Source organism: Rhinopithecus roxellana, chromosome 13 (assembly GCF_007565055.1).
Source record: "Rhinopithecus roxellana isolate Shanxi Qingling chromosome 13, ASM756505v1, whole genome shotgun sequence".
In the NCBI taxonomy this organism is placed as follows: Eukaryota; Metazoa; Chordata; class Mammalia; order Primates; family Cercopithecidae; genus Rhinopithecus; species Rhinopithecus roxellana.
Window position 1 is genome coordinate 127,917,554 of NC_044561.1, and position 71,207 is coordinate 127,988,760.

The window sequence follows — 71,207 nt, forward strand, 5'->3', positions numbered from 1 at the left end:
GGTTGATCTTGGGACTTATAATAAGTCTGAGAATGGATTATAGATACTCCACCCTAATAATGCTATAAATACCTCTGATGGTGGTTTCTAGGCTTGATCAGCTTAATGATTCATTTTACTTGCAGTGATCTTTTTCAGTTGTGTGCCTGTGTGTGCTTTTAAAAGGACAAAAATAAGTTTGGAGAAAAAAAAATTTTAATTGCTTTCAAATGTTCCAATAAATTCAAACCCATATACTCTTGCTCAAGAATTTCCTTGCTAGGTTATTACATACTTTGCCAAATCTCTCTAGCTTTCTCCTATTTTCTTAATCTTAGGAACTATGGAAGATTTTAAGTGTTGCTGGCTGGTCAGAAAATGTAAATGTTTTCAAGCAACTTAATTAAATGTCATAAGAGAGAGTTTTTAAAAATCAGATATCCACTCATAAAAACAGCTAAAAGTTTAAGAATCAGCAAAAACCATCTTAGGTCCCCGAAGAGAAAGAGTAGATGTATTTTTCACATTCTTATTTATTTATTTATTTATTTTATTTTATTTTTTTTTTGAGATGGAGTCTCGCTCTGTCGCCCGGGCTGGAGTGCAGTGGCCGGATCTCAGCTCACTGCAAGCTCCGCCTCCCGGGTTCCCGCCATTCTCCTGCCTCAGCCTCCCCAGTAGCTGGGACTACAGGCGCCCGCCACCTCGTCTGGCTAGTTTTTGTATTTTTAGTAGAGACGGGGTTTCACCGTGTTAGCCAGGATGGTCTCGATCTCCTGACCTCGTGATCCGCCCGTCTCGGCCTCCCAAAGTGCTGGGATTACAGGCTTGAGCCACCGCGCCCGGCCGACATTCTTATTTAAATAACCATCTGTTATCTGCAAATGTAGTTCCTACTGAGAACATCCAAGAAATGGCCGGTTGGTGACTAAGGAAACGCTCCAACTAACGATTCACTGACAGGCAAGGAAATATGAACAAGGCCAGGAGGCCCCATTGGTCGCTGTCTAACAGACCTGGTAACAGCAGCAGAACCAGCTAGATGGCAAAGGAGCAGTGGTTGCGCCCAAACCATTACAAGCTTGCTAGGATTATTTCAGTCCATCTAGCAACTCACTCCAGGTGGGCAGCATTTAGGCTGGATTCTATGCAAACAGAACACAATAGGATACACTGGCAATGAGGGGTGCCCTTGTGTTCTAGATAACAGAAGCTTTGAATTATTATACCCTAAAATTGTAGTGTTTCTGTAAGGGATCTACAGTGTTTTGCTGCATACCCTGAAAACCAAGACAGACATAAAATCTTTAAAAGCTTAGAAAAGGAAAAAGGAAAAAAGGCTATAATTTTTTCTTTTTTTTGAGTCTTGCTCTGTCACCCAGGCTGGAGTGCAAGGTGATCCTCCCGCCTCTGCCTCCCAAAGTGCTGGGATTACAGATGTGAGCCACCGCGCGGCTACATTTCTTTAAAACCTCTTAAATTGGCCGGGTGCGGTGGCTCAAGCTTGTAATCCCAGCACTTTGGGAGGCCGAGACGGGCGGATCACGAGGTCAGGAGATCGAGACCATCCTGGCTAACACGGTGAAACCCCGTCTCTACTAAAAAATACAAAAAACTAGCCGGGTGAGGTGGCGGGCGCCTGTAGTCCCAGCTACTCGGGAGGCTGAGGCAGGAGAATGGCGTAAACCCGGGAGGCGGAGCTTGCAGTGAGCTGAGATCCGGCCACTGCACTCCAGCCTGGGCTACAGAGCGAGACTCCGTATCCAAAAAAAAAAAAAAAAAAAAACCTCTGAAGTTAAAAGTAAATAACTGTTACAATGGTTACATCCAGTATTTACAAGTAGAACGTGTTTCCTGAGAATTTGCCCTTTCATTCATTTCAGGTTGCAGTAGTGCTGCCACCACGTTTTCACACGTGATCAAATATATCCTATTAGAAAACCATGTAATCTTGTTTGGAAATCTTCCTCAGGCTTTGGCATCCTGTAGGAGTTCTGCCAGAGAACTTTAATCCAAATCATACATTTAAGTCATAGGTACTAAAAAAGAAACTCTGGTCCAGGACTTTGAATCTTTTGACTTTTAATAATCAAGAAAGCTGTATTATTTTCTTTCTTTTTTTTTTTTTTTTGAGACGGAGTCTCGCTCTATCACCCAGGCTGGAGTACAGTGGCCAGATCTCAGCTCACTGCAAGCTCCGCCTCCCGGGTTTACACCATTCTCCTGCCTCAGCCTCCCGAGTAGCTGGGACTACAAGCGCCGCCACCTCGCCCGGCTAGTTTTTTGTATTTTTAGTAGATACGGGGTTTCACTGTGTTAGCCAGGATGGTCTCGATCTCCTGACCTCGTGATCCACCCGTCTCGGCCTCCCAAAGTGCTGGGGTTACAGGCTTGAGCCACCGTGCCCGGCCTGTATTTTCTTTCTTTTAAAAAATAGAGACGACTGGTGGTGGTGGGGGCTGGCGGGGGGTGGGGTGGGGGGGATGTGTGGCTCACGCCTGTAATCCCAGCAATTTGGGAGTTTTAGGTGGGCAGATCACTTGAGGTCAGGAGTTCGAGAACAGCCTGGCCAACATGGCGAAACCTCATATCTACTAAAAATACAAAAATTAGTCGAGCGTGGTGGTGCATACCTGAAGTCCCAGCTACTTGGGAGGCTGACACATGAGAATTGCTTGAACCTGGGACAGGGAGGTTGCAGTGAGCCGAGATCATGCCACTGCACTGCAGCCTGGGCAACAGAGTGAGATTCTGTCTTAAAAAAAAAGAAAAGAAAGATTAAAAATAGAGACGGGGGTCTCACTATGTTGCTCAGGCTGGTCTCAAACTCCTGGGCTCAAGTGATCCTCCCACCTTGGCCTCCCAAAGTGAAAGCTGTCCTTTCAAGTTGGTCAGGTGTTCACCTACTCTGCCACCAGCTGTGATTTCAGTATATACAGGCATCCATAAAGTCTGGAAACAAAGAAACTATGTCATTACAAACATCCTTAATTTGTAAAAATTAGAATACATACAATAGAATAGAGTATAATAGAATAAAGTAGGATAAAACAAAACAGAGTAAAATGAAATAAATAACACTGTGTCTCCAGACTTTATGAAAATCTTTTACATGAACTTGAGGATGTACTGAGCCAGTGGAGTGGCTGGATGAAATGGGAACTCCACTGCAGGAAGTGGTGCTTTTCTGATGCTGCTAATTAAGGAATGTGGAACCCTTCTTTCTGAGTCAGCTTGGCAGTATGTAGAATTCTGTCCCGCTCAGTGCTTACATGATTATTGCATGAAACTTTAGAAATAAACCAGAGTATCTTGCCACTTAACACTTAAGAGGCAAGAGGTGGTGTGTGTGTGTGTTTTTAAATGGTTCCTAATCTTTAAAATGGTGAGTTGCAGCTGGCCTCTTTATCAGTTGATCATATTTACAGCAGTCTCAGATGGCATGGTGCCGTCCCAAAAGGTTTGGACCATTTAGGAGCTCACATTTTAAGGTACACAGGCTTATCATAGCATTCTGAGGATTCACTAGAATTACACGGCAAGAAAAACTTTTCTTTGGGACTGTTTACTATTCTTATTTTTAATTTATTTTTGGTAAAATAAATGTTAACTTATTTCAAAGGTAATACAAGTATATTATGAAAAATAGAGAAAAATAGAAAGTAGAAAAAGGGTCATACATACTCCATTATTGAAAAAAACCATCAAAAAATTTTTAAACGTAACCCGTCATAAGATTAAGGGTAGGCCGGGCGCGGTGCCTCAAGCCTGTAATCCCAGCACTTTGGGAGGCCGGGACGGGCGGATCACGAGGTCAGGAGATCGAGACCATCCTGGCTAACACGGTGAAACCCCGTCTCTACTAAAAAAATAAAAAAAATTAGCGGGGCGAGGTGGCGGGCGCCTGTAGTCCCAGCTACTCAGGAGGCTGAGGCAGGAGAATGGCGTAAACCCGGGAGGCGGAGCTTGCAGTGAGCTGAGATCCGGCCACTGCACTCCAGCCTGGGCGACAGAGTGAGACTCCGTCTCAAAAAAAAAAAAAAAAAAAAAAAAGATTAAGGGTAAAAAAAGAAAAAAGGAAACAATTTTAATAAAAATTTTGAAATGTATGCAAAAGTAGAGAGAACAATAAAAACAGTGTAATGAGTAACCCCCATACCTGATGCCCAGTTCTAGTTTCAAGATGTTAACTGCATTTGGTTCAATTCTCTTGTTTTTTTATTTACTAAAGTATTATAAATTCTCATATATCATGTCATTCTTCTATATGCTTCGGTATATATCTTTATATATATATGTATACATATTCTGTAATAATCCATGCCATTATTGCAGCTAATGAAATTAAGTTTTTTGTTTTCATATAATATTCAGTCTGTACTAACATTTTTCTGATAAAATCAATTTTAGTATTTTTATGTATATTATATTCTTTTTTCATTACTAATAGAAAAAATTAGAGTTCATTAAAAATACAGCTTTGCATCTCGGTTTTTTCATTTGCTGTTATAAATATTTCCCAATGGCCTATTTTTCAAAACGTTCTAATTTTAAAATGACTGTGTGTAATCGTGTGGGGATACATAACTTGGGTGACTAACCACTCCTTTATTTGTGTGCCTCCACACATGTATGGAGAGTGAACATGTATTGCTCTCTCCCTTGTAGTAAATCTTGTTACCACGAAGATCTTTGTTCCTAACACCTTTTCCTACATTAGGGCTGTTTCCTTAGGATTGATTCCAGGAGTGTTATTGCTGCATCCAAATGTATGAACATTTGTAAGGCCCTTGACTTGTCTCATTGAGTTGTTTACAAAAGGACTGTACCAATTTACACTTCCACTTACAAAGGATGAGAGAGCCTCTATTAAAATGTTTAAAGGCCGGGTTTTTCAGAGCTCTTATAAATCATTGGCTATAAGAGGCTGACTTAGGTTTGTCATATGGTCATAGTCATCTCAAAATAAAATAAATACGCATTTTCTATAGCTATAAAAACATGGCATGCGCAGACTGCCAAACAACCACAAAGTAACTTTGATTAAAGGAGGAAACTGGTCTACTTGTTGAAAATGTGGTAATGAGATAGTTTCCACCGAGCCGGGAAGCGCGGCCCGGAGGGGGAGGGGAGCCTGCATTTCTTCATGCCTCTGCCCATCCTGAAGAAGGTAGAAAGGAACAGGTCAGCGTTCTCTTCGTTTACTTTGTAATTTTTTTTAAAGCTGAATATTTAATTTGTTTCCATATGCTTGAGTTGATGAAGCCAAAATACGGTTGAAAACTAGCAGAAAACTTCTCGTGGCAGGGGTTTCCTGTAAACAAACCCCATAGTACTGGGTAAGAGAGGATTAGGGCAGAGCCATTTTAGCTGCAACTCCAAATTCTATTTTGTTTCCTTGGGGACATGCTGTTTTTATTTGTGGGATTCAAATAAAACTGCTGCAGAAACTGTTTATTTCTGTTCAGAGCATTCTTATTTTCTTTAAGGAATATATCATATCAGTTACAAATCTTTGTAGAAAATTCAGCTGTATTGGTTTGGAGAAGTTTATGTGTCAGTTTTGTGTTTTTTTTGAGTCAAGAAAAAAGGAAAAACTCACTACTGTTATGTTTATATGAGGGCAAAAAAAAAAAAAGAGAGAGAAGGAAGTTGATAATACTTAGCATGACGGTCTTTAAAATCCAGCATCTGAATTTTTAATTCCTCCCTCCCCTCCTTTTTTAAGAAACAGTACAGAAAAGATGGTCTTATTATCCTTGTTCGCATTTCACTGTTTTCACCCCACTCAACCAGGACGAAGTCTTTCCTCAAAGTAAGTGGGAACAAAACATAATCTCTTAAAATATTTTTAAGGGAACATGCTGACTTGGTCTTTGTTAAAAAAAAAAAATCAACAAAATGTGCTAACCACATTAAAAAAAAAAGTTGTTAAAGGAGTCAAAGGGATTAGCCCTCATTGAAGGGCCGTATGAGAACAGGCAGCCTTCCGGGGCGAATCCTGGCTAACGTCATTTTGGCGGACGTTTATTGCGTGATCGCCATGTGCCAGGCACCGTTTTAAGGCTTCATGGTGATGAGGGCATTTCACCCTCGGGACCGCCCATTCTGCAGGTGAGGCTGGGAAGAAGGTGAGGCCAAGGCCCTGGTCTCCCAGCGGCTGAGGGCGGCGCAGCATTTGAATCCCGGCGGTTTCTGGAGACTGGGTTCTGAGAAAACCCGCTGTGTGAGTGCTGGGGGACCGCGTTAAGCCCTCCGCTAGAAGCGGTGAAGAAGCTTTGGGCCAACTCAGTTCCCAACGCCAGTGTAGACGCGTGGCTTCAGGTTGTCCAGTAAGCCGGTCGGGGTGTGGCTCTGATCCTAATCTCATCTCCGGTCTTCCCCAGTCTCAGGGCCCCGTGGGAGGGTGTGGTTGAGGAGGACACACCTACCTGGAGCTCGTCGGTTTCACCTCCCTCTCTGCGGTGGGGTCGTCCGCATCTTCCCTCTGTTTCTTCCTAGGCCTGGCTCGACCTCCACTTTGGAGAAGATGCCCCAGGAACACTGAAGGGCAGGTCGTCTCCCACCTTCTATGAGGATTGCCCAACTTAAGGTATACTCTTCAAAGAATTCCACTTGCTTTGTCTACACTGGGCGATCTAGCTGATGATTGAGCGACTCAAGTTCTGGAGGAGACGGATCCGGGTTCAGACCTGATCTCTCCCTTCCCTACTCTAAACACCCTCCGGTATAAGAGCCCTGGCAGGTCCCTGCGCGGGTGGAGGACGCGTCTGTGGGTGTCCGCCCTGGTGTGCAGAGCGGGCATGTTCTGCGGCCGCGGGCGATGGTCGTGATCATAATAGCGTGACTTAATTGAGCGCAGTGTGCCACCCCCCCACTTCGCCCACCCTGCGCCCGTTACCACGAGTGAGGTCTTGCTTATTCCTCCCAAATTCACTTGTCAGCGAGTACTATTTTTTAAATTTTATTTTTATAGTTTAATTAATTAATTAATGCATTTACTGAGACGGAGTCTTGCTCTGTCGCCCAGGCTGGAGTGCAGTGGCGCCATCTCAGTTCACTGCAACCTCCACTTCCTGGGTTCTCGCCATTCTGCTACCTCAGCCTTCTGCTGAGTAGCTGGGATTACAGGCGCAGGCCACGACGCCAGACTGTATTTTTAGTAGAAACAGGATTTCTCCTGACCTCAGGTGATCCACCCTGTCTGCCTTGGCCTTCCAAAGTGCTGGGATTACAGGCGTGAGCCACTGCACCCGGCTATTTTATTTTATTTTATTTTTTTAAGATGGAGTCTCAAATACAAAAAAATAATTTTTGTATTTTTAGTAGAGACAGGGTTTCACCATGTTGGCCAGGCTGGTCTCAAACTCCTGACCTCAAGTGATCCGCTCACCTTGGCCTCCCAAAGTGCTGGGATTACAGGCGTGAGCTATCGCGCCTGGCCTATCTATGTATCTATCTATTTTTTGAGACAGAGAATCGCTCTGTTGCCCAGGCTGGAGTTCAGTGGTGCGATCTCAGCTCACTGCAACCTTTGCCTCCTGGGTTCAAGCAAGCGATTCTCCTGCCTCAGCCTCCTGAGTAGCTGGGACTGTAGGTGCGTGCCACCACACCCGGCTAATTTTTTGTATTTTTAGTAGAGACAAGGTTTCACCGTGTTATCCAGGATAGTCTCGATCTGACATCGTGATCCGCCCACCTCAGCCTCCCAAAGTGCTGGGATTACAGGTGTGAGCCACCGCACCTGGCCTATTAGTTTTTATTTTTATTTTTTAAATAAATTGAGATAGGGGTCTCACTATGTTGCCAGGGTTGGTCTTGAACTCTTGGACTCAAGCAATCCTCCTGCCTCGGGCTCCCAAAGTGCTAGGATTACAGGCTTCAGCCACCATGCCTGGCTAAATTTTGTGTTTTTTGTAGAGATGGCGAAGGGGGTGCCTCGCTATGCTGCCCAGGTTGGTCTTGAACTCCTGAGCTCAAGCTACCTGCCCACCTCAGCCTCCCAAAGTGCTGGAATTACAAACGGGCCCCACCATGCCCGGCTATTAGGTGTGCTATTATCCCCATCTGTAAAATGGGGAAAATGGAGTCAAAGAGAGTTCAGAGGAAGCCCCAAAGTGGCACATCTGGGGAATGGAGTTTTGGTTTGAACCCAGAGAGCCATTTTCAAGAGCTCAGCCCTGACCTGCTGTGGGGGTCACCGCTCCTAGGTGCTACTTTCTACTCTGGGAGACTTGGATTCCAACTCTGTGGGGGAATCTCGAAATGGAGTATGGTGTGCTTGCCCCAGAGTCAATGCCCAATCAGTGATCGTTATTATTATTCTGTTTTCCTAAGGCCAAGGTCAACCACTTAGGACAGAAAAGAATGGTATGAGTCAGCACAGCTTTTGGCGCTGGATCTGGGCTAGAACCCCACTTTGTTCTAGTTGTAGATCTTCAAGTAAGAGAATTAAGTCAGAAAGTTAACCTCAGGCCCCAGTTTCCTCATCTGCAAATGGATTTAAGCATGAAAGTTATCAGGAGAACTAAGTAGCACCATAATATAAAGCAGCTTTGGAGCTGAGAGTGGCACATAGGGGGGCGGCAATAAATCGTTTTGTTTTTTCCCTTTTATTATTATTACTATTTTGAGGCAGAGTCTCTGTTGCCCAGGCTGGAGTGAAGTGGCTCAATCTCTGCTTACTGCAACTTCCGCCTCCGGGGTTCAAGCAATTCTTCTGCCTCAGTCTCCCAAGTAGCTGGGATTACAGACGTGTACCACCACGCCCGGCTAATTTTTATGTTTTTAGTAGAGACAGGGTTTCACCATGTTGGCCAGGCTAATCTGGAATTCCTGACCTCATGTGATCCTCCTGCCTTGGCCTCCCAAAGTGCTGGCCTCCCACCGAGCCTGGCCTGTTTTTCCCCTTCTTATTCCTCCTCTTCTCCTCCCCATTCTTCTTATTTTATTTATTTTTTCGAGAGTGTCGGCCAGGCTGGAGTGCAGTGGCCCAACACTGCTCACTGCAGCCTCGACCTCTTGGGCTCAAATTATCTTCCTGTCTCAGCCTCCTGAGTAGCTGGGATTATAGGCACGTGCCACCAAGCCCGGCTAATTTTTATTTTATTTTATTTTATTTAAGACAGAGTTTTGTGGCCGGGCGCGGTGGCTCAAGCCTGTAATCCCAGCACTTTGGGAGGCCGAGACGGGCGGATCACGAGGTCAGAAGATCGAGACCATCCTGGCTAACCCGGTGAAACCCTGTCTCTACTAAAAAATACAAAAAACTAGCCGGGCGAGGTGGCGGGCGCCTGTAGTCCCAGCTACTCAGGGAGGCTGAGGCAGGAGAATGGTGTGAACCCAGGAGGCGGAGCTTGCAGTGAGCTGAGATCCCGCCACTGCACTCCAGCTTGGGCGACAGAGCGAGACTCCGTCTCAAAAAAAAAAAAAAGACAGAGTTTCACTCGTTTTGCCCAGGCTGGAGTGCAGTGGCATGATCTCGGCTCACTGCAACCTCTGCCTTCCGGAATCACTTCCTTCAAGTGATTCTCCTGCCTCAGACTCCTGAGTGGCTGGGATTACAGGCGCCTGCCACCACTCCTGGCTAGTATTGTAATAATTTTTGTATTTGGTAGAGACAGGGTTTCACCATGTCCAGGCTGGTCTTGAACTCCTGGACTCAAGCAATCTGCCGGCCTCAGCCTCCCAAAGTGCTGGGATTACAAGCATGAGTCAGCCACTGCGCTCAGCCCTCTTCTTACTATTATTATTATTATTATTACTGTTATGGTTGTAAAAGTAACCTGAAATAGAGATACATTTAAATATCTGAATGATTTCCGCAAAGGAGAGAGACCCTGCACCCTGCGTTACTGTTTTAGGAGTGCTCTTGACTGTGTCAACCTGTTTAATACGCCACTTACTAACTGAGCCAGGTCATTTTGCTCAGATTATTCAGAGCTCTCAGGCCCATTCAGAATGAAATCCAAAATCTTTACCATGGCCAGAAAGATCCGTGCAATCAAAATGCACCATCCCCATCCTAATTTCCTGGCTTGTCTCCACACCAACCACAATGCCATGCTGGCCTCCTTGCTGTTCTTTGAAACGCTGGGCGCACTTTGCTTCAAGCACTTTGCTTGCCTGTCCCTGAGCCTGGAATGCTCTTCCCCTAGAGCCTCTTGTGGCTCCCACTGTCACCCCCTTCAGATCTTTATTTAGATATGTCTGATGAAGCCTTTCAGGGCCAATCTATTTAACATTTCCCTCACCATCCCTCCACTCTGTAGCCCCTTTGCCCCTTGTATTTCTCTCCATAGTACTTATTATAATATCTAACACACTATAATATCAAATATTAACTCCATGAGGATAGGCATTTTGATCTGTTTGGTTTCCTGTGGCATCTCCAGCACCTGGAACAATGCGTGGTACATGGTAGGTGCTTACTATGTACATGTCACATGAGAGAGTTAAAAAAACGAGTGTATTAAAGAATCCAGGAGCCGGGCGAGGTGTGTCATGCCTCCTGAGGCATGAGGAGGCTCAGGCGGGTGGATAGGCTGAGGTCAGCCTGGCCAACATAGTGAAACCCCGTCTCTACTAAAAATACAAAAAAATCAGCTGGGTGTGGTGGCAGGCGCCTGTAATCCTAGCTACTAGGGAGGCTAAGGCAGGAGAATCACTTGAACCTGGGAGGCAGACGTTGCAGTGAGCTGAGATCGCACCATTGCACTCCAGCCTGGGCAACAAGAGCGAAACGCTGTCTCAAAAAAAAAAAAAAAAAAAAAAAATCCAGGGAGGCCAGGAGCAATTGCTCACACCTGTAATCAATCCCAGCACTTTGGGAGGCCAAGGCGGGCAGATCACTTGAGGTCAGGAGTTGGAGACCAACACGGTGAAACCTCGTCTCTACTAAACATTTAAAAATCAGCCAGGTGTGGTGCATGCTTGTAATCCCAGCTACTCAGGAGGCTCAAGCAGGAGAATCGCTTGAACCCCAAAGGTTTCAGTGAGCTGAGATCACGCCACTGCACTCCAGCCTGGGCGACAGAGTGAGACTTTGTCTCAAAAAAAAAAAAAAAAGAAAAAAGAAAATCCAAGGAGCACAGAACAGCTAAGTACTGGGACAGCTAAATATTGATTGGAGCACTTACTGTGTGTTGACCATTCCACAACATGGAGGAAACCGGTCTTCCCTTGGAAAAGCCTCCATCCACCCTATACAGGTGGTAAGAGAAATAACATACCCAGGGCTAGGCATAATGCAGACAGTGTCATAAAGGAGGCATTGAACAAAGGAGAGAGTAACTGAAGGAGGTGGCATTTGGAGTGACCTTGAAGCTGATTAGGGTGGTTACAGGTTGATGTTTATATATATGGCATATATGTTGGGGGATTGGGTGGCAGGGGAGGGGTGTAGGCAGTTGGAATAGAGCAAAGAGAGGAGTAAGTATAGAATGGTTTATCAAATGTTTATCCAAAAGCAGGATATGGAACTAGTAAACATTTTATTCCTAATTTTTTGTTCTGCACAGTAATTAACAGTGTTTTTTTTGTTTTTTGTTTTTTTCTTTGAGAGGGAGTCTCTCTCTGTTGTCCAGTGGTGTGATCTCGGCTCACTGCAACCTCCATCTGCCGGGTTCAAGTGATTATCATGCCTCAGCCTCCCAAGAAGCTGGGATTACAGACGTACGCCACTACGCCCAGCTAATTATTGTATTTTTATTAGAAATGGGGTTTCACCAGGTTGGCCAGGCTGGTCTCAAACATCTGACCTCAGGTGATCAGACCACCGCCGCCTCCCAAAGTGCTGAGATTATAGGCGTTGAGTCACTGCACCCGGCCTGTTGTCTATATTATATATACATATTTTTCTGAGACGGAGTCTTGCTCTGTCACCCAGGCTAGAGTGCAGTGGCACGATCTTGGCTCACCACAACCTCTGCCTCCCGGGTTCAAGCGATTCTCCTGCCTCAGTCTCCTCAGTAGCTGGGATTACAGGCGCCTGCCACCACGCCCAGCTAATTTTTTTTTGTATTTTTAGAGGAGACGGGGTTCACCATGTTGGCCATGGCTGGTCTTGAACTCCTGACCTCGTGATCCGCCCACCTTGGCCTCCCAAAGTGCTGGGATTACCGGCATGAGCCACCGCACCCGGCCTGTTGTCTATATTCTAAAATTTAGATATGGTATATTTTATGTGGCCATTTTCTTTTGATGAACATGTAGGTTTCTAGCCTTTCACTATTGTAAACGGTGCTGCATCCTTGTGTATGCTTTCTGCACGAATGATATTTCTCTAGGATAGATACTGTAATTATATGCTTGCCTATTTTTTTGTGCTTTATTTAATGTCTATGTTTCCTGTTAAAAGATAAGCTCCATGAGGGAAGGAATCCAATTTGTTTTGTGCCTCACTCTTGAATTACCATCTAGCCAAGTGCTCGGGAGAAAGGAGTGATCAATAAATATATATTGAGTGAATCAGGCTGAAAGATTGGCTGAGACTGTGGTGTGTTTTTTCCATCCCAAGAGAGGGAGCTTGACTTATTTTGGAAAAGTAAAATTTTTTTTTGGAGAATTGCACACAAAGCAGTAGCAGGATGGTTATTAGTGGAATTTAGGAAAAAGTATTCTGGACTAGAAAGAAGGCAGGTACAGGAGAAGCGATTATGAGATTATTACACAGGCCAGAAGGAAACAAAGAAACATGAGTGGTGAGAATAGAAAGGAAAGGGTACATTTCAGAGAGATTAGAAGGATAGGATTTGTGAGATTTACTAACTAGCTATGAGGTGTGAAATAAAGAGGGCATAGAAGGAAAGTTGTTATCTAGCACAGAACATTTTAATTTTACAAACATTTATTCTCTCCCAGCTCCATGGAAAAGCACTCGCTAATTGCTGTTGGTATATTAATTTGTATTACCTTTTCTTCCCCACTTTCTTTTCTTTTTTTTTTTTCTGAGACAGAGTCTGTGGCCCACACGGGAGTACAGTGATAACATCTCGGCTCACTGCAGTCGTGACCTCCCCGAGATCAAGAGATCCTTCCACCTCAGCCTCCTGAGTAGCTGGGACCACAGGTGCCAGCCACCATGCCCAGCTAATTTTTCATAGAGACAGGGTTTCGCCATATTGCCCAGGCTGATCTTGAACTCTCGGGTTCAGGTGAACGCCTTGGCCTCCCAGAGTGCTGGGATTATAGGCATGAGCCACTGTGCCCGGCTTCCTTTTCAAAAGAGATTTCAGCTGGGCATGGTGGCTCACGCATGTAATCCCTGCGCTTTGGGAGGCCGAGGCAGGCGGATCACCTGAGGTTAGGAGTTCCAGACCAGCCTGGCCAACACAGCGAAACCCTGTTTCTACTGAAAATACAAAAAGATTAGCCGGGCGTGTTGGCGGGCGCCATAATCCCAGCTACTCAGGAGGCTGAGGCAGGAGAATTGCTTGAACCCGGGAGGTAGAGGCTGCAGTGAGCCAAGATTGCGCCATTGCACTCCAGCCCAGGCAATAAGAGCAAAACTCCGTCTCAAAAAAAAAAAAAAAAAAGATTTATAGTCTGTTACAGTCTGGTGAGGAAGACGGTCCTGTACACAGGTATACCAAGAACTCAAGGGAGTGACACAGGTGGGAGGAAACTAGCCCTCTGGAGTGCAGTGGCGTGATCCCAGCTCACTGCACCTCCACCTCCCTTTGTATTTTTTTAGTAGAGACAGGGTTTCACCATGTTGGTCAGGCTGGTCTGAACTGCTGACCTTGTGATCCACCCACCTCAGCCTCCCAAAGTGCTGGGATTACAGGCGTGAGCCGCCGCGCCCAGCAGGACTCCAACTTCTTACAGTTTGTCATGTCCTCTTTGTTAAACCAGGATGGGGTCTTTAGGAGATACTAGTATCTCTTGGGAAAGAAATACTTAGTTGACGTTCGATGGTTCCTTTGGTTTTATTTCCATTTCATTTAGTGGCTTCCCAGTGCTCTTGGAATAAAACTCAGAGTCTTAGCATGGTCCACCACATCTTGCCAGCCATATTTTCAGGACTTTTGTTTTTTGTTTCGTTGTCATTTTTTGAGACAGGATCTTACTCTGCTGCCCAGGCTAAAGTACAGTGGCACAATCTTGGCTTATTGCAGCCTCTGTCTCCCTAGCTCAAGTGATCCTCCTGCCTCATTCTCCTGAGTAGCTGGGAGTATAGGCATACAACGGCTAATTTTTAATTTTTTTGTAGATATGGGGGTCTCGCTATGTTGCCCAGGCTGGTCTCAAACACCTGGACTCAAGCACTATTCCCACCTCGCACTCCCAAAATGCTGGAATTACGAATTACAGACGTGAGCCATCTCACAAGCCATCTTGCCCAGCCGGGGACTTTGTTTTTATTCTAAGACGCATGAGGGCTGTGTTATCGGGAATTTTGTTTTTATTCTAAGACGCATGAGGGCCATGACATAACCAGACGACGGCTTTTGAAAAGGTCAGTTGCGGCCACTTAGAATGGGACGGCCTACATTTCTGCCCTGTAAACACAGGGACCTTGCATGCAGAGACAAATCAGCAGCTGGAAATGTGTTTTGGGAGTTGAGGGGAGAGTTCCAGGTGGGAAATATGTACATTTCGGAGCTTTCCAAATATTGATGGCATGTTGAACCTTTGGACTGGATAAAATCACATGAATAAGAAAGGGTTGCTAGCATTGGGCATGTCAGCATCTGGAAGTCAAGGAGAAGAGTCTAAAGAAGGAGCCACGGGGCCTGGGAGGGAGCAGCCAGAGAGGACTAATGGAGATCAGGAGAGCATGGGGATCCAGCTGCAAGGCAGGAAAGAGCTCTGTCAGGTGTTGCAGATGTGGCAAATACCAGGGAACAGAGAACTGGTCACTGATATCCTGCTGCAACGAGAGTCAAATCTCCGGTCTTCACATGGGCCTGCCTTGATTTCTTGCTCCTCTGTCCCTACCCTGTCTTCATTCCATGGCCCCCAGACCCGCTGGCTGCCCTCCAGTTCTTTCTCCAAGCTTGGCTCTCTTCCTCTCTGGTCCTTCTCCCCTTCTGTTCCCTCTGAATGAATGGAACCCTCCTCTCCATCCTGGTATGATTTGCCACCTGACTTCCTGGAGGGTCTCTGCTCCTCAGGGAGCCTCAATTTAAAACAGCAGGCTTTCCCCCTCTCCTATGACCCAGTCCCAGTAGGTTGCAAATATAACTACCGGTGTGTTGTCTGCTTCCCTCCAGAAGATAAGCCCCAAGGGACAAGGAGTTCATATGTTTTGCTTACTGCTCTATCTCCCATGCCTAGAACAGTGCCGGGGCCCCCAAAACTCTTGGCTCACAAGCTCTGTAGTGTGTCTTATTTCATTCTCCAGAGTCTTGAAGAAATGTGACTATTACTTATATAAGTAACACAATTATTTTAATTGTCTTCTTCATCATCTTCATCATTTCCCTTTTATAGATAAGGAAACTGAAACCCAAGAGAGATTAAATAATATTCTAGGGCTATGCAGCTCTCCAGAGGTAGAATCTGAGTATCTGAGCCCAAGTTATTGGAGAGAAAATGTTCATAACCAGGACACTATGTCAGAGCCTCCCCCTCTCCTCCCCCTCCCAGAGAACTAGGGAGTTTAAACCACTCTCAGAAAGAACAGAAGCCAAATTCTTGAAGAGAGTGAGAAAGGGGGTGCTAGGCTAGGGGAACCCCAGGGCTGAAGGCTCTAGGTCAGAGAGAAGGCTGGAGTTCAGATAAAGCCTAAGTGAAGGGCTTGCCAGGACTTGAGGCTGGAGTTAGGCAGGGACCAGATCTGCAGGGCTGGTGGGGCAAGCCTATGGAGTTTTTCTTCCCTCAAGGCAATAGGAAGCCATTAAGGGGTAGTGAACTTATTTGATATGCATGGTAAAGGACTTGGGTCTTTCTGGGTAAAAATCTTGGATTATAGGTAGAGAAAGCATTAAGGGAAACCTAGAAAGGAGGAAATTTGGAGGAACCTGTACATACAGTGCTGTCTGTGTCTGGAGGAGAACATGTGATGGAACTGACACCCTTTTTTCCCTTGCATTTGGGCCCCCATGCTCTCCTGAGGTCCCTCAGACCTCACCACCTGCTCCCGGTCAGTCCCCTTTGCTCTCTGTCTCTTCTCCTTGACTTCCAGGCACCGAACCACCCGAGGGCCCAATACTAGCACGTCTTTTGGGCAATTTTATCCAGTCTGATGACTCAACATGCCATCCGTATTTGGAAAGCTCCTAAATGTGCATAATTCTCACCTGGAACTTGCCCTTCCCAACACATTTCCAACAGCAGACTCCATGTTCACGTGCATGGCACCTGCCAGTGGTACCTTGGTGTAGGCTTTTGTTAGAGATAAATGGACACAATTGAGACATATGAGGGTTTGCTGACAGATGCAAGGTCTGTGTAGGGTGGAGATTAAATATCCTGATTAGATTTTAAGATTTTGGCTGGAGATTATAATGATGATTGAATTTCAATTAATGTTAGTTACCTTCTTCCCCTCCGTCCCTCATTCCAAAGCTACCCGTTTGGAATATCTGATGAAGGCAGAAAAGTTTAAAGAGGGGTTCCCAGTGTTGTGTTTTGTGTGCAATTTTTAAGGGAGTTTACATTACATTTTGAGTGAAGGTAATTTCAGAAAACTATCCAGAATATTAGGAGTCATGAGTTGTGTTTGCAGTGGGGGAGGGCACTCATCGAACGCACCAATGGGACAAATCCAGTTAAAAAATGCTGTCAACCTTATCAAGATTGACTAATCCAATCAAGTTGGGAGGGTACTAAAACCTTTATTTAAATTGAGTCTTATTCTTGACCCCTCCCTTTTTGGTGTGCTTATAAAAACCAGCAATCACATCTCTTCCAGTATTGTTCAGAGCCAGGTAGACTGAAGTCCTGTCCTAGCGAGTTATCAGGTTCCAGACCCTGCCTTCTCTTCTGAAAGGTAAGTTCTGCTATATATATATATATATATATTTTTAATTGTATATTATTGTGATACTTTACAGAGGAGTGACTTGCATGGGATCAAGAAACTTAACAGAAAAGAGAGCAATGTGTTGCTCCTTCGAGCTGTTTGTTATTCCTACTTACTTTAGTGCATTCAGTCTTGTTCAAAGGGCTGTCCCTGTTTCCTTCTCAAATGTCCTTTGTAGTTTGCAGATGCTGGCAGGTTTGCCTAACTTTTTCATGTTCTTTTCCTGCTAACTCCTCGCTGCAGTTTTTCAGGTTTTCCTGCTCTGAACACTGAATTCTTTTACGTCCCGTATCTGTGTTGGCTCTGTTTCAGCTCCAGGGATTTACACATAGTTTCCAAATAGTTTTTCTATAATAATTCCACAGTAAAATAAAGACTTGTGAAATAAGATCATACCTCATTCTGTTCTTCTAATTAAGGCTGAGTCTCAACAGATGATGCCAGTAAGTGTTAAATACAGCAAATCAGAAGTTTTGTTTTTTTCTTTTTTTTGTTTTGTTTTGTTATGTTACTAGCTCTGAGCATGCTGTGACTGGCAGGATCTGGATAGAAAATCAGATGTTGACTAAACGAAGAGGCCTTATATCACTAGAATTAAATCAGAGATAATGGTGTGATTTTATAAGTGCATACTAGGAAATACATCTTAAGGAGGGCCTGTCTGGATAATTGTGAAAAATGAAGTGTAGCTGATGTTTGCTGTATTAAAACAAGGTGAAGTGGAGCTTTTCTGCCCTTTCTCCAAGTAACATATGCAGAGCTTTTCTTTGGGTTCCATTCTTTGTTTTTGTTGCTGGCATCTAGTAGCACCTGACTCCTTTAGAGATGGCCTAGGCAGGGAGTGATGGCGAAGCTGGATTTCTTGTGGGTGGAGCTAAGCGTAGGAAGACCAACGTTCGATTTTCAATTTTCACTTCGTGCAATATGAATTCCTGGATTTTATTACAAAACCAAATGTTTCCAGTGTTCTCCTGTTACTTTTGGAGTTTCTATATTTTAATTGTTTGAACTATACATGCTTTCCAAATAAATGTGAAGTATGAGTCTCACATTCTAAGGGAAGAATGTGTCTCAGGGAAGCCCTCCCAGGCGAATTCAGATCCCTCTATGTCCTTCGGGAAACACAGTATGTATTTGCAACCCAGCAGTCAGTCACTGGCAGAATTTTGCAACGATTTCCCAGTTTTGTTGGCAAGACTCCAGGAGAAGGTTCTTTGTAATTCTTTGCTCAAACATAAGGAGGATCACATATAAATAAAACTCTTAGAAGATAGATGAGTGAATATAATCATCTTTCAATTTTAAAAGCTACAACATAATAAGGCATTTTTTTTTTTGAGGGAGGCTGCGAAACAGTAACAAATCATGATGCTATAATGTGAACAAAGTGGTAGCTTTGGAGGGCACGGGGGGGGGGGGGGGGGGGGGGGCGGGGAAGCACAACCGTTTTTGCTCAGAAAATACTTCAGTAGCAAAAAGGTCTGAGAGCCAGGAATCTCCTTGTTCTTACTGAAACGATTATTTGTCAAAATATTTGATTGTTTCCCTATTCCCCCTGAAAAGTTTGGACTTTTCCTTATGCTTGATTTTGACACTAGAATTTTTAACTATCAGTGCTATTGTGTTTACAGCATTCAAGATCTCAGAGTTCAAAGGTTATCCATTAACATGTAGAATGAGGCTACACTTAAGGCTCAACCTGGTTCCACTTGTTCAGTTTCTTTGTTGTGTAGCAAGGCTCATAGTCATTTGTTTTCATAAAGTTAAATGAAGTTTCTTGTTTATGAAGAGTGTTTTTGGACTGTGTTTTAGAATGTGACAATAAGATTAAAAAATATATTTTAAAGAAAGGTATTCATCTTTTGTGAGAAAAGGAATCCTAATACTAAAAGTGATCAATATCAGTGGACTTGAGTGAAAAAAAAAATCACCCAATTTAGGTTTTTAGTGCTGGCCTAAGAATCTACTGGCACTGCTAATTAATTAAGTGTGAGTAAGTAATTGATTCACTTCCTTTTTAAAAAAGACTAACCAGACCATATGTGGGGTTAGTAGTTATATATAAAATGACAGCAAAACATGACACTTGGCAAATTCTTCCCCTTTGCTGAGCTGTCTTTTCAAATTCCTTTTCCTATTTATTAAGATTGCATTGCTCACTAGCTCCAGATCATTTCTGTAGTGCGTTCTTTCTTTTGATTTAGGAAATACATATTTTAAATGCTTTTCTTGATGTGTTTTAAAGTTTTTTCATTTTGGATATGCCGAAGGCCAGTAAAAAAAAATAAGTATTTGGCTATTTTGTTGATAGCGACTTGCATAGATCCATTTCATATTTGCATTAGTATCCATTTTGAGGCAGAAAAATTGGGGGTGTGCTTGTTGTGTCTATGGTTCCTCGAGGCTTACTTAAAATGGGGAAGTATCACAGGCTTTGGGAATCAGAACCTATTTTTGTCCTTTTTTAAGCAAGAAAAAAAAAAGAAAAACAGTTGGGAAACGCTTTAAATGAGTTGGGCGTAGGGAGGAGGGGGAAAGGGTAGCGGTTTTTTTTTTTTTTTGTCCCCACTTTTTTTTGTCCCCGGTTTCCTCCAAATGGATTTCTATCAAAACCAAGTAGATTCTTGGAACCTAGACTAAGTTTAGAAATCTCAAGTTAGAAGAGCGCAAGCCCGGCCCTTTCAGGGGAAAAAAAAAAAAATCAGAACAATTAAATAGCTTTCTGAAGATACTCATTTAAAAACTGTTTTATCTTCTCGACCTTCCTCACGCTTGAAGAAAATCTGAGGTGTTTTTCGCGCACAGCTGCCTTCTAACCCGCGCGCAACTGCGTTAAGGTTTTTGTTTGTAATTGGGGGTGACCCAGGGGTTCGGGCCTCGGGGCCCTCCCCTCGCCCGGGCACACCTTGCAGAGGAGGGGGCGACGGGGACGGGGGACGGGGGACGGGGCCCGGGTCTGCGCCTGCGCACACCGTCCCGGTCCCCCTCCCCGAGTACCTGTCGCGGCTACGGCCGCGGCGCGCGCCCGCCACGTTAAGCCGGATGGCGGGAGGAGGGGTGCGGGGCGGAGGAGGCGGGGAGGGTGGCACGGCGCGCGCTCGCCGCTCGCTCGCTCGCTTCCCGGAGGCGGAGTCGCGGTGCGGGGCGGAGCGGGGGCGCGCCCATACGGGTAACGTGGTCGTTGGGGCGGGGCCGGGGCGGAGCGGGGCGGGGCCGGGCGGCCGGTGAAGGCAAGGGGCGGGGCGTCTCCGAGCCGCGGGGCCGAGGGAGGGCGCAACAGCTGCTCCCTGAACACTTTCTGACCCAACAGTCCCCCAGCGCCGGACGCGCCGCGCCCCGGCGGCTCTAGGGACCCCCCGTGCCTGCACTGTCCCCGCGCGGACGAGTAGGGGGCGCCCGCGCCTTTGCCCCCCGTGCGCACCCCCGCCCCGCTCACCTTAGCCCCGCGCCCGAGGTGAGCCCGGCCCCCAAATCCTCCGGGCGGGGGTGGGGGTGGGGGACGCTTTTTTTTGTTGGGGGGGTCTTGGAAGCGCGAACCTACGAGGCGCTCCGGCGGATGGCTGCACCTCTCGCCCGGGGCTCCCCGTGTCTTTTGGGGGGCCGGGTGCGGGCGGGGAAGCCGGGAGGTGTCCGCACAAAAGGCCGAGAGAAACTCCGCGACGCCTTCCTCCCTCCCTCCGCCCTCCCCGCCCCCTCCCCTCCGCGCCCGCTCCTCCTCATTCAAACCCGGCCGGCCCGAGTGGTGTCAGCTCAGTCCCGGCCGCCGCCGCGCGAGGAAATGGCCGAGGAGCCGGAGCCGCAGGTAAAGGGGGCGCGCCCCCCGCCCGCGCCACCCGGGGCGCCCGCCCGGTCCTGCGGAGGCTCCCGCGCCGCCCCCGAGGCGCCCGGCTCGTTGTCTTGTCCCCCCCAGGATGACCCCAGTTCCCCGCCTCAGCTTTCTATCCGCTCCTCTAGGGCGCCCCCTCCCCAGCCGGCTCCAGCGTTTCCGCCCGCGGGAAGGTGCGGGCGATTCCGGACTACATCCGCTCCTGGCCGTCACACTCACGCCGCACGATTCAGAAGGGCTTGGGGTGCGGTGTCCCCAGAATCTCCGCCGGGAGCAGGGGTCCGGGGGCTGCGGGGGTCGGCGGTAGGGGGTTGTTCCGAAAAGTTGGGTGGCCCCTCGGGGCGGGTCTCCCAATTTGCCCACTCGGCCCTTGGGGCGCGGGCGGAGAGGGGACGTCGGCGTGGGCCCCCCGCGATGCCCGGGAGGGGCCGGGGCAAGTTGGAAACGGCCAAAACAATGCGTCCGGACGGGCATCCCCCGCAAACAATGGCCGGGACCGTCCACACGGGCCGGGCGGAGGGCGCGTCTAAGGGACCGCGGGAGGGGCTGGGCCTCGCCGCGGACCCCGACGTGCGTCCCGGTGATTACCTCGGGTGCCCAAAAATCTGTCCCCGGGAGTCCCGGGCGCCTGCTCATCCCTGAGCAGGGATGTACGGGCTGCGTTTCCTGGATGTGTGCGATAAGGTGGCTTTTTTTTCTCCTCTAATTTTAAAGATTTTTATTTAAGTCAATGTTGTATAAAACACTTAATGTCTTTACAACTCAATTGTAGTGGAACACCCAAAGCCAGCTGGAAGCAGAACTGGGAACTCTAAAGGGCAGGAAGGATTGAAATGCTAGCCCAAAAGTGCTGCTGCTTTTTTTTTTTTAAAAGGGAAGTTTCTGCCAGGAGGTGCCGAGTGGTGAAACCGCTCAGTTTCAGATGCACAGCCCTCTTGTCCCTCTCTTTGGCCCCGACTGCGAGCGGGACGGGACGGTGGAGGGGCGGAGGGCGCTGCTGGGGGCTCAGGAGGCTGGATTTGGGGCCGCCTGGGCGGTCCCGCCCGAGGGGCTAGACCCGGCACGCGGGGCGCGCAGCCGGAACCTGGATCTCTGGGATTTGGGAAGACGTTTAGGGCCCCGGTTGGAGCCCACATTTTGGGATTCTGGGTAGGGCCACCGAAGACGGGAAGGCGCATTCTTGGGCGGGTGGGATGGGGGTGGGGTGAGCAGGCGGAGAGTTTTCCGCCAGGTTTAGTTACAGGAGCTAAAAGGCCCCTTCTGGGACCCTGGCATCCGGGCCACCCTGGGAGCCCCTTTTCTCTTTTTCTATTCTCCCCGCCCCAGAAAAGGATAGTCATTTCAGGTTTAAGGTTTTGGTGTATTGTTCCACTTCGAAATTCTTTGAGCCTCAGTTTATCTTCCTGATCAGCCTATGGGGCTTGAAGCGTTGAACATTCCTAAACACGGAGGAAGTAAATGGCGGTTGCAGTGGTCCATTGGCCAGTTTGGGGGTCCTGTATTATTGGCCACCGTATGTCCTACAGCGTAGCTAGGTTTCTTAGTTTTCTAGATCGTTTGGAAGCATTAAGCTGTATGTTTTAAGAAGCCTAGGTCTGATTTAGTTCAGGTTGATTCAATTATGTCTTCATCGCTTTTGAGTTGGTTGAATGACTTGACATGAGATTAAGCTCAACAAAAGAAAAGGCGAGGTAGCAACAGCTGCCATCCAGGCCTGGCCACTAGGTAGGGGTCTTAGGAGGCCTTTTACCTTCTCTTTTGTATATGTCAAGAAGGACATTTACAATATTCTTATTTTACTGTACTTCTTTCCCCTGAAATGGATGTTCTTTCTTGACTGATATCAAACAAGACTTAAAATGCTAAGTTTTCTGATACTTAGACATTGAGTAATAGATGTAGTTTCTAAAAGCCTTTATGTGTCTGCAGTGACAAGTGTAGAGGAATAACCTCATTTTTTTTTGTCTGAAAATATAACAGGCAAGCCACTAGTTTGTGCTTGCTTAGTTAATGTGTGCTAAGAACTTTTAAGGTGTGTCCTTAATGGTAGATAACTTTTTTCCTTCTGAGAAGTCATATTTATTTTAGATACTGTTTTGTTCAGTGTTCCAGAGACTAATAGTGTTTCGATTTGTTTTGTTTCCTAACCCTGATGTTACTGCCATTTTAATCGGTTATATAAGGATTAAATTCAAGAGGCAGTGACTTATTTAAAATTCAGTTGTCAGTAGTTACAAGGCAGATTTATAATTTATTTTAATTGTTAGAATAGGATTAATCTTTGTTTGGAATTTTAATTATTTGGCGTGATGAGGAAAGCTAGTCCTTTAGATAGAATTGTGTCTTTATTTGCCTACAGAAGGAGGAAGTAGAGGACAAGATATGACTTTTATTGGTGAAGGACACACACTTTTTTCTTTAGTGTCCCACTTCTTTTAATCCTTTTGTCTTCACAACACTTTCCTAACGCTTTGCAGTTTGACCTTTGCTGTTTTTTAATAACTTGTGAGATCGAAGTTTAGCAGTTCTGTTGGGTTCCTATTCCCTTTCACTTCTTACTCAGAAAAAGGAACTAATACACCACTTAGAAAAAATTTATAGAAAACTTTTCTCCCCTTTACCCTGAGGAATCTATTTTGGTAATAGGTCAAAATTTTTTTCCAGGTAGTAGGGGAGGAAGGAGGAGCAGTGAAGGTTTTGACTTTGACTGCCTTTACTTTTAAGGTGGGGGTAAATTTGCATTTTCTTTGTAAGCCTCCATTTTTGGCAGGAAAACTTAAGGGAGGAGTAGGAGCTCCTAATCCCCTTCCAGTGGACTTGTTTTGGAGGAAATCTGAAAATAAGACTTAATCATCAAGTCACTTATAAACTGATGAAATAATTAAGGAATATAATGGCCTGGCAATGACTAAGTCCTTCTATCTCCTCATTGCAGATACATGCTAATCACTTTTTTCTCTCTTAACAACATTTATTATGAAATGGCATGTTTTCGCCACAGCAGGGTAGCCATTTCCCAACCCTGGAGCACTCCTAATTCTGAGATGCCTGATTAGAGCCTCGGGGGTCCCAGAAGATGTGCTGTTTTCCCACTTTATAAAATTACATTCTTTTCTCACAGTTGTCACAAACATGATATTGGTTGGTAAGAACTTTGGAGTAGTTTTAATGACTCTTGACTGCCTCAAAGATGGCACTTTAAAAAAGGAGCTACTTTTATCTGGCGCTGTTTGAAAGTAAATGATTGGACCCTTTTTATGTTTTATATGAAGCTTTGTTTCCATTTGCTTAAAAAAAATTGAAATTGTCCCATCTCCTGTGTGCCCATATAGCCTGTATGTTGTAGATTTTGAGGTTGCTGGGTATGATTTGTTTTAAATGGTTCATTCCTAATTTCCCATTTCAGTTTAATCCCTGAGCAGAATGTTTAATGAATGAATTGGGAAGGTGAAGCTGAAGGACTGAGCAATGGCTGTTTTCAAGTCTTAGAATTAGAAAGTAGGAATGAAAAACATGAGACAGTTGCATAAACTGAGTATTGCACTAATAAAATAAATGTAATAAGATTTTAAATCCAGTTACTACAATTGAAATATACAGGATAGTTTTTAGATTACTGGGATATTAAAAAATAAAAACCTGGAAGGTATTTACAAAACAGCTACCAAAATGGAATTAAAGGAATCTCAATCTTGTTAAATATTCTAAAGAGTGAAGAGTTTGGTTACAGCATGTAAATTAAACTTGAGACAATGGCGGGGTAGGGGGGTCTTCATCCGCACACCTCATCTCCAGATTTTGGCGGGGAGGGGTGTTAACTAGTTTAAATGCACGTGGAAGAAAAAATGTATTATACAAAGACAGCAGGAAATTTCTTCAATTCGGGTGAAGGAAGCCTGATAATTGAATATCACTTAATGGCCTCACTTTAGAGGCAGTATAAAAACTTTTCTGAAATGCTCATGTTTTTGGAGTAAGGTGAACTGGGTTATTTTTCCCCAGCCAGTAATGACAGACAAATTTGCAGTGGTATCTGGGGCAAAGGTTTTTGAATTTCGACCACGAGGGCAGATAGAAATCTGACTTTAAGGAAGTAGAAGAACAGGGACGATTCTTTACTAAAATCTGCAGCTCACGATGACATGCTCTATTCTTGTACACATCTATCTTCCAGATAAATAGGGGGGAAGCCCCTGCTAGCCAGCTGCCGCCACATATTACCCTTTTATATTTAACGTTGGAATGCTTTCCATTTGAACATTTGTTGACTGACTGTTCTGAACATCTCCATTACTTCCTGCCCAGGGTATCAGCATAACTGAGTTACTGGAAATTTGGGGACAGTTTGGTAATTTTATGATAAAGTTGAGAAATAAAATTACTAAACCTGAAAAGACGGCTGAAGAAGTTGTATGAGAGTTAGTTGGATTCCTGACTTAGCCTTTGTTCTTATTAAGCTTTACAAAACTTGTTTCTGACCTCCACATGCCTGTACTTCCTATGGAAAAGCTCCCCTAGACTCAGAAGCTAGGTTTTTAACGGATTCGTGTAGTGTTTCTGTATTGGTGTTCCATTATTTTCGGGTGTGTCTGGAAACCTTTGAGATTTAAAATACAGTTAAATGGACTGGAAATGTAGACTCCAGACATTTCTTGAATCAGCCTTAGGAATAATACTTCTACCTGTGTCAAATAAGGATAACATAATAGTTATACTGAAGAAATGTTTTTCTTTCTTTTGTAATCAATATATTTTTTTCAGTTTATAAATGTACTGAACAGTGATTGTATTATTAATTGAAAGGAGACTTTTCCCCTTGATTTGAAAGCAAGCAGGTGACTGGAAAGAGCCAGATACACAACTTTAGTATGTAGTCAACAAAAGATAGGATGGGAATATTTAAATCTTTCAGAAGAAAGATGTTATGCCTTAAAAGGCCTTGCCTAAGCTTGTATTTAACTAGGTTACTTGAATTGTGTTTAATTCAGAGCGCTCACTGGAAAAAGTGGTATGGTGTAGTGGTCTAGTAATGGGCATAGTTATTTGTGTGTGTGTGTGTGTGTGTGTGTATAGATGTGTAATAGACACACGTTCAGTGTTTTCATTGCAGAGAGTTAGTGCAGGTAAAGATAGAACAGTTTATTAATTTGCTGAAATCTTTTTGGTGCAGTTAGGCCTGTCAAATTTTTACAGATACAAGGTTGTACTGGTTAAGTAGTAGTAATAGGAGAAATGGATAGCAATGCTTAATCTTGCTTAATTAAAGTTTTTAAAAATTCACTTTCCTTATAACTCTTCTTTTCAGATCAGGATGTTTTTAAAAACTACTTTGGAGATGACAGTACCTGTTAATATTGAAACTAAAGTTAGTATGTTATACTTTAAGTTCTTATTAAGATCCCTTAACTGACCTTAACTGATTTTATGATGAATCAGGCAAGTTTCTAGTTAATGACACTCAAATATGCTATATGATTATATTTTTATAGTACTTTGATCTCTAACCCTAGTTATAATTGGCAATTTATGAACAATTTCAGCAAAATGAAGTTATTTCCTTTACGAGCTTCCCAAGTTTGAAGAGTTTAGGTTGTAACCTTAAATATAAACTTTGAATATTCCAATCTTTTTCTTTTGCTTAACTTGGAAGCATCTTTCCACAGCTATATTAGGAAAGTTGGGTTGACCATTTAGCCTCATGGGTGTGACCCCTAGTAATTTCCTTGAAACAGTGTTGAAGAATTTAGAGCATTAAAAATAAAAAATAAAAAAACCTGTAGCTTTTTGATTGTTAGTAGACGGCTATGCAGAGTTTTCTTCACTTGTCAGATTAAGAAAAAATACTGTGTGTAAAATACAAGGAAAAACTTTCAGAAAAAGTGTAAACTTCTAGCCAGAAGATAATTTTGTAGTTTTCAGGGTACAAATGCATTGGCCAGAGAATAGATATTTAAGTTGAATTTTTTAGTAACTCCTTATTTGGACACTTCAGTAACTCGGGAAAAAGTAGCTTAATAGCAGTATGACAAATTGTGCATAAATATAATTTTTCTGTGTTTTTGAGGACTTTGAATACCTTATTGCTTCATATTATGGTAGATACATATTTCATATCAACACTGTAAGGTAACCTGTTAAGCTGAAACAAAGAGGCTGTGCTGTTTTTAAAAGTTAACAGTTCGAGTACATCTGGATGTAAAGAAAAATATTCCCAAGTTACAGTAATTGTCAGCAAAGTGGCTGTTGTACTTAATTCGTTGTACTTAAGCACAGATTACTGTGCTTTTTATTAAGCAGTGTATAATGTGTCGTATTTGCTAATTTCAAGATCTACAGGTAGTGGTAGAATTCATAATAGCTTTAGTCACAAATCAGTGTGTAATTAGTGACCTGAAGAACATCACATTTCTAGTCCAACCTTTTCTAAGCAATATGGTTCCTACTGGATTTCAAAGATGATGCTCTGGCAAATTGTAAAAGTGTCTACTTAAATAATCCCAATATAAATTAAACCCTAGTATTCTCTCAAACTATGGCTATACTGCATAGCCACTTGCCTTAGGTGTTAGGGGGTATTTGAGTTAAGGTTAAGTTCTGTCGTTTACCCAAGTAAAGATTTTAAAATGTTTTTAAACATTGGAAAACATTTTTGTGAAGTACTTTTCAGTAAGCTTAGTGTGTTCATAATGCTCACTTCCTTGCAAAGTAGAAGCATTTAGATTATAGTGTTGGATTATAATATCCTCCTTTTCCCCTCCAGTTCTTTGTGGAGAAAGACAATTGACTCTATCAGCAGTGCCATCAGTTTATTGCTGCCTTCTGTGTGCAGGAGTGTGGAGAGCTGGAGGCTTCTGGGAAGGCTTGTGTTTGTGCACACACCCTATTCAATTGGAATGGTGATTTGCTGTTAGTGGATTAGAATTTCTATTTTGCTGTATTCCGTTATTAACGTCTTTATTGTTACAACCACTTTAACGATTACTGATTAGCAAATTGGTTTTAATCGATGTAAACCTGATTTAAAATTATTCATTGTTTTAGAGTTTAAGGAAGTGTTCTGTCTAGTATGTTAAGTCAAGAGCTGAAGGCATTTGCTGTCAGAGATAGCCCTAGGATGCCCAGCATTTTTGTTTTGGAGGGTCATAAGTGGAGTGAGTATAAATTCAAATGGTGCAGTTTTTTTTGCTTGTGCTGATCAACTTTATGGTGTGTTTAATGCAATTTTTTTTATTACACTCTTGAAATTGCACTCTTGAAGTTGCAGAATGGCAATTAGATGGCAGCCACTGATAGCCATGTAGAAGTTTTGATGAATATGCAAGTTAATTTTAATTTCTGATCAGCTACGGTTAGTGACTGTGGCCAAACACGTGCGTACTGATTCTACATGCATGCTAATTCTGTGATGTTTATTCACCAGCTGTGTGTTGAGTGCCTGACCCTGTGTCCGGCACCTTGTTCCAGGCATTGGGGGCAGCAGTGGACAAGACAACAGTCTTGGTCCTGAGGTGTTACTTTTCGAAAAAGACAGTCACAAGCAAACAAACAGGATGGTTTTAGATCTGGACAGAAGTTTTCAGAGGAAGTCATTCCCGAGCTGTCACAATGCTTTGGGGGTAGGGTGTGCTGGGCAGTCAGGGATGGCACCTTTGGGGTGCCTAAGGATTCCTGTGACCCTGGGAGCTTAGGACAGTTAGGCACAATTGATGATCAGAGTCTCTCAGAAGCTTCCCTGGAGAAAGAATTGCTGCTGTTTTGCCAGGAGGGTTTCCTTCCCCATCTGACCACACAGGAAGACGCCTTGGCCTAGAATGCCTGCCCTCATCTCCAGGTCTCCCAGGCTGTTCACCCTCCCAGGCAAAGTGGAAGCTTCCTCTCTTCTAAGATCGTTTCCCACTGAACCTCCTTCATTGTCCTTCACTGCAGTGAAATAATCCTACAAGGTCTTGGGTGGAGAGTGATGGTAACTTCAGGTAATTGAGAATTGGAACCAAAACATCCTTCTAGTAGTAAATGTTTTCAGTAAGTTATGCTGTTTCCCTGAGTGGGAAATAATAAAGTTACACTCCATCATGTTTCTTTTCTTTCTTTCTTTTTTTTTTGGGGGGAGACAAAGTCTCACTCTGTTGCCCAGGCTGGAATGCAGTGGTGCGATCTTGGCTCACTGTAATCTTACCTCCTGTGTTCAAGTGATTCCCAAGTAGCTGGGATTACAGGTGTGTATCACCATGCCCAGCTAATTTTTGTATTTTTAGCAGATAAGGAGTTTCACCATGTTGGCCAGGCTGGTCTCCAACTCCTGGCCTCAGGTGATCCACCCACCTCGGCCTCCTAAAGCATTGGGATTACAGGCGTGAGCCATTGTGCCCAGCCTCACATCTTATTTCTGATCCCGAGACTGAGTGTAGAGCTGGTGTCTTGTTTTTGGAAAGGATGTCAGTAGAGAAGTGGAGTTCCCCAAAATTACAGTTTTACATATTAGTCAAGTTTCTAAAATACAGTATAATGTTGAGAGCTGACATAGGGACTAACTTAGATGTTTTTTTCCCCAAATTCTCACCTATCTTTGATTTTGCTAAATAAGGACATTTAAAAACAAAACAAAACAAAACAAAAAACTCCACTATTGCCTATTGCCACTATTTGATTTTTTGAAAAATAAAGCGTATTTTAGCATCTAAAAGTAGGAATGACCTCAAATAAATGAGTCTTTGTTCTTGGCCAGGGAAAACGTTGTCAGAGTTTGATAACTGTTTTTCTAGGGTATGTGCTGTTATTCAGTTAAAATACTGCCTGGGATGCTGGCATTCACTAAATACTTGTTGAATAAGCAAATGAAACTTAAACATCTGTGTATAGAAACCTAAGTTGTCAGACTCATGTCCAAATATCACTTCACATTCTGATGAGCAGAGTAATTGAATATTCTTTTCAGTGTGTAGATCTATCCCCAGAATCACAGAATATTGGAACTGTAAAGGCCATCCTATAGTTTAACCAACTGCATTAAATACGTAATAGAAGGATGTGGTATGTGGCAGTGACAGCTTGAAGGTTGTGACTAGAACTCGGGTCTCTGGAGTGTTCTATTATATCACACCCAAGCTGGTCGGTCACCAGCCCATGTGTTGATCCTCCATTATGATTGCAACAAAGAAAAGACTTCAGGACATTCTTTCTTTTACCCTAATCCTTGATCTGCAGTCTTATTTAGAAAAGCTTAATGTTAAAGATCTAGTTCATTCAAAACTTAAGATAACAAGGAGTATGAGAATTTATTTCTGAGTGTAAAGGAGGAGATGTTTCCTTGCCTTCTCTGAACCTACAGGCCCTCCTTACTCTTTAAGGAAGTAGAGAGAGGGAGGAAAATAAAGTATGTTTTTGTTTTTTATGGTTACTTTGCTGGGAGTAGTTTGCATGCCTTTTGGTTTTCTTGGGTGGAATTAACTGACTTAAGTTTTAAGTAGTTGGGACTATTTAAAAACAATGCCTATCCAATGTTTGCCATAAAGGCAGAGGGTATTGGCTTTAGAAGTTAATTCTTCTCCAGGAGTGAAAAATTAGCTTCTAAACCAGAAGCAGCAGAGCTACATAAAGTAATTTTCCACCTGGCCAGTGCATGATGTGAAAGGTAGATTAAAAAACAAGAGGACCCATTTTCTGATGAAAGACTAAGCCCTGTTGAAACAGCCCTGTTTGAGGATTTTATTTTAAATCTATACATTCACAAAGGAGCTTTGTGTATGTCTTTCCCTATTTGTTGTTTGGACTAGGAAGCCCCACCCAGTGCTTGTTGAAGGCAGAAAGTTGTTGAAAGCAAGCCGGGATTTGAACAGTGGATTGAGGTTTGGAATATACAGTGAACCAGAATATATCAGGGTTCCCCTGCCCAAGATGAGGGACCATTCTGAGGTGTTTCATATTTCTTGAATGGGGATTTTAGGAAAAGTTTCTGTATTTCTGTGCTCATTTTGTTGGTCTCTGTATGTGCAATCTCTGAGGGTGTGTTTGGGCACTTAGATTTCTTGGATGCAGATTTGCTTGTATACAAAACATTGTAAATTGTTTTATATACACTGGATTTAAATTTTTTTAGTTTACTAAATTTTTTCATCTTAATTTTCACAGTTCTTACAGTCTTTAGATTTAGGAAGGCTGTTGATGGCATCCACATGTGCATCTTTAGTGACATTTAAAATGTGTTCAGCTGAGTTTAACCATTTCTGACCTAAAACTTGACATTTTAGATTTAAGTCAGTAAAGCACTGATTTAAACTGGATTTTAACTGGATGAAATTCTGATTTAATAAGTGTACTGACTGGATAAAATGCCAATGATTTAATTAACAAGCATGTTTAACAGGATGCTGTGTATATTAGTTAAAAGTGAAGCAATTGAATTAGGTATCTTCTCTGCTGCATGGAAAAGACCGTATGACTCACCCACACCAGCCTTCTCTTTGCTCTGAGTGTAGCTAACCATTTCTGTTTTTTTTCCTCTAGGGTTTGGAAATCCCTTGTCTCCAGGTTGCTGGGATTGACTTCTTGCTCAATTGAAACACTCATTCAATGGAGACAAAGAACTAATGCTTTGTGCTGATTCATATTTGAATCAAAGCATTGGGGAGTCTGTATGCCTTGTTTGTGGAAAGAACCAGTGACACCACCACTGAGCTTCCTAAAAGTTCCGAAGAAGTTAGAGGACTATACACTTTCTTTTGAACTTTTCTAATAAATATTTGTTCTGGTTTTTGAAGCCCAGAGCTGTTAGAGGGGTGAGTGACAAGTCTTACAAGTGGCCTTATTCCAACTCCAGAAATTCCCCAAGGGAACTTTGAGATTATATGCAATCGAAAGCAACAGGAAACATGCCAACTCAATCCCTCTTGATGTACATGGATGGGCCAGAAGTGATTGGCAGCTCTCTTGGCAGTCAGATGGAGATGGAGGACGCCATGTCAATGAAAGGGACCGCTGTTGTTCCATTCCGAGCTACGCAAGAAAAAAATGTCATCCAAATAGAGGGGTATATGCCCTTGGATTGCATGTTCTGCAGCCAGACCTTCACACATTCAGAAGACCTTAATAAACATGTCTTAATGCAACACCGGCCTACCCTTTGTGAACCAGCAGTTCTTCGGGTTGAAGCAGAGTATCTTAGTCCGCTTGATAAAAGTCAAGTACGAACAGAACCTCCTAAGGAAAAGAACTGCAAGGAAAATGAAGACTTCAGCTGTGAGGTATGCGGGCAGACATTTAGAGTCGCTTTTGATGTTGAGATCCACATGAGGACACACAAAGATTCTTTCACTTACGGGTGTAACATGTGCGGAAGAAGATTCAAGGAGCCTTGGTTTCTTAAAAATCACATGCGGACACATAATGGCAAATCGGGGGCCAGGAGCAAACTGCAGCAAGGCTTGGAGAGTCCGGCAACGATCAACGAGGTCGTCCAGGTGCACGCGGCTGAGAGCATCCCCTCTCCTTACAAAATCTGCATGGTTTGTGGCTTCCTATTTACAAATAAAGAAAATCTAATTGAGCACAGCAAGGTGCACACCAAAAAAACTGCGCTCGGTACCAGCAGCACGCAGACAGACTCGCCACAAGAAGGAATGTCGTCCTCCAGAGAAGACTTCCTGCGGTTGTTCAACTTGAGACCAAAATCTCACACTGAAACGGGGAAGAAGCTTGTCAAATGCATACCTCAGCTCGATCCGTTCACCACCTTCCAGGCTTGGCAGCTGGCTACCAAAGGAAAAGTTGCCATTTGCCAAGAAGAAGTGAAGGAATCGGGACAAGAAGGGAGCACCGACAACGATGATTCGAGTTCCGAGAAGGAGCTTGGAGAAAATAAGGGCAGTTGTACAGGCCTCTCGCAAGAGAAAGAGAAGTGCCGACCCTCCAACGGTGACGCGCCCTCCGTGGACGCGGATCCCAAGTTACCCAGCAGCAAGGAGAAGCCCACGCACTGCTCCGAGTGCGGCAAAGCTTTCAGAACCTACCACCAGCTGGTCTTGCACTCGAGGGTCCACAAGAAGGACCGGAGGGCTGGCGCGGAGTCGCCCACCATGTCTGTGGACGGGAGGCAGCCGGGGACATGCTCTCCTGACCTCGCCACCCCTCTGGATGAAAATGGAGCCATGGATCGAGGGGAAGGTGGTTCTGAAGATGGATCTGAGGATGGGCTTCCCGAAGGAATCCATCTGGGTAAGCTGCCCTGTCTCCCTCCCGTGCTGTTCCGCCTGTGTCTGTCTGTCTGTCTGTCTCCCCCCTCTTCCCATCTCTAGACAACGCTGGCCAGGAGTGGAGTTTGGAGAGGCAGAGTCAAATCCAGGCTCTTTTTGGTATCACTCTGTGTAAGCCATTTAACTTCTCAGGGCCTTAATTTTCTCATTTCTGTAATAACAGGGTTGAGTTAAAAGGTCTCCTTGTTCTGAAAATCTTGTGTGTGTGTTTTTTTTTTAAACGTTGAACGTTTTACTCAAAAAACACGCTTTTTTTTAAAAAATGTGCATCCAATCCAAATGCACTGCTTCTTAACTGGGATGATTTTGCTCCCAGTCAGTATCTGGCAATGTCTGGAGGCATTTTGGTTGTTATACTGTGTGTGGGGGTGTACAGTGCATGCACGTGTGCGTGTGCGCCTAGTGGCATCCAGTGGGCAGAGGCCAGGGACGCTGCTCAGTATGGTACAATGCACAGGACAGCCCCATCATCAAAGAATTATCTGGTCCCAAGTATCAATAGTTTCAACATTGAGAGACCCTAGCCTTCATGTAAGGTAAAACCTTATCTGGAGTGAATTTCCAGTGGTCATAAAAGGTACTGGGAGTGGCCGGGCGCAGTGGCTCAAGCCTGTAATCCCAGCACTTTGGGAGGCCGAGACGGGCGGATCACAAGGTCAGGAGATCGAGACCATCCTGGCTAACATGGTGAAACCCCGTCTCTACTAAAAATACAAAAAACTAGCCGGGCGAGGTGGCGGGCGCCTGTAGTCCCAGCTACTCCGGAGGCTGAGACAGGAGAATGGTGTAAACCCGGGAGGCGGAGCTTGCAGTGAGCTGAGATCCAGCCACTGCACTCTAGCCTGGGCGACAGAGCAAGACTCCGTCTCAAAAAAAAAAAAAAAAAAAAAAAAAAAAAAAAAAAAAAAAAAAAAAAAAAAAAGGTACTGGGAGTGATGATCAACAAGAGCCAGGAATATTATTTGGGCAGCCATTTGGTGCTGTCCGAAACCCTATCCTTTCTGTCTGGCAAGCTGGTATCCATTAATAGGTACCTCAGGAACCCAAATGATTTGTCATAAAATACAAGGAATGTGGGCACACCAAGACATTTTTAAGAAAGCTCATCTGGTCAGCAAAATTTTCAGTGTACTAATGGCATGTATAGAAACAGAAGGCAATCACTGAAGGCATGCTCACATAATATTCCTGAACCCTGGTGGGCGTTATCTAGGGCAAAGGATTCCACCTGTGTTTGGAGTTGTGCCCATCCTCATTGTAGCCAGAGCTGCTCCTATCAGAGTTTAATATTTTGTTTGAATAGAGGATCCTGCTGCTTCAAACAGTTGAAAAAGACGCCTGATGGGCAGACCATAATTGACAAGTGAATGATGAGAACATGAATTGGTCTTGGGGAAGCCTTTATTAAAGTGGTCCTCGGTTCAAACAAGTGCCTCCTCCTCTCAGTGTAACTTGGCTGTGTATGTGAATTCTTTGGAGAACTGTGTGTATGAGACCCACGGTGAATTTGCCCACACAGTTGATCGGACTCGAGTCCTTCACCTGCTCTTCAGGAGGTGCCAGTTCCTTTTCTGATCATGTGATTGACATGAGAACTGTAGTCTGTCTATCAAATCTTTAGAATGTTTTTGAGTTTCCTGGGACACAGGAAACCTAGCACTTAGCATACTACAAATCTGATGTCTTACTGGCATCATAAAAAGAGGCTTTAAACACAGACTCCAGTTAAGCTAAGTGGTTTCTGCTAGTGCCGGTACTGTGGTGAGGGCCTTGTGAGATGCCCCAGTGCCCTGAAAGAAATGAAGAGGCCGGTTTTGGTAGGTGGTGTGGAAAACACGGGCTAGATCATCAGGCAGGACCGAATGCCTGGCTGTGGGTGGAAGCACCACAGCTTGGCATTGAGTTCTCGTTCTACCACTGCATTGTTTTGTGACCAATTATGAGTTGCTTAACCTTTCTTTGCCACTATTTCCCTGTTTGCAAAATGGTTCATTGACCCTTGTCTTCCACCTCCCAAGGACAATTTGAATGGCCTATTTGTAAAAAGATCATAGTCCTTTAAAAAATATAACTGTAAAGTCAGAGGTGATGCTTGAAAGAGCAGAAACCAGGTAGATGTGGAAATGTCACGTCCTTTGTTCTAAAGAAAAGGCATTTCATAGCTTTTTGGATGTGACGCAACATACCATAAATCCTGACACATAGTTGGGAGTTGGAAATTGCAACAACAGCCAGTTATAAACCCAGCTAGTTTGGGTATAATTGTAAGAAAACAAAGCTGGCCATTCTGTATTTGGGGAATTGATTTTCCTAAACTTACATTATCTTAGTAGTCCGGATTTATCATATTGTACTATCAACCTGGCTTTTTTAAGATTTAAGAAGAGCAGGTAAAATTTTTTTTAAGTCTTTCTTTAGACTATAGATCAAGGGTGTCTCTGTCTTACAGGTGGATAGTCATATGATCTACAGTAAGGGGACATTTATTTAAAAGTTAAACATTCACATGTGTTGGAGTGGTATCTTAACGGCAGCACCTCTCAGTCTTTTGGAGGGCTGGTGTGTGTTTGAAGTTCTGTCCGCCTTCGAGTGGACTTCACTGATGCACGTGAGACATATTGTCCTATTGTCCTGCAGAGACTGAAGCCAAACACTGTGTCATTTAGGGACAGGTTTTCATTTGTCAGATCTGTTTCTCCCACAGGAGTGTTTGTGGACAATACAGCCTGCTTTCCAAAACTTTGCTAAATTTTGACAAACTTTCCTGGGTGCTTGCCCCATGCCAAACTTTCTTTTCTGTTAAAGATTAAGTTGTGCCTGCTGCCCTCTAGTGGTCACTTGTTTAATCATCTTAACCTTAAACGGCTTATTTTTCCCATGGAGGTTGGTGGTTTGTAATGGGCTCATTTTTCCAAATGATTCTGAAGAAGATCATTTTTCCCGCCAGTATGTATGTCCACCTTCGGTTTGCCAGATCCTGCCTGCTCACAGAGATACTGAGAACCGGAAGCTGCCCGGACAATTCAGTCTGTTAAATGATCTTTCTTGTGATTAAGGCAATCAAAGAACTGAATCTTTAATAGTGTACTCTGCTGTACCCAGAAAAAACAAAACAAAACCACGTTACAACACTCTGAAACTTCAGACAGCCTCAGAACAGCATTTGGTGTGTGTCTAGCCTTTTTGTTCTAACCCGGTGTTATATAAAAGAATTTTTTCATGCTTTCCAAAAATGTTTGTCAATATTTAAGTCAGCATGCGTTATTCACGTACTTCAGCTACCTTCTTATATAAATATTTCTGTTTTTCCTTTAAGATAAAAATGATGATGGAGGAAAAATAAAGCATCTTACATCTTCAAGAGAGTGTAGTTATTGTGGAAAGTTTTTCCGTTCAAATTATTACCTCAATATTCATCTCAGAACGCATACAGGTAAAGAACTTTTATATTTTTAACCATGCATTAGTTAAAAATTATGTAGTTACGGCCGGGCGCGGTGGCTCAAGCCTGTAATCCCAGCACTTTGGGAGGCCGAGACGGGCGGATCACGAGGTCAGGAGATCAAGACCATCCTGGCTAATACGGTGAAACCCCGTCTCTACTAAAAAATACAAAAAACTAGCCGGGCGAGGTGGCGGGCGCCTGTAGTCCCAGCTACTCGGGAGGCTGAGGCAGGAGAATGGCATGAACCCGGGAGGCGGAGCTTGCAGTGAGCTGAGATCTGGCCACTGCACTCCAGCCTGGGCAACAGAGCGAGACTCCGTCTCAAAAAAAAAAAAAAAAAAAAAATTATGTAGTTATCTATCTGATTTTTTTGGTGGTGGTGTTCAGATACTCTGCCAGATCCTTGGACTAGCTTAAGGATAAATATGTAGCATGTTGATTACAGCGGTTATTATTATTCTTTTAGTGCCATTGTAATTTGAGCCATTGTTCTTATTTGAAGTTCATTTCTTTTTTGTCTTTTGAGATGGAGTCTTGCTCTGTCACCTAGGCTGGAGTGCAGTGGTGCAATCTCGGCTCACTGCAGCCTCCGCCTCCCTGGTTCAAGCAGTACTTCTGCCTCAGTCTCCCCAGTAGCTGGGATTACAGGCGCCTGGCAACACACTTGGCTAATTTCTGTATTTTTAGTAGAGATGGGGTTTCACCATGCTGGCCAGGCTGGTTTCGAACTCCTGACCTCAAGTGATCCACCCACCTTGGCCTCCCACTGGGATTACAGGCGTGAGCCACCACGCCTGGACAAAGTTCATTTGTTTAGTTTATGACTGCTGTATCCTGACTCTCATCTTATTAAAACTACAATATTTTAAAATGCTGCATCTTATGTCTTTATGATTGAGAATGAAATGAGAATCTATTTAGTAGTCTTGAGATTGTGGAAGGAGCTATGACATCATGGTGTAGGAGGCTGTGTAGATTTGAAATGTCATCTCTTCCACTTACTATCTGTGCACCCTTGGGCAAGTGATTTAACCTTTTGGTGCTTGTAGTTTTCTTCACTGTAAAAGTGGAATAATACCTATTTCCTTAGGGCTATTAGGAAGATTAAATGAGTTAGAAGTGTTGCTGTTAATTCTTCTACGGAAGATAGGTATTCACAATTTCAAATATTCATTACAGTAAGGGTGATAAAGAACTGATAAGAAATACTTTGTGATAGCAGATAGAGAAAGCAAATGGAGGAAAGAAGCCTGTTTTCTCAGTAAATAGCCGTTTGCTCTCTTTAAGTGCTTTTGGTACACTTCTATAATAAAGTGCCATTTCTTGCCTTAGGTGAAAAACCATACAAATGTGAATTTTGTGAATATGCTGCAGCGCAGAAGACATCTCTGAGGTATCACTTGGAGAGACACCACAAGGAGAAGCAAGCCGATGCTGCTGCTGAAGTTAAGAGTGACGGCAAAAATCAGGACGCTGAAGATGCACTGTTAACCGCTGACAGTGCGCAAACCAAAAATTTGAAAAGATTTTTTGATGGTGCCAAAGATGTTACAGGCAGTCCACCTGCAAAGCAGCTTAAGGAGATGCCTTCTGTTTTTCAGAATGTTCTGAGCAGCGCTGTCCTCTCACCAGCACACAAAGATACTCAGGATTTCCATAAAAATGCAGCTGATGACAGTGCTGATAAAGTGAATAAAAACCCTACCGCTGCTTACCTGGACCTGTTAAAAAAGAGATCAGCAGTTGAAACTCAGGCAAATAACCTCATCTGTAGAACCAAGGCGGATGTTACTCCTCCTCCGGACGGCAGTACCACCCATAACCTTGAAGTTAACCCCAAAGAGAAGCAAACGGAGACTGCAGCTGACTGCAGATACAGGCCAAGTGTGGATTGTCACGAAAAACCTTTAAATTTATCCCTGGGGGCTCTTCACAATTGCCCGGCAATTTCTTTGAGCAAAAGTTTAATTCCAAGTATCACCTGTCCATTTTGTACCTTCAAGACATTTTATCCAGAAGTTTTAATGATGCACCAGAGACTGGAGCATAAATACAATCCTGACGTTCATAAAAACTGTCGAAACAAGCCCTCGCTTAGAAGTCGACGTACCGGGTGCCCGCCAGCGTTGCTGGGAAAAGATGTGCCTCCCCTCTCTAGTTTCTGTAAACCCAAGCCGAAGTCTGCTTTCCCAGCGCAGTCTAAATCCCTGCCATCTGCGAAGGGGAAGCAGAGCCCTCCTGGGCCAGGCAAGGCCCCTCTGACTTCAGGGATAGACTCTAGCACTTTAGCCCCAAGTAACCTGAAGTCCCACAGACCACAGCAGAATGTGGGGGTCCAAGGGGCCGCCACCAGACAACAGCAATCTGAGATGTTTCCTAAAACCAGTGTTTCCCCTGCACCGGATAAGACAAAAAGACCTGAGACAAAATTGAAACCTCTCCCAGTAGCTCCTTCTCAACCCACCCTCGGCAGCAGTAACATCAATGGTTCCATCGACTACCCTCCCAAGAACGACAGCCCGTGGGCACCTCCAGGAAGAGACTATTTCTGTAATCGGAGTGCCAGCACCACTGCAGCAGAATTTGGTGAACCTCTTCCAAAAAGACTGAAGTCCACCGTGGTTGCCCTTGATGTTGACCAGCCTGGGGCCACTTACAGAAGAGGCTATGACCTTCCCAAGTACCACATGGTCAGAGGCATCACCTCACTGTTACCGCAGGACTGCGTGTATCCGTCGCCAGCGCTGCCTCCCAAACCGAGGTTCCTGAGCTCCAGCGAGGTCGATTCTCCAAATGTGCTGACGGTTCAGAAGCCCTACGGTGGCTCCGGGCCGCTTTATACTTGTGTGCCTGCTAGTAGTCCAGCATCCAGCTCGACGTTAGAAGGTATTGCATGAGGGGTAGTGTGTTTAAATGGCAGTGATGCCTACGGTGACTAACAGCTAATCCATGCATTCTCCTTGGAGATGGTACCAATCCCAAGGGTCGGGGGTGGGCAGCACAGAGTTCTTGGGGGTCACGGAGAGAAGCATTCTTAGATACGGCAGTGGTTTGTGGTCCTCCAAAGCTTACTTAACTCTGTGGGTTGAACTCTCGCCCTGAATATTTTATTCTTTTTTTTTTGAGACAGAGTCTCGCTCTGTCACCCAAACTGGAGTGCAGTGGCCGGATCTCAGCTCACTGCAAGCTCCGCCTTTTCGGGTTCACGCCATTCTCCTGCCTCAGCCTCCCGAGTAGCTGGGACCACAGGCGCCCGCCACCTCGCCCGGCTAGTTTTTTGTATTTTTTAGTAGAGACGGGGTTTCACCGTGTTAGCCAGGATGGTCTCGATCTCCTGACCTCGTGATCCGCCCGTCTCGGCCTCCCAAAGTGCTGGGATTACAGGCTTGAGCCACCGTGCCCGGCCTATTTTATTCTTTTTAATTGTTTAGTCTTATTTTATTTTTAGAGAAAGGGTCTTGCTCCGTCATCCAGGTTGGAGTGCAGTGGTGTAATCATAGCTTACTGTACTCTGGAATTCTTGGGTTCAAGAGATCCTCCTGCCTCAGCTTCCCAAGTAGCTGAGACTGTATGTGCTGCTACCATGCACAGCTGATTGTTCAATTTTTTTTTTGTAGAGATGGAGTTGCCCAGGCTGGTCTTGAACTCCTGGCCTCAGGTGATCCTCCTGCGTTGGCCTTCCAAGTAATCTGAGACTACAGATGCACTCCACCACGCTTGGCTAACTTAAATTTATTTTTTTGTGAGACAGGGATTTGCTTTGTTGCCTAGGCTGGTCTGAAACCCCTGGCCTCAAGTGATCCTCCTGCCTCGGCCTCCCAGAATGCCAGGATTACAGGCGTGAGCCACCATACCCAGCCTTACTCTTGAGTAATTTTTCTTGTTCATTTTATTTTTCTGTTGTGGGAGTGATCATGGAAACAGCGGGTGAGAACACTGGTCTATCTAGTCCATTCTTGTCTTGCTGTTGAAATTCCAGATGCAGCCAATTTAGGCCCCAGCTTGCCTCACTTCATCGCAGCCCTTTTTCTTCCTTTGCACATTTATGGCGTGCTCAGTAGTCACTGCCAATCCACCTGGAGTTGCGGGGTTTTTTTTGTTTTGTTTTGTTTTCTTGAGATGAGTTTCGCTCTTGTTGCCAAGGCTGGAGTGCAGTGGCTTGATCTCAGCTCACTGCAAGCTTCGCTTCCCGGGTTTACGCCATTGTCCTGCCTCAGCCTCCCGAGTAGCTGGGACTACAGGCGCCCGCCACCTCACCCGGCTAGTTTTTGTTTTTTTGTTTAGAGACGGGGTTTCACGGTGTGAGCCAGGATGGTCTCGATCTCCTGACCTCGTGATCCACCCATCTCGGCCTCCCAAAGTGTTGGGATTACAGGCTTGAGCCACCACGCCCGGCCCCAGCTAATTCTTATATTTTTAGTAGAGACAGTTTCAGCACCTGCGCCAGGCTGGTCTTGAACTCCTGACCTCAGGCGATGCGCCGTCCTTGGCCTCCCAAAGTACTGGGATTACAGGTGTGAGTCACCACGCCCAGCCTGGGGGTTCTTCCTCGGGTGTTTTACCACTCCCTGCTGGCCTGTAAACTTCTTAAGAGCAGAAACCACGTTTTACATGTACACTTCACGTCACATGCTTCCCACACAGGGCAGAATGGGGGGGCGCCCAGTAAGTGGTTTTGTGAACCGTTAAATGGTCTTGTGAACCGTTATGCTGTTAAATGTCATCAGCCCTCCATATCCTTGGGTTGTGCCTCAGTGGATTCAACCAGCTGTGGGACTGAAATATTTCAGGGGAAAATGGGATGGTTTCATCTGTACTGAACATCTGTGGATTTCCTTTTCTTGTCCATATTACCTAGATAATACAGTGTAACAACTATTTACATAGCATTTACTTCATATTAGGTGTTATAAATAATGAAGGAGATGATTTTTTTTTTGTTTTTTGAGATGGAGTATTGCTCTGTTGCCCAGGCTGGAGTGCAGTGGCATGATCTCAGTTCACTGCAGCCTCCACCTCCTGGGTTCAAGCAGTTCTCCTGCCTCAGCCTCCCAAGTAGTTTGGATACAGGCACCCGCCACCACGCCAGGCTAATTTTTGTATTTTTAGTAGAGATGGCATTTCGCCATGTTGGTCAGGCTGGGCTCGAACTACTGACCTTAGGTGATCCACCCGTATCTCCTTCACAAAGTGCTGGGATTACAGGTATGAGCCACCATGCCCGGCAATGTAGAGATGATTTAAAGTATATGGGAGGGGCTGGATGTGGTGGCTCACGTCTGTAATCCCAGTGCTTTGGGAGGCTGAGGTGGGCAGCTCGATTGAGGCCAGGAATTTGACCAGCCCGGCCAACATTGGCGAAAACCCGCCTCTACTAAAAATACAAAAATTGGCTAGGTGTGGTGGCGGGCACCTGTAATCTGAGCTGTTTGGGAGGCTTAGGCATGAGAGTTGTTTGGAATCAGGGATGCAGAGGTTGCAGTGAGTAAGTCTAGATTGTGCCACTGCACTTTAGCGTGGGCTAAAAAGCGAGACTCTGTCTCAGAAAAAAAGTATATGCGAGGATGTGCATAGGTTACACTCCAAATACTACAAATTAATAGTACTACAAGGCCGGGCGTGGTGGCTCACGCCTGTAATCCCAGGACTTTGGGAACCAGCCTGACCAACATGGAGAGACCTCATCTCTGGTAACAATACAAAATTAGATGGATGTGGTGGCATGTGCCTGTAATCCCAGCTACTCGGGAGGCTGAGGCAGGAGAATCACTTGAAACCCGGGAGGCGGAGGTTGTGGTGAGCTGAGATTGTGCCATTGCACTCCAGCCTGGGGGACAGAGTGAGACTCCCATCTCAAAAAAAAAAAAATTGTACTGTAAATACTATGAATACTGCAAATATGATGCTTTTATATTCAGAACCTGAGCATCCATGGATTTTGGTATCTGTTGGTGGGGCAGGGGCCGGGGGGTGGTCCTGGAGCCAGTGCCCTTCGGATAATTAGAGACAACTGTTATAAATTTGAAACCAGCCTTACTTTCCCCGTAGGTACATTGTTGACCTTATAATGACTGGGGTTTTCCCCATGGAAACGTGTCCTGGTGGCGTCACTTCGTACAGGCGTCTGGCACATACCTGTGTGTGTAAAAAAGTAGCTCAGTGGTCAGGAGATCGAGACCATCCTGGCTAACACGGTGAAACCCCGTCTCTACTAAAAACTACAAAAAACTAGCTGGGCGACGTGGTGGCGCCTGTAGTCCCAGCTACTCGGGAGGCTGAGGCAGGAGAATGGCATGGCGTGAACCTGGGAGGCGGAGCTTGCAGTGAGCTGAGATCCGGCCACAGCACTCCAGCCTGGGTGACAGAGCGAGACTCCGTCTCAAAAAAAAAAAAAAAAAAAAAAAAAAAAGTAGCTCAGTGTCCCAGGGATGTCTTCCCCTTGGCAAACTTGATCAAACCACAGCGGCTTCCTTTATCAGACAGAGGCTCTGCTGGTTTGTGCTCCCCAAGGAGACGGAATTGGTTTTACACATTTCAGTTTGTGTTAGTTTCAAACTGAGGCTTCTGTGTGGTGACAACACTCTATCAAGATTTGCTTGATGCTGATTGGTTCGGTAGAGATAGCAAATTAAAAAACAATTGCTTTCACACACTTCAGTAGATTTTATAAAAATTGTGATGACATAGTAATTTTTACTGCCTTTTGGTTAAAAAGGTTCGTTTTCCCCCCCATGGTGCTTAAAATGGACGGGAATCAAAACTTTGTCCTAAAGGGGGAAAGGCTCTGTGTATTGCAAGTCAGATCCTCCTTTTTTTTCTCCCCCCTGCCCCTTCTTTGAGACAGGGTCACACTCTGTTGCCCAGGTTGGAGTGCAGTGGTGTAATCATGGCTCCCTGCAGCCTTGACCTCTGGGGCTCAGGCAATCCTTCCGTCCTTCCGTCTCGGCCTCCTGAGTAGCTGGGACTAAAGGTGCATGCCACCCTACCGAGCTACTTTTTTATTTTTAGTAGAGAAGAGGTCTCACCATGTTGCCCAGGCTGACAAATCCCCTTTTAAATGATTAAAAAAAAAGAAGCAACACTTTTACATAGTTTGGTTCATGATGCATATAGGTTTCAAGTATTTTGTGATACCATTTTTTAATTCTTTTTAATTCTTTCTAGTGACAATTTTAGTTTTAGTGACATCAACCACATTTGTGCTAACAAGTGTCATAAACACAATTCAGCTGTAACTGAAAACTCGCATGCCACTATGTGACTTATGTGTTGTGATTACATTATCAGTGTCAGGAATTTTGAAAACGGATTTTCTACAACCTATACACATCTTACCTAATTGTTTGACCTTAACTCTAAATTTTTTTTTTTCTTTCCCAATCAGGAAAAAGGCCTGTGTCATATCAACACTTATCTAACAGCATGGTACAAAAGAGAAACTATGAGAATTTTATTGGGAATGCACATTATCGACCAAATGACAAAAAAACTTGATTCACTAATTTGGGGGAAAAAAGGTGAGCATATGTTTCAATTAAAAACACTGAATTGGCTGAGCGCGGTGGCCATTTGGGAGGTCAGGGCAGGCAGATCACCTGAGGTCAAGCATTTGAGACCGGCTTGGCCAACATGGTGAAACCCGTCTGTACTAAAAATACACAAATTAGCCGGGTGTGGTGGCGGGTACCTGTAGTCCCAGCTACTCAGAAAGCTGAGGCAGGAAAACCGCTTGAACAACCCAGGAGGCGGACGTTGCAGATTGCAGATTGTGCCACTGCAGTCTATCCTGGGTGACAGAGCAAGACTCTGTCTTAAAAAAAAGAGGGGGGTGGGGATTGAGTTTACTTGATTGGAAATAAGCAGTTAACTTGTCTAATATAGTGTAACAAAATTGTTTCTAAGTTTGATTTTGATTTTTTTTGGTGTTTAAAATTAGAGTCCTCAGGATCTTTGGATATTAGTGAAAATAATAGGAAAAACAGTCATGGTGACTGGAATTTACTGAGCATTTACTTTGTGCTAGGCATTGAATGAAGTGTTTTATAATCAAGATTTCATTTAATTCTGTTGCAGCAGAGGGCTTAGGTAAGGGATGAGCAAACTAGCTTTTCACCCATCGTCATCAGTAAAGTTTTATTGGAACATGACCATGCCCATCTGTTAACATACGGTCTGTAGCTACCTCCTTGCTGCAGCAGCAGAGTTGGGCAGCTGTGACAGACCATGTGGCCTGCAAAGCTGAAACTATTTACTGTCTGGCCCTTTACAGAAAAAGTTGGTGACCTAGCATTAGGAGGTATTGTGCATGCTTTTCAGATGAGACCAAGGCGTGGATTATGCAGTTTGCTCAAAGCCTCCCTCTTGTCTGTGAGAGGCAGGAGCCTGGTTTTTGTCCTAGGTCTGCAAAGATCCAGGTTCTGTGCCCAATGTTCTAGGTTAAGAGCTTGTTCAAAGACTTGGCAAGTCCTTATCTGTTGGAGGAGAACTGGGACAGGAGCAAGTATGTGAGCATGCGGTTCACATGTTTATGGTCTGATTGTAGTGCACTCCCGTCCCATAAGGCTCAAGTTAGTAGTATCAGAATTATATGTGTTGGTTTTGTTAGTTTATATTTAGTTAATTAGCTCGGGCAGAAGGTGTGATGTCTGTGTACAGGTTATACTATGACTCATGCAACAATAAGGTTAAATGGAAAGCTTAGGGCTCACACGCAGATTTAGTTATTTCTCAGATAACTCTTGTCCCGTAAAACCATCACTGTATATTCATTGAGCAGGCTCTTTACTGAGTGCCTACTGGCTGCTAGAATACAAAGATGAAAAGATGCTCGTGGTCCAGGATGGAATTTCTGTCATTTTTTCACTGGGACTCACATGGGAAACGAGATGACGTTCTCCCTGGGCAACATGAGCCTTACACAGTTCTGCAGCCTTTTCTCCTACTTAGGATAATAGATGAAGAACACGAGGGAGCAAAGCTTTGTCATCACAGGATTAAGATTCAGTCCACTCTATATTAAAACATAAAAAATAACGTATGAATTATAAGGAGCAGATTTTCGTAGCAGGTTACTTGCAACATCCATTACGACTGATAAGTGGTAGCAAATGGCCATGCTCCTTTATCTGGAGCTGGTGTCTCTCTGGGAGCTCTGAGCTTCTCTGCTTCTGTTTCCTTCATCTGGAGAACTGCCTGCCTGCATTGTCTTTGCTTTTCAACCTCTTCTTTCTGATCCTAAGGACCAGCTCACGTACTGGTTTTGTTTGTTTGAGACAGGGTCTGGAGTGCAGTGGCGCGATCTTGGCTCACTGCAGCCTCAAACTCCTGCGCCCAAGCAGTCCTCCCACCGCAGCCTCCTGAGTAGCTGGGATTTTCCTGTGCATGGCAATCGCCTTTTACTCAATTCTGATTCTTGGTTAAGTCATCTCAGTTAAATTACTAAAAGTAGCTCCAAAGTTTGCAGCATTATCTAATTAGTTATTCTCCTAATACATTCATGGCAAAAGTTGAACTTAAATAGAACCCAGGGTTGGGCGCAGTGGTTCATGCCTGTAATCCCAGCACTTTGGGAGGCCGCGGTGGGCGGATCACTTCAAGTCAGGAGTTCAAGACCAGCCTGGCCAACATGGTAAACCCGTCTCTACTAAAAATACAAAAAAATTAGCCGGGTGTGGTGGCGCATGCCTGTAGTCCCAGCTGCTTTGGAGGCTGAGACAGGAGAATTGCTTGAACCTGGGAGGTGGAGGTTGCAGTGAGCCAAGATTGTGCCGCTGTACTCCAGCCTGGGCGACAGAGCGAGACTCCATCTCGAAAACAGCAAACAGAACCCATTGCATTTCTATGTCAATTTGGTTCTATTTATTATATTTTTTTAAATAAATAATTTTCTAAACTGTATTCATTTTTGATCTTAATCATTTAAAAAATGTTTTTTTCCTTAGGTCTTGGTGGATGTCAGTGCTTACTCTCCATGAAATTAAATTTTACTTCATCCTTTGAGAAGCGAATGGTGAAAGCTACTGAAATAAGCTGTGATTGTACTGTACATAAAACATATAAGGAATCTGCAAGGAACACTACAGTTTTGTAAAGTTGTTCTGTTAACTTTTGTACCAAATAGCAATAAAAACTAGTTGGAACAGTTGGAACCTACACACATGGGGACTGGAAATCTCTATTTTGTCCCTGAATAATATTTTTTTTAGAATCGACCAAATAAGAAGTGGAATTTTTGCATACTTGAGCGCTGCTGAAAAGAAATCATTTGGGTGGGGTGGGGTGGGATGGGGGAAAAGTATATAATGCTTGCACCTCAGGTAAAAATCTGTAAATATCTTAAGTTGTAAACCTGCTTGTTCAAATACTGTGTGTATTCCTTTTCTCTAATACAGCTCATCACTTGGAGCAGTTTCTGCTATTGTGCTTTCATTTAAAATGTATTTTTTTTTTAAACTGTCAATGATTTTGTATTATGTTGAATCCTCCGAAATCTATTGTTGTCTTAAAATTGTTAAAGTATTGACCCTCTATGATACACGTGCTGCAGATATTGAGTCAGCCATTTGGAAGTTGGCATTTTATTGCAACTTTCAGCATCTCAGCTGGGGAAGACGCCTTCTTCCTCGCCTCTCCAGGTTGTCCTGGAACCTCCAGAATCCTTGACTGAGGGGCTTGGGATGGCTTGTAGGATTTTTAAGAGAGTGTGTCTACAGAGAAGCGTTTTCCCTGTAGGGCAGCCACACATTGTGTAAACATAAGAAACTGTATGTGCAGTTATTTATATTTGTTTCTATCAATCACTTTCGTTGGAAGATTCAGTGGGGGGGGGGGTGCCTAAATTAGTATATAAAAACAAAAATGGTAAATTATACCTGTGAATTGCAGATATTGGGGAACAGTTTTAAGGGAAATCCTTGGGGAAACATTTTAGGTTTGTATTTGGTAGTCTTAATGTATCTGGCATTTGGGTGAACTGTGGACATTAACTAGAGTTGATTATAGACACATTGATTCTGAATAAGGAACTGCTGGCCGAGCCTCCTGGGAGTCTAGAAAGAGAAAATCTGTTTCTAGACCTCAGTTATCTTCCCATTTTTGGTTGTTATGAAGCAGTAGCATTTTTCTCAGTGCACATGCAATTTGGGTTTTAGAGAAGATGGCCACCAGCTGGCTTCCTAGATATTTTAAACTTTTGTTCTTTAATGTGCTGTCCATGATTATTAGTACATGGGCGTAGTGACCACAAAATATTTTATTAAGAAACTTTTTCAAAAATAAATTTGCACTGTTCATTTTTCTGGCCTCGCTGTTCTCCATAGAGCAAGGGTAAAGTCCTAGAAGATTTTTTTTTTTCTTTTTAAATTATGCAACGTAAGATGTCCTCCTTGATAGAAGTCTTAGCTCCTGTGTGACAAGGGAGAAGTGATTTGAGATCAGTCTGCTGGCGTTGCAATGAAGTGCTTTGTATCAGGAAAGTGTACACTATTGACCTTTTTTCCTGTTCACAAGCTGAGCCATATGTACATAATCTAGATTTTGTTTTCATAGTTTTGCACTTTTATAGCCTATTTTTGAAGATTAACACATTTGCAAGGTGATTGACTCAATCTTTGCCTAATCCAATGAGTGTTACAGAGAGCTTGCTGTGACTAGAACCATAAATCTTAAAAGGGGGTATGTGATAATAGAGGGCTGGAATTTAAACCTGTATTTAAAAAAAAGAAATCACCAAATCTATTTGAAAACAAGTCAATTTGTGTTATGCTGGAGTTTTTTGGGCTTTCAGATTTCTCTCTTTAACCACATTTCTGAATGTATGAAAATACCAATTATTTTCCTACAGCCCTTTGTACTTCAAAATATGTTTTTGTGTCCATCAGTATTAACTATTGGTATACTACTGGTTTTATATGTTTTTTTTTCTTTGAGACAACAGTACATATAATAGAGGTACAATTCGTTGGATTTTGTTTATGTATTTATTTCATTCCAGTTTGATTTATTTTAATTGTTGATACTTAAGTTGTCAAACAGTAGACATTACTTGTTTTATTTATGATATATTTCAGCTTAAAGTTATGTTATTATATGTGGAAGTGTAAATATAGATTTGGTGTTTTGCAATCTTGAGTTCTAGTGTTTATTGTGTTTCTGGTTTCTCATTTTGTTTTATTTAACTTTTAAATTTTCTTTCTTTCTTTTCCCCCTTGCCCTTCTCCTTCCCCTTCTTCCCCTTCCCCTTCTTCCCCTTCCCCTTCCCCTCCTTTCCCTTCCCTTCCCTCTTTTCTTTTTTGAGATGTGCTCTCGCTCTTTCACCCAGGCTGGAGTGCAGTGGTGCAATCACGGCTCACTGCAGCCTTGAACCCCTGGGCTCAACTGATCCTGCAGCTCTCAGCCTCCCGAGTAACAAGCATCATACCTGGCTTGTAAACAGAATCTTAAGGCAGCACGTGACTCAGCCTGTAATCCCAGCACTTCGGGAAGACGAGCTGGGTGGATCACTTGAGGTCAGGAGTTGGAGACCAGCCTGGCCAACATGGTGAAACCCCATCTCTACTAAAAAATACAAAAATTAGCTGGGTGTGGTGGTGAACACCTGTGGTCCTAGTTACTCAAGAGGCTAAAGCATGAGAAATCGCTTGAACCTGGGAGGCAAAGGTTACAGTGAGCTGAAATTGCGCCAGTGCACTCCAGCCTGGGCGACAAGAGCGAGACTCCATCTCAAAAGCAAAAACACACACTTTTTTTTTGGAGATAGGGTCTTTCTTGCCCAGGCTGGAATGCACTGGCACGATCTTGCCTTGCTGCCACCTCTGCCTCCTGGATTCAAGAGATCCTGCCTCAGCTTCCAAAGTAGCTGGGATTACAGCCATGCGCCACCACACCCCGCTAATTTTTGTATTTTTAGTAGAGACGGGTTTTGCCATGTTGGTCAGGCTGGCCTTGAACTCCTGACCTCAAGTGATCTGCCCACTTCGGCCTCCCAAAGTGCTGGGATTACAGGCGTGAGCCACCGCGCCCGCGTCTATACACTTGATATGTTGAGAGCATGTGGTCATCATTCTGATGCCTCCAGTCTCTTGGTTTTGATCAGTGGGAGTTCCAAGTTGGCCCAGTGTTTGCAGGACAACAGTCTGAAGGCTGCGTAACTTTTTGTTATCTGTAATCCCAGCACTTTGGGAGGCTGAGGTGGGCCAATCACCTGAGGTCATGTGTTTCAGACCAGCTTGACCAACATGGTGAAACCCCATCTCTACTAAAATACAACAATTAACCGGGTGTGGTGGCTGGTGCCTGTAATCCCAGCTACTGGGGAGGCTGAGACAGGACAGTTGCTTGAACCCGGGAGGCAGAGGTTGCAGTGAGCCGAGATTGCACCACTGCACTCCAGCCTGATCTACAGAGCGAGACTCAGTCTCTAAAAACAGACAAAACCCCCAAAACAAAACCCAAGATGTTCCAAATCCCACCTGTACTGACCCACACCTGGGAACTTGTTTATCCGAGGATCCCGGGTTCTTTTTATGGGAAGCGGTAATCGGCGATTTGGGCGCAAGGGGTGCTTAGTCCTACCTGGGTGGTTGTGCTCCTGGCCTTTTTAATGCAGGGAAAAACATTATCAAAAAGGAAACCTCAGTGAATTATACTGCCATTTTGTTTTAGAGTTTTCTTTGTTGTTTGATTTTCTGAAAAGCTGGGTTACCTGGCTTTAACCTGTATATAACAAACAGTGTCAATGTTATTACTCATATCACTGCCCAGTGAACTTTTCAGATTTTTTTTTTGAGACAGTCTCACTGTCTCCCAGGCTGGAGTGCAGTGACAAGCTCCGCCTCCCGGGTTCACACCATTCTCCTGCCTCAGCCTCCTGAGTAACGGGAACTACAGGCGCCCGCCACCACACCTGGATAATTTTTTGTATTTTTAGTAGAGATGGGGTTTCACCGTGTTAGCCAGGATCGTCTCGATCTCTTGAACTTGTGATCCACCTGCCTTGGCCTCCCAAAGTGCTGAAATTACAGGCGTGAGCCACCGTGCCCGGCCTCAGATTTCTTTTTATAGTTCTGTTTGCCTATAGTTTTCAAGTTGTCCCTGACTGGCAAAATCATTGAGAAATTGTTGGAAATGCAAATTACTAGGTTTGCCCTAGACATGCTCCGTCAGGAACTCGGCAAGTGGGGCCCAGCAATCAAGCCCTCCAGTGTACACTGGTCTCTACTGGGCAGATTCCACTCAAGGAATACCGAGTGGGCATCACCGAGCCTGTTGAAACTGTGTGTGGCTATGCCAAGCCCTTCACACGCAGAATCATCGTTTTCCATCTTTAGACACTGCTGTGCTCTTTTCCATGTTTTGTTATGCAAAACATTTACATAGTTTCAAAGTCAAAATTAGAAAACCAGGTATATTCAGAGAGGTCTAGCTTTTCATGCTTTCACCCTGTTCTTTTGCAACCTTTTTTTTTTTTTTTTTTTTTTTTTTTTTTTGAGACGGAGCCTTGGTCTGTTGCCTAGGCTGGAGTGCAGTGGCGCGATCTCGGCTCACTGCAAACTCCACCTCCCGGGTTCGCGCCATTCTCCTGCCTCAGCCTCCGGAGTAGCTCGTACCACAGGCGGCCGCCACCATGCCCGGCTAATTTTTTGTATTTTTACTAGAGACGGGGTTTCACTGTGTTCGCCAGAATGGTCTCTGTCTCTTGACCTCATGATCCGCCCGCCTCGGCCTCCCAGGGTGCTGGGATTACAGGCGTGAGCCACCGCACCCAGCCTAAAGTAACCATTTTTTAAAATTATTTATTTTTTTTTTCTGAGAACGAGTCTTGCTCTGTAGCCCAGGCTGGAGTGCAGTGGCACGATCTGGGCTTACTGCAACTTCCCCCTCCCGGGCTCAAGCAATTCTCCCGCTTCAGCCTCCCGAGTAGCTGGGATTATAGGCACATGCCACCAAGCCTGGCTAGGTTTTGTATTTTTAGTAGAGACAGGGTTTCACCATATTGGTCAGGCTGGTCTTGAACTCCTGAGCTTAGGTGATCCACCTGCCTCAGCCTCCCAAAGTGCTAGGATTACAGGCGTGAGCCACTGTGCCCAGCCTAAAAATTAGTTTTTATCTTTCCATTATTTCTTTTTGAAAATACAGGCATCTTTGCAGGTCTATTTATATCTCCCTTTTTTTTTTTTTTTTTTTTTTTTTTTTTTGAGATGGAGTCTCGCTCTGTCGCCCGGGCTGGAGTGCAGTGGCCGGATCTCAGCTCACTGCAAGCTCCGCCTCCCAGGTTCACACCATTCTCCTGCCTCAGCCTCCCGAGTAGCTGGGACTACAGGCGCCCGCCACCTCGCCCGGCTAGTTTTTTGTATTTTTTAGTAGAGACGGGGTTTCGCCGTGTTAGCCAGGATGGTCTCGATCTCCTGACCTCGTGATCCGCCCGTCTCGGCCTCCCAAAGTGCTGGGATTACAGGCTTGAGCCACCGCGCTCGGCCTATATCTCCCTTTCTTATATAAAAAAGAGTTTACAGTCCACACTAGCACAGGCTGATTTTAGCACTGTGTCATTGTTTTCCTGGAGAATGAAACAGCAAACACAGAGTCAGGAAAAGTCAAATGCTGAAAAAATTTTGTTTTAAAAAAGAACACGGTTTTCTGCTGAGCATCAAATGACTCGAAGAAATCTACTTTGGAGAGGTTGAAGTTGGTGGTCTTTTCTCTATCTGCTTTTATTTCTCAGTACATCCGTATTGAGCTTTCACTAAGTAGCAGGCACTCAAGGCTAGTACTGGTTGGGTGCCAGGGACATGTGTCTCATGAACCAGGTAGCGTTTCCTACCCTCCTGGGGCTGTCTTTGTGGGGTTGCTGGGGGTGGAAGATATATTGAAAACTAGGTCATCATGGCTGGGCATGGTGGCTCATGCTTGTAATCCCAGCATTTTAGAGACCCAGGCGGGTGGCTCACTTGAGGTCAGGAGTTCCAAACCAGCCTGGCCAACATGGCAAAACCCTGTCTCTACTAAAACTACAAAAATTAGTCGGGTGTTGTGGTGGGCGCCTGTAATCCCAGCTACTTGGGAGGCTGAGACATAAGAATTGCTTGAACCTGGTGGGTGGAGGTTGCAGAGTGACACTGCACTCCAGCCTGGGTGACATAGCAAGACTCTCAAAAAAAAAAAAAAGAAAAGAAAAGAAAAGAAAAGAAAAGTGGGAGGGGAGGGGATGGGGAGGGGAGGGGAGTTCAACAGACCAGTTAGGGCCCTGCTATAGTGGCCGGGGAGGAAATCAGCAGGAGACTAAGAATAATTAGGAGAAGCCACAAGAGCTGGGTGGTCAGGACAGGTCCTAACAGGTCCTAGAGGATGAAAGGATGTGGCCATGTAATTAATGCCTTAGTAAAGGATCTTTCCGGGCGCGGTGACTCACGCCTGTAATCCCAGCACTTTGGGAGCCTGAGGCGGGCGGATCACGAGGTCAGGAGATCGAGACCATCCTGGCTAACACGGTGAAACCCCGTCTCTACTAAAAATACAAAAAACTAGCCGGGCGAGGTGGCCGGCGCCTGTAGTCCCAGCTACTCGGGAGGCTGAGGCAGGAGAATGGCGTGAACCTGGGAAGCGGAGCTTGCAGTGAGCCGAGATCGCACCACTGCACTCCAGCCTGGGCGACAGAGCAAGACTCCATCTCAAAAAAGAAAAAAAGAAATCTTTTTGTTTGTTTTTCCTTTCATTATTTGTTTTTTGTTGTTGTTGTTTGTTTTTGACATGGAGTCCCGCTCTGTTGCCCAGGCTGGAGTACAGTGTTGCTATCTCGGCTCACTGCAGCCTCCACTTCCCGGGTTCAAGCAATTGTCCTTTTTTTTTTTTTTTTTTTTGAGACAGTGTCTCACTCTGTCACCTAGGCTGGGGAGGTCATGGCTCACTGCAGCCTTGACCTCCTGGGCTCAAGTGATCCTCCTGCCTCGGCCTCCCAAAGTGCTGAGATTACAGGTGCGAGCCACTGCGCCCAGCCTAGGGCACCCTTTAAGAAAGCACAGGAGGCCGGGCGAGGTGGCTCAAGCCTGTAATCCCAGCACTTTGGGAGGCCGAGACGGGTGGATCACGAGGTCAGGAGATCGAGACCATCCTGGCTAACACCGTGAAACCCCGTCTCTACTAAAAAATACAAAAAACTAGCCGGGCGACGTGGCGGGCGCCTGTAGTCCCAGCTACTCCGGAGGCTGAGGCAGGAGAATGGTGTGAACCTGGGAGGCGGAGCTTGCAGTGAGCTGAGATCTGGCCACTGCACTCCAGCCTGGGTGATAGCGAGACTCCGTCTCAAAAAAAAAAAAAAAAAAAAAAAAAAGAAAGCACAGGGCTTGACTCAGGTCAGAAAGAGCTGAATGGATTTGAAGACCTGAATGGAGACCAGCGTGGCTACAGAGCAGAGGTCTTAACCTTGGTATTATTAACATTTTGGGACCAGATAATTCTTTGTGTTGGGTGCAGGGAGCTGTCCTGGGCATCACAAGATGTTTAGCCACATCTCTGGCCTCTACCCAGTAGATGCCAGTAGCAGCCCCTCCCCAGTGGTGACAACTAAAAATGTCATCAGGCAACCCAATGTCCTTGGGTGTGCAAAATGTCCCTGCTGAAGGACTGACCTGGATAAGTTTGGAGAAATTTGGAGAATGCCACATTAAAGCTCGGTAGGGATTTGGGCTTTTTGTTTTGTTTTTTGGGGGGTTGGTTTAAGTACAGTGGCAGCCTTTGAATGTATCTGGGCAGACGGTGGGATCAGATTTCTGTTTTAGGATTACTCTGGATACCGTAGGGAAATCTGGAGGGCCAGAGTGGAGCTAAATATCCTAATTCCTTAGTACTTAATTACTGGAGATAAACAGAAACCAGAAAAATCATGGATATTGCTTTTGTGCATTCAAGCCATTTTTTTCTACAGAGTTTCTCCTATAACTTAAATTCAAAATTGGTGGGGTGTGGTGGCTCACGCCTGTAATCCCAGCACTTGGGGAGGCTGAGGGCGGATCACTTGAGGTCAGGAGATCAAGACTAGCCTGGTGAACATGGTGAAACCCTGTCTCTACTAAAAATACAAAAAATTAGCTGGGCGTGGTGGCGGACGCCTATAATCCCAGCTACTCAGGAGGCTGAGGCGGGAGAATTGTTTGAACCCAGGAGGCGGAGGTTGTAGTGAGATCGTGCCATTGCACTCCAGCCTGGGCGACAGAGCAACTCCTTCTTAAAAAGAGAAAAAAAAAAAAAATTCAAAATTTTAGCATGAATAGGCTGACGTTTAAGCTTGGGGTTAGGCAAGTGTTGAAAGGCTGGGCTAGGTATGGTGGTTCATGCCTATAATCCCAGCATTTTGGGAGGAGACTAAAGTGGGAGGATTGCTTGAGGCTAGGAATTTGAGACCAGCCTGGGCAACATAACGAGTCCCTGTCCCTATGAAAAATAAAAAAATTAGCTGAGTGCAATGATGCTTGCCTCTAGTCCCAGCTACTCAGGAGGCTGAGGCAGGAGGATTACTTGAGCCCAGGAGTTTGAGGCTGTAAGTGAGCCGCAAACTCACTAGTGCCACTACGCTGCAAGACCCTGTCTCAAAAAAAAAAAAGGTCAATATTAAGAGAACCCGAATAGGCACAAGCCTAACGTTTGGTTGCAAAATGTCAGTACATGGGAGGGCTGAACTCTGACTGCTTGTCGTACAGGTGGGGAACCCGAGGTCCCTAGAAGGCCACACGTGTTCTCGAAGCCAGACAACATCACGGGGTGTTGCGGGAAAAGGGGTTGGATTTTTTGCTACCCCTTCCATTAAACTAAGCTCTGCTTCTGAGGGTGAGAGAGAATATGCAGAAGTTCAGGTTCATTTTAATTTTATTGTTTATTTACTTGAGATAAATTCTGGCTCTTTGCCCAGGCTGGAGTGCAGTGGCACAATCTCGACTCACTGCAACTTCCACCTCCTGGCTCAAGCTACCCTCCTACCTCAACCTCTCTCATAGCTGGGACTACAGGCATGCGCCACCATGCCCAGCTAATTGTATGTTTTTGTAGAGATGGGATTTTGCCACGTTGCCCAGGCTGGTCTCAAAACTCTGGAGCTCAAGGGTTTTTTGTTTGTTTGTTTGTTTTGTTTTTTTAATTTTAAAAGTAAGTGTTTATTCACTGTTTAAGGATCCAAAGAAGGTAATATAAAGAGGTCAAATCCAGAAATGTTCTGTTATACTTAAAGTGATGTGATCTGCAGCCATTTATCCAGGCAAGGAGAGTCATATCAATGTTTTCTTCATATTTTTATTACACTTCTGAATATTTGTATAAATGAGTAAATGTCTGAACTACATTCCAAGCCATATCTTAAATATTTCAAATACTGATGAAACCTGGTTGTGGCCAGGCGCAGTGGCTAATGCCTGTAATCCCAGCACTTTGGGAGGTCGAGCGGGGCGGATCATGAGGTCAGGAGATGGAGACCATCCTGGCTAACACGGTGAAATCCTGTCTCTACTGAAAATACAAAAACTTAGCCAGGTGTGGTGGTGGGCACCTGTAGTCCCAGCTACTCGGGAGGGTGAGGCAGGAAAATGGTGTGAATCCGGGAGGCAGAGCTTGCAGTGAGCCGAGATTGTGCCACTGCACTCCAGCCTGGGCGACAGAGTGAGACTCCGTCTCAAAACAAACAAACAAACAAACAAACAAACAAAGAAACAAGCAAACAAAACCTGGTTGTGATGAGCAAAAATAAAAATATTCTATATATACATACCCCCACATATTCTTAAGATATTAAACAGTACCATGTTCCCCTACCTAACCATATTTCAAAACGTTCCTGTCAATGTTATTGAATCTGCCTGCCTCAGGCTCCCAAAGTGCTGGGATCCCAGGTGTGAGCAATGCACCCGGCCCAGGTTCATTTTTAGACTTTTGTGGACCTGAGCCTCCCATTCATCCCTGAGAACTTGGTGGCCTGTGTGACCCGGTTGACAGCTGTGTACCATCTTGGTGACCAATGTTAATACAAGAGTTTTATGTCCTTTCAGTGAGATCTCGTTTTCTGATGCAAATATCTGGACATATTTATATGACAAAAGATTTCTGGTCTGTGAGTTTATATTTAGACATATCAAAAAAGAAAATAATCACATATTTTTCTACACTTATTTACAATAGTGAAATCTTATAGTCACTTTTGCACACACAAAAAACATGAAACTCTTAAACTTTTTTTTTTTTTTTGAAATGGAGTTTCACTCTTGTCACCCAGGCTGGAGTGCAGTGGCACAATCTCGGTTCACTGCAACCTCTGCCTCCCGGATTCAAGCGATTCTCCTGTCTCAGCCTCCCAGGAAGCTGGATTACAGGCGTCTGCCACCATGCCTGGCTAATTTTTGTATTTTTAGTAGAGACAGGGTTTCACCGTGTTGGTCAGGCTGGTCTCAAACTTCTGACCTCAGGTGATCTGCCCACCTCAACCTCCCAAAGTGCTAGGATTACAGGCATGAGCCACCGCACCCGGCTCCCCCTAAAGTATTTTTTTAATACAGTGTCTTGTTTTGTTGCGCAGGCTGGAGTGCAATGGTGGCATCTTGGCTCACTGCAACCTCTGCTTTCCCTGTTCAAGTGATTCTCCTGCCTCAGCCTCCCGAGTAGCTGGGATTACAGGCGCCAGTCACCACACGTGGCTAATTTTTTTTTTTTTTTTTTTTTGTATTTTCAGTGAGACAGGGTTTCACTATGTTGGCCAGGCTGGTCTCAAACTTCTGACCTCAGGTGATCTGCCCACCTCAACCTCCCAAAGTGCTGGGATTACAGGCGTGAGCCACTGCACCCAGCCAAAACTCCTAAACTTCTGTGGCCTGAATTTTGCTCATGTTCTAGACTAGACCCATTAGGATTACCTAGAGAATATCCAAGCCGTGTCACTCCCCTTCCTCCCTAGGTTCTGGTGTGGTGGCTCTGGAGTAGTTGAGATGAGGAATCTGTGTGTCTCACAAGCGCACTAGGTGATTCTCATGTCTCTGGAGCGTGAGGAGCTACTCACCGACACTTCGTAGCATTCTATTTGCAACTCCAAGGACTTAACATGGCTTCAATGGTACCTGTAAGCTCATCATCATGGTCATTGAGATGGTGCCTTAACTGGGGCTGGACCCTGTGTAAAGTGCCTCCCATGTGTCTGGGTTTGTCAATGGACGAATTGCCGTCCTCAGGACCCTCAGTCTTTGCAGAGATTTTAGGAACAGATGGTCCTTCTCCTTCTGCACCTCTCAAGGTGTCAGGGCCCCAGGTTCCAAACCCTGCATTGCTTCCTGAAGGGTGTCGTCCTACCTCAGGACTATTTCAGGTACCCCTGCCCTGGAAGCCCAGGTGTGTTGTGCACAGCTGCCTACTTCCTGCTTCCACCTGGGCCGCTGGCGGGCGTTAGAACTCAATGTGCACCACATTGAAGGTAGCCCACCCCTTACTCTCTGCCCTGATGCCCACCATAGCTATTGGGTTGGTGCAAAAGTAATTCCAGTGGGCCGGGTGTGGTGGCCCATGCCTGCAATCCCAGCATTTTGGGAGGCCGAGGCGGGCAGATCACTTGAGGTCAGGAGTTCAAGATCAGTCTGGCCAACATGGCAAAACCCCATCTCTACTAAAAATACAAAAATTAGCTAGGAGTGGTGGTGCAAGCCTGTAATCCCAGCTACTCCAGAGGCTGAGCCAGGAGAATTGCTTGAACCTGGGAGGAAGAGGGTGTAGTGAGCCAAGATCGCACCACGGCACTCCAGCCTGGCAACAGAGCAAGACTCCATCTCAATAAATAATAACAAAACAAAACAAAACAGTAATTGTGGATTTTGCCATCGCTTTTGCACCACCAACTTGATACATTCCCATGCTGTCGAATGGCTTGAAAAACCTGACAATCAGCCTCAACTCTCTCATTTCTCCAATCTAAGAGCAAATCTTTGCTCCTATTTCTTCAAAGTATGTCTGGGGGTGAAGTCTCATCACCTCCATTGCTATTGTCCCAGACCAAGCCACTGTCTTTTCACTTGGAGGATAGCAGTCACTCCTCAGGTTCTCTGCTTCCTCGTTTAACCTCGTCTCCTTCATTCAGCTCTCCATGTGTCTGCCAGCACTGTTATTTAATTTAATTTAATTTAATTTAATTTAATTTAATTTTATTTTATTTTTTTGAGATGGAGTCTCGCTCTATCGCCCAGGCTGGAGTGCAGTGGCGCGATCTCGGCTCACTGCAAGCTCCGCCTCCCGGGTTGATGCCATTCTCCTGCCTCAGCCTCCCGACCAGGACTACAGGTGCCTGCCACCACACCCCGCTAATTTTTTTTTTTTTTTTTTTTGAGAGGGAGTCTCGCTCTATCGCCCAGGCTGGAGTGCAGTGGCCGGATCTCAGCTCACTGCAAGCTCCGCTTCCCGGGTTTACGCCATTCTCCTGCCTCAGCCTCCCGAGTAGCTGGGACTACAGGCGCCCGCCACCTCGCCCGGCTAGTTTTTTGTATTTTTTAGTAGAGACGGGGTTTCACCATGTTCGCCAGGATGGTCTCGATCTCCTGACCTCGTGATCCGCCCGTCTTGGCCTCCCAAAGTGCTGGGATTACAGGCGTGAGCCACTGCGCCCGGCCAAATTTTTTGTATTTTTAGTAGAGACGGGGTTTCACCATGGTATCCAGGATGGTCTCGATCTCCTGACCTCGTGATCCCCCCGCCTCGACCTCCCAAAGTGCTGGGATTACAGGCGTGAGCCACCGCGCCCGGCTTTATTTTTGTTTTGAATCAGTCTCTTTCTGTCGCCCAGGCTGGAGTGCTGTGGTGCAATCTCGGTTCACTGCAACCTCTGCCTCCCAGGTTCAAGTGATTCTCATGCCTAAGCCTCCTGGGCAGCTGAGATTGCAAGTGCCCACCATGATACCCAGCTAATTTTTGTATTTTTATTAGAGATGGGGTTTCACCATGTTGGTGAGGCTGGTCTCGAACTGCTGACCTCAAGTGATTTGCCCACCCCTGCCTCCCAAAGTGCTGGGATTACAGGCATGAGCCACCGTGCCCAGGCTTATTTTTTATATTTTAAATTTGTAAACATTAAAAAATTTTTTTTGTAGAGACAGGGTCTCACTATGTTGTCCAGGCTGGTCTTGAACTACTGGCCACCTTGGCTTTTCAAAGTGATGGGATTACAGGTATGAGCAACTACACCCAGCCAGAGTTATCATTTAAAATATAATTTTGGGCCAGTCACGGTGGCTCAATTCTGTAATCCCAGCCCTTAGGGAGGCCGAGGTGGGCGGATCACCTGAGGTCAGGAGTTCAAGACCAGCCTCACCAACATGGTGAAACACCGTCTCTTCTAAAAATAAAAAAAAATTAGCTGTGCGTGGTGGCACGCGCCTGTAGTCCCAGCTACTCGGGAAGCTGAGGCAGGAGAATCTTTTCAACCTGGGAAGCAGAGGTTGCAGTGAGCTGAGATCGTGCCACTGCACTCCAGTCTGGGAGGCTGCGGTGAGCTGAGATCGTGCCACTGCAGTCCAACCTGGGCGACAGTGAGACTCCATCTCAAAAAAAAAAAAAAAAATAATAATAATAATAATTTTGCCCTGACTTGCTGTTGTTGCTCAACGGCTTTCTATCACATGCAGAATACAACTAGAAATTCTCACTATGGCTTCTTCTATAAAGTCTGCGTGGCCCAGCCTCTGGATTTTCCTATTCCTCTTCTCCCATTTATTACTTCTGCCACAGGAGACTTGAATTTCTTTTTTTCTTTTTTCTTTTCTTTTTTTTTTTTTTTTGAGACAGAGTCTTGCTCTGTCGCCCAGGCTGGAGTGCAGCGGCCCTGTCTTGGCTCACTGCAACCTCTGCCTCCTGGGTTCAAGTGATTCTCTTGCCTCAGCCTCCTGAGTAGCTGGAACTACAAGTACATGCCACCATGCCCAGCTAATTTTTGTATTTTCAGTAGAGATGGGGTTTCACCATGTTGGCCAGGCTGGTCTTGAACTCCTGACCTAGTGATCTGCCTGCCTTGGCCTCTCAAAGTGCTGGGATTACAGGCGTGAGCCACCATGCCTGGTCAGAGCCTTGAATTTCCTTTTTTTTGAGATGGAGTCTGTCTGTGTCACCCAGGCTGGAGTGCAGTGATGCCATCTTGGCTCACTGGAACCTCCACCTACCAGGTTCAAGCGATTCTCCTGCCTTAGCCTCCTGAGTAGCTGGGATTACAGGCACCCGCCACCAGGCCCGGCTAATTTTTGAATTTTTAGTACAGACGGGGTTTCACCATGTTGGCCAGGATGGTCTCAAATGCCTAACCTTAGGTGACCTTAGGTGACCTTAGCCTGCCTCGGCCTCCCAAAGTGCTGGGATTACAGGCGTGAGCCACTGCACCTGGCCTGGAGACTTGAATTTCTTTCTGGAACCTTCTAGATGTCTTTCTTCCTCAGCAGCAATGCCCTTGCTGTTTCAGTGCCCTGTCACTTGGGTAAACTTTGGATAATCGCCTTCCTCCCTGACTTCAAGTGCTCATGTGCTGTCTGCTCCAAAGCCTTTCTAGACCTCTCCTCTCTATCCCCACATCTAACATTATTTTCCTTTTCTTTCTTTCTTTCTTTTTTTTTTTTTGAGATAGAGCCTTGCTCTGTTGCCCAGTCTGGAGTGCAATGGCACAATCTTGGCTCACAGCAACCTCTTTCCTGGGTTCAAGTGATTCTTGTGCCTTTCAGCCTCCCAAGTAGCTCTGGTTACAGGCACATGCCACCATGCCTGGCTAATTTTTGCTAATTTTTGTACTTTTAGAGATAGTGTTTCACCATTTTGGCCAGGCTGTTTTCCAACTCCTGACCTCAAGTGATCCACCCACCTCGGCCTCCCAAAGTGTTGGGCTTACACATGTGAGCCACCGGGCCAGCCTGACATTTTTCTTCACAGCACTCAGCAGTCCCTAACATTATAGTACACATTTTGTTTTGTTCCTGTTTTTTTGAGATGGAATTTCATTCTCGTTGCCTTGGCTATGGTGCAGTGTGGGGCAATCTCGGCTCACTGCAACCTCCGCCTCCCAGGTTCAAATGATTCTCCTGCCTCAGCCTCCCGAGTAGCTGGGATTACAGGTGCCTGCCACCACGCCTGGCTAATTTTTGTATTTTTTAGTAGAGACAGGGTTTCACCATGTTGGCCAGGCTGGTCTCGAACTCTTGTCTTCAGGTGATCCACCCACCTCAGCCTTCCAGAGTGATGGGATTACAGGCATGAGCCACCATACCTGGCCTAGTACACATTTTTTTGCATGTGCTGGTCTCTCCAACACAAAGGTGAGCTTCCTGAGGTCAGAACTTTATTTTACCGTGTATCACCTGGGCCTACCTTAGTGCCTGGCGCACAGGAGTTGCTCAGTGAACATTTGGGTAGGATGGGTGGATGGATTAAGAAGGGTATATGGTTCACTCTAGGCCATTAATGACAGAGAGGTATCTCCTGGAATTATCTCAGAATAATTTTACATCGAGATTATTTAGCGAATTACTTCAGATAAACATTCCCACCCATTTGTGGCAATACATTTAGTGCACACGACACTTTTAGTTTATTATTCCCTATATATTACACCTAGTCAAAGGGGTTTTCGTTTTATTTTTTATTTTATGTATTTATTGTTTGAGACGGAGTTTCACTCTTGTTGCCCAGGCTGGAGTGCAATGGCACAATCTTGGCTCACCGCAACCTCCGCCTCCTGGGTTCAAGTGATTCTCCTGCCTCAGCCTCCCTAGTAGCTGGGATTACAGGCACGTGCCACCACGCCTGGCTAATTTTGTATTTTTAGTAGAGACAGGGTTTCTCCATGTTGGCCAGGCTGGTCTGGAACTCTTGTCCTCAGGTGATCCACCCACCTCGGCCTCCCAAAGTACGGGGATTACAGACGTGAGCCAACGCGCCTGGCCCTCAAAGGAGTTTTAGAGAAAGAATGATGGTTGGGTGTGGCGAGTATTTTAGAAGAATAAAAGGTGGATGGGATCAAGAGAGCTGAAGTATTTGAATGGGTTTTGTTTTTGTTTTTGATGGGAGTGAGTGATGGTGGAGGAAGTACAGGAGGCTGGAGGGCAGAGTATCATAATCAGATCATCAAAGATTACAGATCCCTTGGGAAAGCACATTATCTGCATTCGAGAAATTGAGACATTCAGCAGTCACAGAAAAGACATTCTTTGGTCCATGCCAATCCATTAACATTCATTGTAGGAAAAGTTAACATAAAATGACCATTCTCCAGATTTTTGGTTTCGGAATCCCTTACACTCTTAAAAAGCTTTCAGGATCCTCAAAAGTTTTTATTTATATAGGTTATAGCTATTGATATTTACCTTATTAGATAAGGAAAACAAATAATTTACAAATTCAAGAACAGCAATAATCCCACTACATGTTAATATAAAGAAAATCTGGCTGGGCTCGGTGGCTCACTTCTGTAATTCCAGCTCTTTGGGAGGCCGAGGTGGGCAGATCATCTGAGGTCGGGACACCAGCCTGGCCAACATGGTGAAACCCCGTCTCTACTAAAAATCCAAAAATTAGCCAGGTGTGGGGTACTCACCTGTAATCCCAGCACTTTGGCAGGCCGAGGAGGGTGGGTCGCTTGAGCCCAGGAGTTTTAGACCAGCCTGGGGAACATGGAGAGACCTCATCTGTACAAAAAATACAAAAATTAGCCGGCCATGGTGGTTCATGCCTGTAGTCCCAGCACTTTGGAAGGCCGAGATGGGGAGGATTGCTTGAGGCCAGGAGCTCAAGACCAGCCTAGGCAACAGAGTGAGACCTCTGTCTGTACGTAAAATAAAATAACAAAATCATCTGGGCCTGGTGGTGCAAACCTGTAGTCCCAGCTACTCAGGAGGCTGAGGTGGGAGGATCACTTGAGCCCAGGAGGTGGAGGCTGCAGTGAGCTATGATTGTACCACTGCACTACATGCAGTCTGGGCAGCAGAGCAAGACCATCTCAATGGAAAAAATAATAATAACTTTTGGTTTGTTTGTTTTGAGACAGAGTCTCACTCTGTCTCCCAGACTGGAGTACAGTGGTATGATCATGGTTTGACCTGGGTTTAAGGGATTCTCCCACCTCTGCCTCTCCAGTAGTTGGAACTACAGGTACATGCCACCATACCTGGCTAATCTTTTTTTTTTTTTTTTTTGAGACAGAATTCACTCTGTCACCCAGGCTGGACTGCAGTGGTATGATCTCGGCTGATTGCAGTCTTTGCCTCCTCGGTTCAAATGATCCTCCCACCTCAGCCTCCTGAGTAGCTGGTATTACAGGTACATGCCACCACACCCAACTAATTTATATATTTTTAGTAGAGACAGGGTTTTGCCATGTTGGCTAGGCTGGTCTCAAATTCCTCACCTCAAATGATCTGCTGCCTCGGCCTCCCAAAGTGCTGGGATTACAGCTGTGAGCCACTGCACCCGGCCTAATTTTTGTGTTTTGTTTTTTTTTTTTTGTAGAGATGGGGTCTTGCTACGTTACCCAAGCTGGGTGAGTTTTGCAAAATGGTTATTTGTGTGAATTTAGCTAAAGCGGTAATGAGGATTTGGTTGCATTGGAAACCAAACCAGTCTCTAGTTATGAAGAATGCAATGAGCACAACACACTTCCACCAAATCGTAGGGGAGAAGTGCGTTCTTGAAGACCATCAATAATTGAACACCTGAATTATTCAAGGCTATTTTTCTCAATGGAACTAACTGACCAATGATGGGGCATTTTACTTAGTGCTATAAAGTGTTACCTCCAGGTGGAATGGGTGTTAACAAGTTCGCCAGTCCTTGTTCTACCAGCTTTGAAATTCAACTTTGATAGTTGGAGCAACTTTTCAAAGATGGAACATTTGTGTTATTTCAAATGCTGCAGAAAATATGATACTCTATTAGTAATGCTTTAATAAACTTTACATTTTTTATAATTCAAAGTTCCTTGAGCTATGTTCATTACCTAGTGTAGTCCTTGTGCTTAGTGATTGTAACAGCAGAGCAAAATGACACCACTGTTATCTGGATATTTATTTCCAGTGACGCCAAAAGCCCAGGGTTTTTTTTTTTTTTTCTTTTCTTTTCTCTTCCTTTCCTTTCTTTTCTCCTTCCTCCCTCCCTCCCTCCCTCCCTCCCTCCCTCCCTTCCTTCCTTCCTTCCTTCCTTCCTTCCCTCCCTCCCTCCCTCCCCGCCCCTCCTTCCTTGCTTCCTTTTTTTTTTTTTTTTTTTGAGACGGAGTCTCGCTCTGTCGCCCAGGCTGGAGTACAGTGGCCGGATCTCAGCTCACTGCAAGCTCCGCCTCCCGGGTTCACGCCATTCTCCTGCCTCAGCCTCCCGGGTAGCTGGGACTACAGGCGCCCGCCAGGTCGCCTGGCTAGTTTTTTGTATTTTTAGTAGAGACGGGGTTTCACCATGTTAGCCAGGATGGTCTTGATCTCCTGACCTCGTGATCCGCCCGTCTCGGCCTCCCAAAGTGCTGGGATTACAGGCTTGAGCCACCGCGCCCGGCCTCCTTTTTTGTTTTTGACAGAGTCTTGCTCTCCTGTCACCCAGCCTGGAGTGCAGTGGAGTGATCTCGGCTCACTGCAACCTCTGCCTCCTGGAGTTCGATTCTCCTGCCTCAGCCTCCTGAGTAGCTGGTATTATAGACATACACCACCATGCCGGGCTACTTTTTGTATTTTTAGTAGAGACAGGGTTTTATCATCTTGGCCAGGCTGGTCTCCAACTCCTGACCTTAAGTGATCTGCCTGCCTCAGCCTCCCAAAGTGCTGAGATTACAGGTGTGAGCCACCACACCTGGCCCCAAAAGCCCAATTTAATTAAAAGAAGAAGAAGAAAAAAGGAACCCTCACTGCCATTGTGTTCTCCACTTTGCCCCAGGTGCTGGGCTCTGACAGCCCCAGGGGCAGGGCTTGTATTGTAAGGCAAGAAAGCCCAGGGGAAAGTAAATTACCCTGGGAAGGAGGAGTCAAGTCCTAAGAGACAGGATTTGGTCCTGGAGGGAAAAGGGAGAAAGCCAGTCCTGAAGGAAGGGAAGGAGTTGCTCAGGCTCCAGGCAGGGTGCGGTTGAGCCTGGAGCCGTTCCCCTCTCCTCCTGGTTCTCTCACCGCTTCCTCCTGCCTTCTTGTCTCCCTAACTTCTCTTCCCTCTATCGCTCATTTGCAAATGGATCTATCAAGAACTTGTGGGCCAGACGCAGTGGCTCACATCTGTAATCCCAGCACTTTCGGAGGCCGAGGCAGGCGGATCACCTGAGGTCGGGAGTTCGAGATCAGCCTGACCAACATGGAGAAACCCTGTCTCTACTAAAAATACAAAATTAGCTGGGGATGGTGGCGCATGCCTGTAGTCCCAGATACTCGTTTGGCTGAGGCAGGAGAATCACTCGAACCTGGGAGGCAGAGGTTGTGATGAGCTGAGATTGTGCCATTGCATTCCAGGCTGGGCAACAAGAGAGAAACTTCGTCTCAAAAACAGAACAAAACAAAACAAAACAAAAAAACAAAAAACGGCCGGGCGCGGTGGCTCAAGCCTGTAATCCCAGCACTTTGGGAGGCCGAGACGGGCGAATCACGAGGTCAGGAGATCGAGACCATCCTGGCTAACACGGTGAAACCCCGTCTCTACTAAAAATACAAAAACTAGCTGGGCGAGTTGGCGGGCGCCTGTAGTCCCAGCTACTCCGGAGGCTGAGGCAGGAGAATGGCGTGAACCCGGGAGGTGGAGCTTGCAGTGAGCTGAGATCTGGCCACTGCACTCCAGTCCGGGCGACAGAGCGAGACTCCGCCTCAAAAAAAAAAAAAAAAAAAAAAAAAACACAAACAAAAAAACACACTTCTGGAAATGGACTGGGCTTAGTGTGGCTTGTGGGACTTAAAGATGACTAGCAAAGAAAATTGATCCAACTCATCATTTGCCTCAAATGGGAATGAAACTCAGGATGACAGAGATCACAAGGCTTCTGGAACTTCCATTCAGATGCAACTTTATTTGTTTTGTTTTTTGTTTTGTTTCGAGACAGAGTCTCACTTTGTCTCCCAGGCTGGAGTGCAGTGGCGCAATCTCAGCTCACTGCAACCTCTGCCTCCCAAGTTCAATTGATTCTCGTGCCTCAGCCTACCGAGTAGCTAGGACTACAGGTGTGTGCCACCACACCTGGCTAATTTTTGTATTTTTAGTAGAGGTGGGGTTTCGCCATGATGGCCAGGCCAGTCTCAAACTCCTGGCCTCAAGTGAGCCTCCCGCCTTGACCTCCCAAATGCTGGGATTACGGGCGTGAGCAGCTGTGCCCAGCGCAGATGCAACTTTAATGCCACAAATACCTCCTTGGGTGTGCCATGTGATGTCAATTATTCTGGTTACAGATTTTGTTAAGTACAGAAATAATGGTAGTACATGAACAATCATACTGATAGTTCGGTACTTTAAAATAGCACAGGCTGGGCGCGGTGGTTCTTGCCTGTAAACCCAGCACTTTGGGAAGCCAACGTTGGAGGATCACTTGAGCCCAGGAATTCAAGAACGGCTTGGGCACCATAGTGAGACCTCATGTCTGCAAAACAAACAAACAAAGTAAAAAATAGCAAAGGTGCAAAAGCCTGCCAAGAATGGAATGGATGAGTAAATTGTGGCATCTCCTTGCAGTGGTCAGTACACAGTGACAAGAACAGATGATCTACAATCATAAAGTAACATGGAGAAACTTTGCAAACATAATGAGGAGCAAAAGATGCCAGACACAAAAGAGTGTGTTCCATATGACTCCACTCATGCAAACGACCAAAATGAGCAGCACTAGCCTATGCTGCTGGAAGTCAGGATGGTGTGTGCTATGCGGGTGGTGGTGGGCAAACAAAAGTGGGTACAGACTCGCTTGGGATTCTAGACCTTTTGTTTCATGGTCTGGGTGCTGGTCTATGTGAAAATAAATTGAAGTTTACACTTATGATTTGGGCGCTGTGTGTGTGTGTGTGTGTGTTTATACATATATATGTATATATATACTTCAATTTTTTTGTTTGTTTTACAGAGAGGGTCTCACTCTGTCACTGGGATGCTGGGGTGCAGTGGTGTGATCATAGCTCACTGCAGCCTCCAACTCCTGAGCTCAAGTGATCCTCCTGCCTCAGCCTCCTGAGTAGCTTAGACTACAGGCATGCACCACCATGCCTAATTTTTAAAAATCTTTTAAAAACTTTTTTTTTTGGTAAAGATGATCTGTTGACCAGGCTGGTCTTGAACTTCTAGCCTCAAACAATCCTCCTGCCTCAGCCTCCCACAGTACTGGGATTACAGGCATGAGCTGCCATACCTGGCTGTATTACACTTCAATTTAAAAAAGGAACAAGTAGCAGAATGAAGTATGAACAAATTGAGGTTATGACTCACAATACGCCTCCTTTTTTTTTTTTTTTTTTTTTTGAAACAGTATTACTCTGTCACTCAGGCTGGAGTACAGTGGCATGATCTCAGCTCATTGCAACCTCTGCCGCCCCCCCTGCTGCCCAGGTTCAAGTGAGTCTCTGGCCTCAGCCTCTCAAGAAGCCGTGACTATAGGCATGCATCACCAGGCCCGGCTAATTTTTGTAATTTTTAGTAGAAATGGCGTTTTGCCATGTTGACCAGGTGGTCTTGAACTCCTGACATCAGATGATTTGCCCACCTCGGCCTCCCTAAGTGCTTAGATTACAGGCGTGAGCCACCACACCCAGCCCAATTTTTATTTTATTTTATTTTAGAGACGGAATTTTTCTCTTGTCACCTAGGCTGGAGTGCAATGGCACGATCTCAGCTCATTGCAACCTCCGTCTCCTGGTTTCAAGTGATTCTCCCACCTCAGCCTCTCAAGTAGCTGGGACTACAAGCATGTGCCACCATGCTCGGCTAGTTTTTGTAATTTTTAGTAGAAATGAGGTTTCACCATGTTGGCCAGGTGGTCTTGAACCCCTGACCTCAGGTGATCTGCCCACCTTGGCCTCCCAAAGTGCTGAGATTACAGACGTGAGCCACCATACCCGGCCCAATTTTTAGCTTTTGCTCTAAGTGTGATGGGGAGTTATGGGGAGGTTTAACAGAGGATTTAAGTGACTGGACTTAGCACAGCTGTGTTTTCCATCACAGTGTCTGACCTGGGGGCCATTTCATCATTGATGTTAATTCCAAATTAGGCTGAATATTTATGCAGTAGAGACACTGATGGGGTTGACCGGAGCTGCTCCTCCCACCTCGTTGAACTTGATTGCCATTTCTGGAACGCTTCATCTGTCAGTGCCCCTGACCCCCAGGAGGAGGGTTGGGAGGGCTTCCTGGAAGAAGAACTGTCTAATCACAGGCTTGCACAAGGATCTGGGAGGGTTTGCACCTGCTGTTTCCTCTGAACTTCCCTTTTGGGAGGAGGTTAAAGGCAACAAGGCATGTTCCGGGGATCATCAGGAGGGGGATGCCGTTGAGTAGGGAGTTTTCTGCCAGAATAGGGTATGAAGAGGCTGAAGAGGTGGTGGTGAGCTGGTTAAGGAAGTTTGGGCGTTATCTTGTGGTCAATAAAAAGACACTGAAGAGGCCAGGCATGATGACTCATGCCTGTAACCTTAGCACTTTGTGGGGCTGAAGTGGGAGGATTGCTTGAGCCCACGAGTTTGAGACCAGCCTAAGCAACATAGTGAGACCCTGTCTCTACAAAAAATACCAAAAAAGTTAGCCAGGGGTGGTGGCATGTGCCTGCAGTCCCAGATACTCTGGAGGCTGAGGCAGGAGGATCGCTTGAGCCCGGGAGGCAAAGGCTGCAGTGAGTCATGATAGTGCCACCACACTCCAGCTTGGACGACAGAGTGAGACACTGTCTGAAAAAAAAAAAAAAAAAAGACAGTGAAGAGTGCAAAGTCGCAGAATGACAAGATCTACAATTTCATTGACTGGAATTGGACATGCAATATTTAAAATCAAATGCAAGACAAACTTTTGGTTGAACTTTTATTGGTTTGTCCTTGATACTATCATTAGAGTTGAAGGTGATCAGGTGAGTGCAGCGCGCATTGAAAAGTGAAACCTTGGCCAGGCGCGGTGACTCACGCCTGGAATCCCAGCACTTTGGGAGGCCATGGTGAGCAGATCACCTGAGGTCAGGAGTTTGAGACCAGCCTGACCAACATGGCGAAACCCCATCTCTACTAAAAATACAAAAATTAGCCAGGCATTGTGGTGGGCGCCTGTAATCCCAGCTATTCCGGAGACGGAGGCAGGAGAATTACATAAACCTGGGAGGCAGAGGCTGCAGTGAGCCGAGATCGCACCATTGCATTCCAGCCTGGGCAACAAGAGTGATACTCCGTCTCAAAAAAAAAAAAAAAAAAAAAGGAAAAAAAGAGTGAAACCCTCTAGTGACTCTTACTGATTTTTGCTGATTCTTAATATAAAGCAAATAGTCATAAGTCGTAACCAGCGCAACGACCTCGTTTCATCTACAATACAGAAGACACCTGGAGTTGAGAAGCTGCAAGACCTTGAGAAGTAGCATTCAGTCTGTTTGGAATTCAGCTGACACAGTGAGGTCTTTTCTGCAAATCTGAATTGTGCAAATCTGAAGTTGTGAATTACAGGCTTGTTAGAGTTCCACAGTATGTATCCAATTTGCAATAATGTGAATCCCACAATATTAGAAATGCTCTAAAAATCTTATTTTAGGGTGGCTGATCCCCTCCTTGTTGAAAGTAGACTTGAATCTTGTGGGTTCAAACAATGATGGGCTTTGGGTTTTCTTTTCTTTCTTTTTTCTTTTTTTCGAGACTGAGTCTCGCTGTGTCACCCAGGCTGGAGTGCAGTGGCGTGATCTTGGCTCACTGCAACCTCTGCCTCACAGGTTGAAGAAGTTCTCCTGTCTCAGCTTCCCGAACAGCTGAGATTACAGGCGTGCGCCACCACGCCTGGCTAATTTTTGTATTTTTAGTAGAGACGGGGTTTCACCATGTTGGCCAGGCTGGTTTCAGACTCCTGACCTCAAGTGATGCCAGACAAAATGAGACTCCATGTCAAAAATAACAATACAAAAGTTACTTCTCTTCATTTTTCAGATCTCATCTGGCTGTTCTTTTTTAGCTGTGGCTGCCCGCACATGTAGGGCCTCCTCTCCTGCCTGATCCCGAAGCACTCCCACTTTCCTGTTACTTGCGGGGCTGTGAGCACCCGTTTATTTGCCCTCAGCCCTTGGTAAACCACAAATTCCTGGAGGTCAAGGATGACTTTGGTTTCGTTCATAACTCTCTGTCAAGCACCTGACATCCTGCCCAGTACATCGTAGGAGCTGGAGAAATAGCGTAATAAATAAAATTATGTAAATTCAACTTAATTAGAAATGTTCATTTTTAGAAAAACAAAAACAAAGCTGATAGGCCATTGGTGAAATTAACAAAAAAGAACTAAAATTTGCCTAATAAATGAAATATAATACATTATTCAATAGCATTTGAAGTCTGGGTGTGGTGGCTCACGCCTATAATCCCAGCACTTTGGGAGACCGAGGCAGGCGGATCACGAGGTCAAGAGATGGAGACCATCCTGGCTAACATGCTGAAACCCTGTCTCTACTAAAAATACAAAAATTAGCTGGGTGTGGTGGCAGGCGCCTGTAGTCCCAGCTACTTGGGAGGTGGAGGCAGGAGAATCGCTTGAACCCGGGAGGCAGAGGTTGCAGTGAGCCGAGATCGCACCACTGGTGACAGAGCAAGACTCTGT

General features: G+C 45.2%; 1 protein-coding gene across 7 annotated transcripts; it reads left to right on the forward strand.

The window, feature by feature from the left end:
* The first annotated feature begins 5,003 nt into the window (after positions 1–5,003).
* On the forward strand, positions 5,004–48,590 carry ZNF217 (zinc finger protein 217). Of its 7 annotated transcripts, none has more exons than XM_030914619.1 (8): positions 5,004–5,163; positions 6,481–6,571; positions 16,838–16,915; positions 31,278–32,984; positions 36,339–36,455; positions 37,800–39,353; positions 43,852–43,984; positions 46,409–48,590. In XM_030914619.1, exons 4-7 carry the CDS (start codon positions 31,619–31,621, stop codon positions 43,959–43,961), a joined length of 3,147 nt encoding a protein of 1,048 aa, XP_030770479.1. In that variant the 5' UTR covers positions 5,004–5,163; positions 6,481–6,571; positions 16,838–16,915; positions 31,278–31,618; the 3' UTR covers positions 43,962–43,984; positions 46,409–48,590. The 7 variants fall into 7 exon arrangements, with proteins under 7 accessions (XP_030770479.1, XP_030770480.1, XP_030770481.1 ...); XM_030914620.1 differs by lacking the exon at positions 5,004–5,163 and adding an exon at positions 5,709–5,794; XM_030914621.1 differs by lacking the exon at positions 5,004–5,163 and adding an exon at positions 5,949–6,093.
* The last annotated feature ends 22,617 nt before the right edge of the window (positions 48,591–71,207 follow it).

Coding starts and splice junctions, on each gene's coding strand:
- ZNF217 (XM_030914619.1), top strand. CDS start 31,619: ATGCAATCGAAAGCAACAGGAAACATGCCAACTCAATCCCTCTTGATG. Junction 36,456..37,799: donor TCATCTCAGAACGCATACAG/GTAAAGAACTTT, acceptor TTCTTGCCTTAG/GTGAAAAACCATACAAATGT. Junction 39,354..43,851: donor ATCCAGCTCGACGTTAGAAG/GTATTGCATGAG, acceptor TTTCCCAATCAG/GAAAAAGGCCTGTGTCATAT.